Source organism: Cynocephalus volans, chromosome 11 (assembly GCF_027409185.1).
Source record: "Cynocephalus volans isolate mCynVol1 chromosome 11, mCynVol1.pri, whole genome shotgun sequence".
Classification (NCBI taxonomy): domain Eukaryota; kingdom Metazoa; phylum Chordata; class Mammalia; order Dermoptera; family Cynocephalidae; genus Cynocephalus; species Cynocephalus volans.
Window position 1 is genome coordinate 87840753 of NC_084470.1, and position 72089 is coordinate 87912841.

Here is a 72089-nt window from a genome sequence, read left to right on the forward strand (position 1 = left end):
GTTGATTTTCTCTATTGTTTTTCAATTTTCTATTTCATATGATTCTGTTGCAGTTTTTATTATTTCCTACTTATGTTTGTTTTGATTTAGTTTGCTCTTCTATTTCTATTTTCTTAAAGTAGAAGTTTACCTTTCTAATTTGAAATTTTTCTTACTTTTAATATAAGTGTTCACAAATATAAATTTTCTTTTAAGCACTGCATGAGTCCTGCATCCTATAATTTTTGATATGTTGTGGTGCTTTGGTTTTTATCTCAAAGTAATCTTTGATTTTTCTGTGATTTTTCTTTTACCCATGGTTTATTTAGGGGAGTGTTGTTTAATTTCTACACACTTTTGAATTTTCTAGATTTCCTCCTGTTATTATGGTCAGAGATCAAATTTTCTATGATCTTAGTCTTTTTAAATGTATTAAGACTTGTTTTGTGGCAAAAAAAAAAAGATAGAATAAGAAAAGAAAAAAACTAGTTTTATTTATCAAAGATAAACAAGACTCACATGACCTTAGAAAGCATTTAGGCTTTTAAAAAAAATTTAATTTTGTCAATATACAATGTGGGTGATTATTGTGGCCCATTACTGAAACCTCCCTCCCCCCCTCTCCCCCCTCTCTCCCAACAATGTCCTTTCTGTTCGCTTGTTGTATCAACTTCAAGGAATTGTGATTGTTGTGTCTTCTCTTTTTTTTTTTTAAATTTTATTTTGTTGATATACAATGTGGTTGATTATTGTGGCCCATCACCAAAACCTCCCTCCCTCCTCCCTCTCCCCCCTCCCTCCCAACAATGTCCTTTCTGTATGCTTGTTATGTCAACTTCAAGGAATTGTAATTGTTATGTCTTCTTCCCCCACCCCTGTTATTTTTTTTTGTGTGTGTGTGTGCGTGTGCGTGTGTGTGTGTGTGTGTGAATTTATTTATTTTTAGCTCCCACCAATAAGTGAGAATATGTGGTATTTCTCTTTCTGTGCCTGACTTGTTTCACTTAATATAATTCTCTCTAGATCCATCCATGTTCTTGCAAATGGAAGTATTTCATTCTTTTTTATAGCTGAGTAGTATTCCATTGTGTAGATATACCACATTTTCCATATCCACTCATCCGATGATGAACATTTGGGCTGGTTCCAACTCTTGGCTATTGTAAAGAGTGCTGCAATGAACATTGGGGAACAGGTATACCTTCGACTTGATGATTTCCATTCCTCTGGGTATATTCCCAGCGGTGGGATAGCTGGGTCATATGATAGATCTATCTGCAATTGCTTGAGGAACCTCCATACCATTTTCCATAGAGTGCACCATTTTGCAGTCCCACCAACAGTGTATGAGAGTTCCTTTTTCTCCACAACCTTGTCAGCATTTATCATTCACAGTCTTTTGGATATTAGCCATTCTAACTGGGGAGAGATGGTATCTCAGTGTGGTTTTGATTGGCATTTCCTGAATGCTGAGTACCATTCACAGTCTTTTGGATATTAGCCATCCTAACTTGGGTGAGATGGTTTTGGTTTTCATTTCCCGAATGCTGAGTGATTTTGAACATTTTCTCATGTGTCTGTTGGCCATTCGTATATCTTCCTTTGAGAAATGCTTATTTAGCTCCTTTGCTCATTTTTTAATTGGGTTACTTGTTTTATTGTTGTAAAGTTGTTTCAGTTCCTTGTATATTCTGGATATAAATTCTTTGTAAGATGTATATTTTGTAATTATTTTCTCCTACTCTGTTGGTTGTCTGTTAATTCTGTTAATTGTCTCTTTTGCTGTGCAGAAGCTTTTTACTTTGATATAATACCATTTGTTTATTTTTCCTTTGGTTGCCTGTGCTTTTGGGGTCGTATTCATGAAGTCTGTGCCCAGTCCCACTTCCTGGAGTGTTTCTCCTATGTTTTCTTTAAGAAGTTTATTGTTTCAGGGTGTATATTTAATTCTTTAATCCATTTTGAGTTGATTTTAGTATATGGTGAGAGGCATGGGTCTAGTTTCATTCTCCTGCTTATGGGTATCCAGTTATCTCAGCACCATTTGCTGAACAGGCAGTCTTTTGCCCAGTGTATAGAATTGGTGCCTTCGTCAAAGATCAGATGGCTGTAGGTGTGTGGGTTGATTTCTGGATTCTTTATTCTATTCCATTGATCAGTGTGTCTGTTTTTATGCCAATACCATGCTATTTTGGTTATTATTATAGCTTTGTAGTATAGTTTATAGTCAGGCAGTGTTTTGCCTCCAGCTTTATTTTTTTTACCCAGAATTGCTTTGGCTATGCATGGTCTTTTGTTATTCCATATAAACGTCTGAATAGCCTTTTCCATTTCTGAGAAAAATGTCATTGGAATTTTGATGGGGATTGCATTGAATTTATATATCACTTTGGGTAGTATGGACATTTTCACAATGTTGATTCTTCCAATCCAAGACCGTGGGATACCTTTCCATCTTCTTGTGTCCTCTTTAATTTCTCTCTACAGTGGTTTGTAGTTCTCAATATAGACATTTTTCACATCCTTGGCTAACTCTATTCCTAAGTATTTTGTTTTATTGGTGGCTATTGTAAATGGGAAAGCTTTCTTGATTTCTCTTTCTGCATGGTCACTATTGGAGAAGAGAAATGCTACTGATTTTTGTGTGTTGATTTTGTATCCTGCAACTTTGCTGAAATTATTTATCAACTCCAAGAGTTTTTTTTGTAGAAGCTTTAGGCTGTTCAATATATAGGATCATGTCATCTGCAAACAGGGACAGTTTGACTTCATCTTTTCCAATCTGGATGCCCTTTATTTCCTTCTCTTCTCTGATTGCTCTGGCTAGTACTTCCAACACTATGTTGAATAAGAGTGGTGAGAATGAGCATTCTTGTCTGGTTCCTGTTCTTTTTTCCCCACTCAGGATGATATTGGCAATGGATTTATCATATATGGCTTTAATTATGTTGAGATACTTTCATCTATACCTAACTAGAGAGTCTTTATCATGAACGAGTGCTGAATTTTGTCAAATGCTTTTTCAGAATCTATAGAGATGATCATATGGTCCTTGTGTTTGATTTTATTGATATGGTATATCACATTTATTGATTTGCTTATGTTGAACCAAACTTCCATCCCTGTGATGAATACCACTTGATCATGGTGTATAATTTTGCATATGTGTTGCTGTATTCTGTTAGCTAGTATTTTATTGAGGATTTTTGCATCTATATTCATCAAGGATATTGGCCTGTAGTTTTCTTTTTTTGTTGTATCTTTATCTTGTTTTGTTATCAGGGCAATGTTTGCTTCATAGAATGAATTTGGGAGAATTGCCTGTGTTTCAGCCTTTTGGAATAGTTTGTAGAGAATTGTTGTCAATTCCTCTTTGAATGTTTGGTAAAATTCTGCTGTGAACCCATCTGGTCTTGGGCTTTTCTTTGTTTGGAGCCTTCTGATAACAGCTTCAATCTCTTTTATTGTTATTGGTCTGTTCAAATTTTCTACATCATCTTGGCTCAGTTTTGGTAGTTTGTGTGTGTCCAGAAATTTATCCATTTCCTCTAGATTTTCAAATTTGTTGGCATATAGTTGTTTATGGTAGTCACTAATGATTTCTTGTATTTCTGAGGTATCAGTTGTAATATCACCTTTTTCATTTCTAATTTTTGCTATTTGGGTCTTCTCTCTTCTTTTATTAGTTAGCTGTGCTAATGGTTTGTCAATTTTACTTATCTGTTCAAAGAACCAACTTTTTGATTCATTGATCTTTTATATCGTTTTTTGGGTTTCAATTTCATTAAGTTCTGCTCTGATCTTAATGATTTCTTTCCCTCTGCTAATTTTGGGTTTGGATTGTTCTTGTTTTTCTAGTTCTTTAAAGTGAAGTATTAGGTTGTTCACTTGCCATCTTTCCATTCTTCTGAAGTAAGCATTTAATGTGATAAGTTTCCCCCTTAGTATTGCTTTTGCAGTATCCCACAGGTTTTGGTATGATGTATCATTGTTTTCATTAGTTTCAAGAAATTTTTTGATTTCTTGTTTGATTTCTTCTTGGACCCATATGTCATTAAGTAGAATGCTGTTTAATTTCCATGTGTTTGTATAGTTTCCAGAATTTCATTTGTTATTGATTTCTAATTTTAATCCATTGTGATCTGAAAAAAAACCATGGGATAATTCTAATCTTTTGAATTTGTTGAGACTTGATTTGTGACCTAACATGTGATCTATGCTGGAGAATGATCCATGTGCTGCTGAGAAGAATGAATATTCTGAGGTTGTTGGATGGAATGTTCTTTAGATATCTGCCAAGTCTAATTGGTCTATAGTATTGTCTAGATCTTGTGTTTCTCTGCTGATTCTTTGCCTAGATGATATGTCCAATGTTGATAGAGGGGTGTTCAGTTCCCCTGTGGTATTAGTGTCCATCTCCGTCTTTAGGTCTAATAGAGTTTGTTTTATAAATCTGGCTGCTCCGACATTAGGTGCATATATATTTATGATTGCTATGTCTTCTTGATGGATGAATCCTTTTATCATTATGTAGTGGCCCTCATTATCTCTTTTCATGTTTTTTAGTTTAAAGTCTATTTTATCAGATATATGAATAGCTACTCCAGCTTGTTTTTCATTTCTATTTGCATGGTATATCTTTTTCCATTCTTTTACTCTTAGTCTATGTGTGTCTTTATAGGTAAGGTGGGTCTCTTGAAGGCAGCATATAGTTGGGTCCTCCTTTTTAATCCAGTCAGTCAGTCTGTATCTTTTGAGTGGGGAATTTAATCTTTTTACATTCAGAGTTGTTATTGAAAAGTGTTGATTTGCTCCTAGCATTTTATTGATTTTTGTTTGGATGTCTTAAGTGTATTTTATTCCTTTCTTTCTGATTTACTGTTTGTCTTCTGTATTTGTTGGTTTCTTGGGTTATAGATAAACTTATTTTTTTTTTCTCTTCATTGTTGGCTTTTTCGTTTTACTGCTGGGTTTTGATTTTTCTCTGTTTTTATGGCAGTGGTAGTTATTTTTCAGGTACCAAACAGTACTCCCTTGAGAATTTCTTATAAGTGTTGTTGTGTGGTAGTGAACTCCCACAGTTTTTGTTTGCCTGAGAAATATACTATTTGCACTTCATTTTGGAAGGATAGCCTTGCAGGGTAAAGTATTCTTGGCTGGCAACCTGTGTCTTTTAGTATTTTGAATACATCATCCCATTCCTTTCTGGCTTTTAGGGTTTGTGATGAAAAGTCTGACGTTAGTCTGATTGGGGCTCCCTTATAAGTGACTTGATGCTTCTCTCTTGCAGCTTTTAAGATTCTCTCTTTGTCTTTGAGTTTTGCCAGTTTGACTATAACATGTCTCGGAGAAGACCTTTTGGGCTGAATACACTTGGGGATTTTTGAGCTTCCTGAATCTGAAGATCTGTGTCTTTTTCTATACCTGGGAAGTTTTCTGCCACTATTTTGTTGAATATGTTTTCAATGCAATCTCCTTTTTCCTCCCCTTCTGGAATACCCATGACTTGGATATTTGAGTGCTTAAGGTTGTCTGATATCTCTCTTAGATTTTCTTCAATGTTTTTAATTCTTTTTTCTTTTCTTTTCTTTTCTTTTTTTTTTTGTCTGCCTGTGTTATTTCAAACAGCCCATCTTCAAGGTCAGAAGTTCTCTCTTCTACTTCTGCAAGCCTGCTGGTTAAACTCTCTGTTGTGTTTTTCATTTCATTGAATGAATTCTTCAGCTCAGGAAGCTCTGCTACATTCTTTTTCAGGGCATTGATTTCTTTGTACATTTCTTCTTTCAGGTCCTGTATACTTTTCCTCATTTCATTGTATTGTATAGCTGAGTTTTCTTGTATCTCATTTAGTGTCCTTAGAATTATCACTCGAAATTCCTTGTCAGACATTTCAAGGGCTTCTTGTTCTATAGGATCTCGAGCTTTAGAGTTATTACCCTTTGGTGGTGTACTTTCTTGATTTTTCATATTTCTGGTCTCTTTCCTTTGGTGTTTAGTCATTGTGGCAAGGGATTTCATGGTCAACTAGTTCGACACTATTGTCTGGCTAGGATCCTGCCAGGGCTGCCAATTTGGCACAGCTGCCTTGGTGCCTGTGGTCGGAAGGTAAGGGCCTCTCTGGTTGGTGCCCATTCGCCCTGGATGGGGATGGGGCCCGGCGGTGGCGAGGCCTACCTGCTTGGTCGTGTGCTGGTGCTTTGGGGTGCATAGTTGCCATGGGTCTCGGGCCTCTTTGGGCACATTTAGGCTTATTTACTTAATAAATGATGCATGCTTACTTATAAGCCAAATTGGAACCATGTAGACAATTTTACAAACACATGTATGTACATTAGTGTATATGTAGATACAACATGCAGCTTATATGTATAGACATGTATACATAGAAACAGAAACAAATAAAAATCTTATAGCTTTAAAGCAAGGTATCAAATTTACATCTCAAAGCACAGAGAAAGAATGTAATCTTTTCCAAGAAGGCCTTTGGGTGTGTCAGAGAAGACACAGAGGGATTGAAAATGAATGTCAAGACAAAACAAAATCATAGAAATTTTCCACAAGACTGTACAAGGCTGAACCTATTAATAACTTTTAGGGCCTTGAGAGGAAGCAGAAGACCCCCAAAATAGGTCATTGGCACCAGGCAATGTTCCTTTGGGGCCACAGAGTTGCCAGAAGCCCCTGGCAGGAATAACACCAACAGGAGGAGCAGATAAAGGGATTGCATATTCCCATGGGGAGAAGCAAAGTCCAGCAGAGAGAAATAGAGAGGCTTAAAATAAAATATATTCAAAGAAATCCAAAAAGCTGCAAAGAAATCCTCTCAGGATCCACAGCCACCCTCTGAAGACAGCTAGGAGGTTTAGTCAAAGCAATAATAATTTGTCAAATGATTGGCTTCCTCCCTGGTGGGAATTGAACCCAGGCCTCCTGTTTACCACACTGGTGCTTTAGCCAGCTAAGCCACTGTGCCTGTGCCACCTGAGTGAAAATTCAGAATCTTAACCCTTTAACTACCAGCTGGAAATGTTCTTTCTTTTAGAGGATCCAAAGCAGGCAATTTGAGTTTTTTTTAAAGGAAGATAGTTGTTTAAGACAGAAGCTCTCTAAGAATAAAAGGGTTTTTATTTATATTTTTATTTTTTTTTAACCTAGCCAAGACTGTCCAGGCTGAAGAGCCTGCTGGTGCTGGCACTTGCACCCACAGCCAGGGCCGTGCTTCACCCCAGTCCGGGGCACAGTTGGTAGTTGAATATCAAGCAGTTTACCTGGTTGTGGAGGGACTCTGGTCTGACTGGCCCTGGGGCTGCTGCTGCCCACTACCCGGAACTGGTCCTGGCTCCATGGCCATCTCCCCCCTCCCTCCTGGGGAGCTCCTCACCCCTGCTGGAGAAGACATGGCCCGGAGAAGAGGGCTGCTCTGCTTTCCACAATCTCTCTCCAAGGCTAGAGCCTCTTGGTCTTTTTCAATTCCCATCTGGTTTGCAGTTCTTTCTCTGTGCTGAGTTTAAATGCACAGAACAGAGGCCAAGCCAGCAGCAACAGCCTGCCCACTTTACCCCTCCACCACTTTCAGCTGCTTTGGCAATCCTTTAGGCATTTTTTGGGCATCTCCTACTCACGCATGGATCCGAAGCATTCAATGAACCTCATAAGGCCCATTACCCTCCTCCTCACCCCTTTCAGGGAGGCCACTGGCCAGGCTGGGATTTTCCCCCAGAAACAATGGTAAACAACAGGCTTTCCTCCTGGAGACAACATACCTAGCCAAGTCTCCTCATGTGAAAGTCACTAGCCCTCCTCCTGGGCTTTCCCCCAGGCATGGTCCCTTCATCCATGCCTGTGTCATTCTTGGTCTCTTGCAGGGCTCAGCAACTTAGTGCAGAGCTAAGGGAAAATAGACTCTGGGCTCTGAAGGTATCTTAAGACTGATGAATGAAGCAGGCAACTCCGTATGATTTACAAGGAGTTTATTATTGATGGGTGACTGATGTACAAGGAAAGGATCGGACAGGTATCTATCCAGGCTCTGCACAGCTGCTTCTCCATGTGCCTGGGGGTGGTGGGGATGAGTTGAAACTTGTAAGGCACTTAGAGAAAAGGGTGGAGCTATGCCAAAGAGAGAAAGTCTGTTGAAGTGGAAGATTTGCAGGAGCCTCACAGCACCTGTTGTTTATTCTGGGGTTTGCTTGTGTCACCCCTCTTATCTTACACAAACGTAGCATTCCATTCCTTTCCCTGCCTCAGTTGCTAAGTAAACTGTGTAGGGAAGGATTGTAGCTATTGCAGCCAGAGCTGAAGGCCATGAAGATGGAGTGAGTTCTGACCAACGTCCCAACAAAGTGATGGAGAGAAACCTGATGTGGCTGGAGTAAAGAGCATGGGTAGGGGAGTAAGAAGTATGAGATGAGGTTTTGGAAAGAGGTGGAATTTAAATCACATATTCATTTTATTTATCCATAAAGGGATATTAAATATTATCACTATCTTTAGATCAAAGAGAAAACCATGGCAGGCGGTTGGGTTGACATTATCAGATTTGCGCTTAGTAAAGATTTTCCCATCTGCTCTCTGGAGATTCAATGAAAGGGAGTTAAGAGAAGATCTGGGTTAAAAAAGCTATTTTATGCTTAAAGGCATAAAATCACCCATGTGTGCAGAGCTAGAATTTCTACTCTGATTGCTTCTTTGGATTAAGACAGTAGATTAAACCTTTTAAACATTGCTACTAATTATTACCATTTTGTAGCAGAACCTATCCTTCAAACAAAACCTTCAGCTTCATAAAAAATGATAAATATTTGAGCTGTCCTGGCTCAGGTGGAGAGGGGAGTGGTGGAAAAAACTTATCTGTGATGATTAATTTTATGTGTCAATTTGACTGGGCCATGGTGCCCATATGTTTGGTCAAACGTTATTCTGGATGCACCTGTGAGGGTGGTTTTGGAAGAGATTAACACTTAAACTGGTGGACTTTGAGTAAAGCAGATTGCCCTCCATAATGTCGATGGGCCTCATCCAATCAGCTTAAGGCCTGAATAGAACAAAGACTGACCTCCCCTGAGCAAGAAGAAATTTTGCAGCAGACAGCCCTCAGACTTGAAGTGCAACATCAGCTCTCCTCTGGGTCTTCAGCCTGCTGGCCCTCCCTGCAGATTTTTGACTTATCAGCCTCACAATCATGCTAGCCAATTTCTTAAAATAAATAACTCTCTTTCTCTCATATCTCATATATATGTGTGTGTGTGTGTATATATATATATATACACACACACACAAATATGCATATATATGTATGTGTATATACATATATTTATACATATATATATGCATGCATACATTTATTTTATTGGTTCTGTTTCTCTGGAGAATTCTATACACTGGCTATCTCTTCTCTACCCCACTTTACCCCAACAGGGGGAACCATACCTACATTCCTTAGAGTTGAGCCTAGTTTGAAAACCACTGGTTTAAGGCCTTGAGAGGAGGTTGCTGAAAATCACTGGGAATGTATATGAAGCTCTAGGACCCCTTTTAGATCTTCACTGAGTCCTGCTTTCTTCTAGCCTTAAAATACAGTAGGGAATGAGGATGAGAAAATGGAAAGTATTTTTCAAATAGGAGTAGAAGTAATTTTACTCCTATTTTTCAATTTTAATCTAAGCATGGAATCGTACAACAGAGCTCAGCTAAGGATGAAGAGAGGAAATTGACCTCTTTGGAATGTTAATAAAACTTAATTACTTTTTTGGGCTAGAAAAATAGGAGTGAGCACCTCATCACTCATATAGGTTGAGTATCCCTGATCTGAAATGCTTAGGACCAGAAATGTTTTTGGACTTTGGAGTTTTTCAGATTTTGGAATACTTGCAGATACTTAACAGGTTGAACATCCCTAATCCAAAAATCCCAAATCCAAAATGTTCCAGTGAGCATTTCCTTTGAGTGTCATGTTGGCACTCAAAAAGTTTTGGATTTTGAACCATTTCAGATTTTGGATTTTTGGGTTAGGGATACTCAACCTGTATTAGCAGTGCCACTTAAACATTTGAGTAGTGAATGTCTTTAAAAAATCGAATGAGTATTAAAACCATGGATACTTTCCCTCTTCAAATTTCTGATTAAAAATCATACAGCATTTTGCTGAGCTTTCAAACGTTCATGGATGCCATCTTAAAAATTCCTGCACTGGGGAATAGCATTTATTAATACAAATTTGGTTGTTGGTTGTTGTGATAGAGTGGAATGAGCTCTCTACATGGAATCCCAAGACATGGTTCAAGCTCTAGCTTTGTAACAAACTAGTTGAGCAAATGACTTCATCTCAGTGAGTTTCAATTTCTGCAGCTGTGAAATGGGGATGACAATAGTTAGTAGAGAGGGCTGTCACAACTATTCAATCAGATCATGTATGTGTAGAACTTTGCAGACTCTAAAGGTTTACACAGATGTCAGATGATGCTGTCTGCTCATTGGACAAACTTGCTAGTCCCAGGAGAGAGTTTTGGTAAGGGAGAACACAAATGCTTGGAGTCTTTGCTACTGAGCAGGCAGTGCACAGGAAGTTACAGGAGTAGGAGCCGACAGCAGGCAAAAGAAAAAACACCAGGAGAGGAACAAGAGGATGGACAGATGCTAAAACCTAACTTCTTTACATTATTGTGCAGATAACTGGCCACAGTTCAGCTATTTACAAGAGGGTAGAGATACAAGGGCCTGGGTGGAATCAGAAATGAACAGATTTGAGGGCCAGCCCACGGCTCACTTGGGAGAGCGTGGTGCTGACAACACCAAGTCAAGGGTTAAGATCCCCTTACCAGTCATCTTAAAAAAAAAAGAAAAAAGAAAAAGAAATGAACAGATATGGGGATTCTTGGTTCCATAGGACAGAAAAGGCCATAGGTCTTGAGGTCCAAAATTTGAAAGGTGGATTGAGAAAAATCAGTTAGTAGGTGTTCCATCTGTTTCTTTGTGTTTCCTGAAGGTCGGAGAACAGAGATGTCAAATGAAATGGCTGTTCTTACTGGGCATTGCAGTGATCCTGATAAGCCTCCTTGTTTTTTAGGGCTTGTGTTGGCCTCCAGTTTGAAAATAACAGCAAAGATGCCATCTTGCAGTCAAAAAGGGATTTCTGTTTCTCAAGGAGCTTGCAGGCTGGTGGTCATGTTTGAGGTATTTGAGACTGGTGTCTATTACGGTTACTTCCTGAATGAGAAATCTGTTTGAGGCGGGCTGACCCATTCAAGATCACATTGCTAGCTTGTGAGAGGTGTCTGCCTGACTCCTAGTGTTGTGTTTTTCATATTGTGCTGAGATGTAGCCTTGAGAGGCCACCTGGTGCAGACTCCTGCAGTGGCACCGTCAAATCCTAGAGCCCCGTTTACTAGATGTCTGACCGTGGTCAAGTCATTTAGACTCTAGGTGCCTCAGTTTCCTCACTATAAAGTGGGGATGCTGACTTGTGCCTACCTGATAGTCATTGTGAGGATGAAAAGTGCACATGTACTTGAGGTGTTTAGGAACTGCGCCTGGCTTATAACAAGTTTCATTGACTTGTGTCTGTAACAGTGCACCTTAGCATGAGAAAATGTGAACGTAGAGCCTCTGTGGTGGAAAGTTTTAGGAGTGGGGACTGAGTATTATCCTAGGAACTTAATAAGCACTGTGAAACTCTTTAACACTTCTCAGGAATGGTGCTTATGGCTCATTTCACATGGCTTAACTTATCCTTACAGTCTCAGCTCGAATGTCACTTCCTCAAGAAGTTGTCCCTGCTTGTTGATGGCTTCCCTTCATTCCCTGCCCACTTATTCTATATTCCGTTATCCCAGTGCTTTCCCTTGTAACACTTACCATAATCTGTAGTTCTCTTTATGTATTTACTTATCTACTTATTCAACGGGATAACTTCCTACCCAGAATGTTGGCTTTATGATGGACAGGGACCTGTCCATCTTCTTTATCTTGAAAACCACAATGCCTAGCATGGTTCCAAATGCATAGCAGGTGTCTAGTAACTAATCTCATGTGTGTATTGTGCATGGCAGGAAACTTCTGGCTTATCTAGAAGTTTGTGAGATAGGAAGTAGGACTAGAACAAAACTTTGCATTTCAGGCATTCATCTCTATCAGTCACCTCTCTGTGACCTTTCCCCTTCAATGCAATGTTTTTATTAGCAGATCGCTGCACTGCCTGCAAGCCCACGAGGAACCGTCCTTGTGTATTCTACATTGCAGAGCAGCAGCTAGCACCCAGCCTCCCCAGGTCGCGATCTAAATAGAAGCTTTCCTTCCCTGCCACAGGCATGGGTTATTTTGGTGCCTTTATTATTTTTCTGACAGATGAAAGGGACCAGTGCTGAAAGTTCCAGACAGATCTATTTGTGGCCACCTCATCCTCCATTTCAAATTCTATTTGTAAACACCACCATTCTCTTCACAGTCTAATTATAAACTGATTAAGGTAGAGCACGTAAACATGATTCGGAGGGCATAACAAATCACTGAAACATGAGCTCGTTTACCTGAAGAGAGATTATGCTGGCTTGTATTATACAAAAGGAACAGGCACAGTAAATTCCAGGGCTACCTTGAAATTAAAAATTTTATTCAGAAACCGCTGGCGCTGAGGAAAGACCACCTGAGAAGCAATTACGTGGTGGTAAGTTCGTGGACATTTCATCAATGTTGGAGGTAGGACTCAGTTTGCCATATTAATTTGGAATTTGGGACTCTCCAAATTCACTGGATGTGTCTTAGGCTTTGATGAGGAACTAGCTGTGGGTGTGCTGGCTGGCTGCAGGTCGCCGGCCTTCACTTTTTGGGATGCTGTAGAAGGTTTGCCTGATGCAATGACTTCTGTGGCAGAGGGAAGTTAGCAAGGTGTCAGCCGAAGCTAGAAATAATTATTCTGTCTGGGACTTTAATAGGAATGGCAGATGTAGCTCCGAGTTGTTGGTCAACTTTTTAAAAGGTAGTTAGGTTGGATTGGAGCCTGGGGGAGGAAGAGGGAGTAGTGAAAATGGGCTACCTTAGGAATCACGAGAGCTGGGGTCTGATCTGTGCTGTGTCTCACCAGCTCCCTTAGCTCGAGCCGGTTACGTTCCCATTCTGGCTTTTCGTTTTTCATCTGTAAAACGAAGGAGGCAGGCTGGATGATTTCTAAATTTCTTTCTAGTGATTTCTCTCTAAGGCCATGTATAGTCAGTTGTTCTGTTCAGTAGCCATCTAAAACAATTCATATTTTATTTGAAACATGCTTAAACTGAGAAGGTGAAGATAGGAACTGGTGTTTGACTTTACCAAGCTAGCTTTGTGATAGGTACGAGGTAGAATATCATCCTGTAATGGGAGCATGGAACTTTCTATTCCCATTTATGGTGGCAATGGGGGACCCTGGGGGAACCATGAGGTGAAATTCAAATACATCCACCCAGCTGGATGGAACTTTCCAGGCAACACATTCCCATCTCTTAAAAACACAAGTTTCCTTACAGGCTATGGAGGCAAATTCCAGGCAAATTTTTGGTCATTTTTGGGGTTGAGTGGAAGCTCTGTGAGGTCAAGGACTCTGGTGGTCTTATTTACTACCATTTCTCCTACCTGGCACATGGTAGACGCTTAATTATTGTTTGTTAATTTAATAAATGAATAAATGATTGGCACAACAGGGTTACAGAGAAAGGAGAAGAGCTTGAGTGTCTTCTTAATTTGAATTTTTACTTTAATCCATCGATTCTTCTCTGTTATGGTTGCTGAGAAATCCTGAGAGCACTCTGGTAACCTCAAAGATTCTCATTTTTTCTAAGGGAGAGAGTCAGCCAGTGCAGGAGGTTCTTTCTGTGGTGGCATTAGATCTCTTGATATTTCTTCCATGATCCAGTTGGAAATGGCAAGACATGAGTTTAGAAGTGAGCATTGATTTAGAAATAGCAAGGATGTTACCCAATCTAGTCCTATATTTCTGTCACCCATCATCCCTGTCCTTCAACTTCTGGAAACTTCTCTGAAACCCCAGGCTACTCTCTACTCTAGATTTTCCCTGAGCATTTCTTAGCCATGGCATGTGTTGCATCGTAGAATATTTATTTGCTTCTACATCTATATTCCCAGGTTCATTGTGACCTTCTCAAGGATGGATCTTATTCTTTTTTTGTGTACGTCTTAGCACAGTTCTTTTATCCATGTTTGCTGAGAAAGAAGGTTCTTCAAAGATTTCTGTGACTCTTTGATACGTGAACAAGAGGGAAACAAATCTTCAATGAACAGTACTGATGTTTGGTAGCATCAAACGTGTGCCTGAGACTAATTGGGATGCATCAGATGTCACAAGGCAGAGAACAGACACAGTTCCTGTCCTTAAGCTTTTTACAATTTAGTTGGGAGTGAAGATCTAAAAACAAGTTTAGATTTATTTAAAAAATTAAAATCAAGTGATAGGTTCTGTGGATACAGGCAATTTAGTTCTTTTGGCACCCAGAGGAATCAGAGCAGTTAAGATGACATCTTATTTTCTAAAGTGACTGCAATGCACCTTTAAAAACCTAACATGGACACAACTACATTCTGGAAACAAAATACTGTCAAACAGAACAGTTGGCCAGTTTCTTATCTATCTTAAATTCACTAATCATGGGCTATTTATTGCCTCTGCCTGTTGGGTAGACTCACTCTTGACTTTATGAAACCACAAAGAGGCATATGTACCTTTCTATGCATTTCTAATTAGCTGAGGCTTTGTTTCTTAGGTGAATGCATTCATTTCTTTTCTGCTGACGGGGACCTGACTGATAGCCAGTATTGTGGAATTCTTGACATCCCCAGGCAGATATATTAGAAAATTATTTGATGGTTTACATAACTAAACCATCACAAACATATGTATTTTTTGCATCTTGCCTCCTTGTAACTATGACTTTTAACATATATTGAGTAATAGCAATATGCCCAGGACTAGTCTAGAGGCTTAGAATGCAGTGGTGAAAACACACACATGTGTGAGTGTGCATGTACACATGTGTGAGTGTGCATGTACACATGCACACATGCACTTTCCTGGAGTTAACAACTGGAAATAAATAATAAACACAATGAGTAAATAACATAGAATGTTAGATGGTGATATGAGATATGGAAAAATATAAGGCAGACTAAGGGGATTGGAAGTGCCAGTGGGGTGGATTGTCATGTTATACAAGGTGGTCAGGATGGACCTCAGCGACAAGGTGACATTTGAGCAATGACTTGAAGGAGGTAAGGGAGAAAGCCATGCAGCTATCTGGAGAAGAGCATTCCAAGCAGAGGGAACAGCCAATGCAAAGGCCCTGAGGCAGGGGTGTGTCAGGCATGTATGAAACAGCTCCTGAGGAGGCCAGTGTGGCTGGAGTAAAGAGTAGGAGGAGATGACATTGGAGAAGGAGCAGAGGTCAGAATACTTAGAGCCTTGTAGGCTACTGTAATTACCCCAGTTTTGACTCCAAGTGAATAAATAAGTAAAGAGGACTCATTATTTTACTACTATATATTTTCGGGATGTATTTAGCAAACTTTTAGTAAATTGTTGGCCTCAAAATGTAAATTCGTCTGCTTTGCTTTGATCTGCAAGAACCTCTACTTTAAGGCCAGTTACTTGCCAGTATGGTGTAATGAAAGTAACCAGCCTGGGTACTACTTTCAGATTCACTCCTAACTAGGTCATGGGTCATTTCTCTCTCAGTTCCCCAGTGTCCTTGACCATAAAATGAAGGGGTTAAGCTAAATCAGGAGGGAAAACATTTGTTTCATGTACCAACTCTAGTTTGTTGATAGTGGTTGCTCTTGGTGCCCAGAGGAATCTACCCTAAAATCTTTCCGATTGATTAGCAATATCTGCCCTGGGTGCAGCCTAGGAAGTAGTAGTGAGTGTGCTATGAACTAAGAGGCTGGAGGGTGTGAAAATCCTGTCATTTTTTTGTATAGTAGTTGGTTTTTAAGAGAAGGACTACAGAGTTTTGCTAATTTTGGCTTTCAGTTGTGTTTATCACAAAATGTTTGAGGATTTTGTAGCTTGGAGGAGGAAAAATTTACAAAAATAAACTGGATAATAAGCAGTTTATATTCTTCTATGTGACAGAGCAAATCTTTCTTCATTATGTTAAAATATGAATTTTTCTTGATATACTTTAGGATAACAATAATGCTTTTAGATTCCTTCTCATAAATCAATGAGATAGATTGAACAGGTATTTTCTCAGTTATATAGGAAATTGGAGCACAAAGCCATAACTAATTGCCTAATTAACAAATTAAATATGTTTAACTAATGTAACTTCTCCAAAATAGGACCTTTTGAGAATGAAAGAGGGTGCTATAAATAATTACTCCCAGACAACAGGTATGTAGCTGGACTGTCCCTGGCAAATGGAGATGTATGATCCTTCTAGATTTATTTGAGGCCCTGTGGTTGATGCTTGGATCAGGCAAAACTGGAACCCAGGTATTTTTATTCAAAGCCATTTCCTTTTATCCAACCTTCTGATAACATTAGACATAGTATAGGGAAATGATAATAATTGTAGCCACCAGTTTTTATGTTTTTACCTTGTGCTCAGTCATGAGCTACACACTTTTTTGCATTCTATCTTAATTTAGTTCTTTCACTTCAAAGTCAATATTATCTCCCTATTTTATAGAGAATGAAACCAAGGCTGAGAGATGTGAAGTGACTTACCAGGGTTACAGAGCTAGTCAGGAATACCTGATATTCAAGCCCAGTTTTGTGTAACCCAAAGTTCAAATTCAACCACAAGTGTATTCATTAGAAATATTTGTCTTAAAAATAATTGATTGTTTTAAAAAGGATTGTTATCACTAATTGAAGTATTTTATATTTAAGATGGGGTTTAAGTTAAAGTATTACGTTCAGATTTAACCACTTTTTGAGGAAGGGAGTTGAAGATGCTGAGATTGGAATTGGGGTGAGTGCCAATAAAATAATAATAAGATGGGAGCAATTCCACCTTCTGATTTGGATAAAGAAGGATGCCTTTTGTTTATCTCTCTGCTCCAGAGGGGAAAACTAGGTATACAATAGGAGAGAGCTGGAGGGAGTGAGAACTTCTCTGGCTACTGGTCAGATGTGTGCTGGAACTACAAAGTGAGGGTTTTCCTTTGATTAACTCAAAATGAAGAGATCACCTTTAACGAGACTCACTGTCTGGGGTTCCCACAATGGGCTGCGGATCAGAGCAAGTTAAAAGGAATGTTTTAGTTAATGAGTAAGAGCACAAAGTAAAGTTACCAACTTATACTTAAGAGTTTATTAACTTCAGAGTTGCTCTATAAATAATGATTTAATATATATTTCATCAAAAGTTGATGTATGTAAAAATATTTATTTGATTATATATACATTCATATATATTTAATTTCGTTGTCAAAGCTAATGAACTCAACACAGTGCTATCATTGTAATCCTGTGTTCCAAATAAGAAGTGAGCATTGATATTATGTCTTTGGTAGATTGCCACTACCTGGTAACAAATATCTGAATTATAGGAACATATCAAAATTCCAGGCTCCCAGAAGGAAGGGAGGTGTCCAGCATAGACCACATTGTTTGTACCCCTCATTCATGTTTAGGCACAGTGGGCCACTCTTATTAGGTAGGGAATGTTGGGAACCCTCCTGATATCCCGGCTCCCAGAGGCCAGCTAAGGGCTAACTTTGCAAGCAGGACTTTCTAAGGATACAAGTCTCAGGACAGCTACGTTAAACTCTTTTCTGTGTGGTCACCCAAGCCATAATTCTGTCAAGAATTGGGATGGCTGCCCCTCATGTGTAGGAAGAATCCTGTAGAGGTGGGGGATTCTTATTTTGAGCATCTGCAAAGAATGCTTGGAGAGTATTCCTGCATCAGGCTCCCTGGTGAATGGGAACCCCAGGCATTCTGGGTATGGTGGGCCCAGATTACAAACCTTCCTGGAATACCAGGCTGTGTTGTGCCATTTAAAGTCATTGGTTACTCTCCAGGAAGGTTGTCCACCATGAACCACATTCTTATAGAGGAAAGTTTTTCAACTTAATTGCAATGAGGCCCATTGAGTTCCCCCATCATTCCCCCTCTTCCATCCTTGCTCTTAAGTTCTTAAAGGCAGGATAGTATCAGATTCATTCTCAGAACCTCAAAGAGTTCTAGAACAGGGACTTGCACATAGTAAACAGTGAGTGCTTAATAAATATTCACTGAGTTAGGGTTTTTTGAGTGTCATCCATGGTGCCTCACTCAAAGACACTGTTAGCCTTAAAATCTTGTACCTAAAGACCCAGATCTTCTTATCAATTTAAGACCACGAAGAAAACTCCCAGCTGAGTCTGAAATGAAAACGTAAGCGAGTGAAGCTAAAATTAAACAGCAGTGTGGGATTCCTCAATCCAGACAGGCTGTGACAGCACCAGTGTCATGCAGCTCTGAGGGCTGCAGAACAGGAATAAATTTAGGAAGTTTAATGAGGGGGATTCTATAACTGCTCGAAAAGCCTAAGTTACAAAGTGGAATAAAGTTTCCCTAGACAGGAGTACAATATTGCCTCCCTCTACCCCTTAAGTCCCTGGGCAATGTGCATATTTTCTCACTGTCTAATACAATCAGGCCACCCATCCCTGAGAGAGTGGAGTCCACTGAGTGGGAAGCAGAGCCTTTGGCCCTAAACCCAGAGTGGCTGCTGGGAATGCCCCATTCTTGAGACTCCTTTTTTTACGACACAGAGTCATCATCATGGGGTATTAACAATAGAACCAGCCTTTGAGTCATTAGTGGTTTTCAAAACCTTCTAGTGTAGAAGTGCAAGATCTGAGTTAGGTAAAGTGAACTGCTGTGACTGAAGCTGGAGTAGTTAACTGATTTCCCCACCTCTACTTGTCCTAAGTTATTTCTGTGGAACACCTGAGACTCCCAAAAAGCAGGACCGCTATGAGCAGTTGTGCAGATTCTGCACATAGACAATGTGCACACTTGCCCCAGAGCACAGTTTGAAAAAGTAATACAATCTAATCCTCTCTCTTATAGGAAATTGTGGCCTCAGGTGATATGACTTGTGCAGTATCAATACATTAGTAACAGAAACGGGATTTGAATGCAGGAGTAGTGACTCCCAGTTCACTGCTATTTTAGAGTCTTCCTGGTCTCGGGGGTCTCACTAGCCCACCCGTACAAATATAGCCTTAGAGCAGGAATCATGGGTTAGAGTGGAATACACACCTTCTTCAGAGAAGAAACAAAAGAGAAAACATCCTTGTGGTCAAGGTGTGTGTCCAGAGGTGCCAGCTTGGGTGCACAACCATGTAATCTTTGATCCTTGCTTTAAGCATTGATAGTGGAAAAGCTGAGAAACTCCCTCTACCAGAGCAGTAGCTTTTCAATAAAGATACTAGTAATAAAAGACTATGAGCATGATTTCAACTACAGCTTTGACTGTGACTACTACTTTGACTATGATTTTGACTACCACCACCACCAGCTACCAAATACAATATTAGATATTATTTTGGATTACCCATCAAAATGCAGGTTCCAAGAGGGTAGGGTCTTTGCCTCATTTTCTCTGTATTGTATCTCCAGTCCCACATACGTAGTTGGAGCTCAATAAGTATTGGGGTTGTTGTGGGTTAATTATATCCCTCAGATTCATATTTTGAAGCCCTGACCTCCAGTGTCTCAGAATGTGGCTGTATTCGGAGACAGGGCCTTTAAAGAGGTAATTAAGGTAAAATAAAGCCATATGAGTGGATCCTAATCCAATATAATGCCCTTATAAAAAGAGGAGATTTAGGACACAGACAGGCACAGAGGGAAGACCATATAAAAACAAAGAGGAGAAGACAGCCACCTGCCAGTCAAGGGAGTGCCTCAGAAGAAACCAACCCTGCTGACACCTTGATGTTGGACTTCCAGAATTCAGAACTGTCAGGAAATAAGTTTCTGTTGTTTAAGCCACCCAGCCTGTGATATATTGTTATGACAGTCCTAGAAAACTAACCCAGGGATTCAATAAAGGATCCATAGCTGGGAGTGGTGTCTGAGTTTGCAGCTCTAATTTACTGTCTGAAATAATACATTTGATAATCCTGTAAAAGTTAAGGTGAGGGACGAAGACCTACTCATTCAAATGGTCTTGAATGGTTACTGATTCGAAGTTACCTTTGGTAAGTCATGAGAATTTATTTACAAATATAGTCACAAATTTCGATTTGGCTGTAATCTATAATCACTTCCTCCCACCCAGCCCCCCAACTTTTGTCGTTGAAATGTTTGGAAGTTTTCTGGTCTCTTTATGTTAATTTTTACAAAGCAGATGAAAAGTGAGAAGCACAGGTAACAACAAAACTATAAAACTAATTAACACCTCAGATGATAACTGGAAGGGGTGGACAGAATGTCTCTTTTAACAAGCCCTGTGAATATTAAGGGATTTGCTATTATCGCTATATACCTAGAAGAAAGGTGCTTCCTTCTTTATCTAGCCCCTAAAAGTAAAGAGTAACCTTAATGTGTTCATCATAAATTACAAAGACAGAGTTATGTGGGAGACCACACTCTTCACAAACCTCTTTGGGGCAGATAATTAGAGACATCAGCATGGCTTGTTTCTGGCAGGCCATTTGATAGAACCGAAGAGCCTGCTTCTAAGCCTGGAGGAGGGGGCAGGGGAAGGGAGAAAGGAATGCGGGAGGGACACAGGTAAGGAAAACCTGTCATAAGACCTAGATTCTCAGACAGCATCTAAACTTCAGATGTCACCAACCTCCTTTCAGTACTTAAAGCTTTCCCCAAACATATCAAGTGATTAGACATGTGGACCAGGAGTCAAGGAGCTCTGACTACATGACCTACGGTAGGACACTTAACCTTTCTGAGCCTCAATTTTCTCACCTAGAAAATGGGTATACACCTCATTGGGTGTATACTCACCAAAATGATAGTTTGCACCTCATAGGGTTTTTATGAGATATAAATGAGATGAGCTTAGTACAGGAAGTTAAGGACGTAAGAAAAGTTAGTGGTTTTATGGCTGCTAAGTAGACACCAGGTGGTGCTTGAATCCTTGCAGAGATGAGAAATTTGACAGCTTTACTTTTGTTTTGGCTCAGGAAAAATAATCCCAGTAAACAGGGAATCTGATGACTCTAATTTGAGACTCAGATCTGTCATTCACTAGTCTTGTCCCCTTTGACAAGTCACTTAGTTTATCTGAGCCTCAGTTTTTTCATTTATAAAAATCAAGGGTAGAGAAGAGAAGTGGTGGACTAATGGCTATAAAACTATTCTGTCTACACTAAGTAAATCATTGTGCAGTATATGCAGGTATTGAAACAACACACTGTACCCCACAAATATGTACATGTTAAAATAAAAGAAAGTTAAAATGGAAAAAACCAATACAAACCAGGGTTGCTGGTTAGCACCTCTCCTAGGATTGCTGTGAGGATTAAATGAGAGAACGTATAAAGGAGTGCATTATAAGTTGTAAAGTGCTACACCTATTTATATTATTATTATTGCCCCTCGGGGCTGTAAAGAACAAATCTTAGCCCCTAGCACAGTTATTCTCAAGTTAGTTAAAATTTGGACTTAGGAAAACTCATATCCTGGGAATGTTAATGATCCCCAAATGTGTTCTATGAAAACAACGTCTTGTAGCAAGTTGAAAAGCATGCCTGGGGAAAAGTCTGTGGCCCAGCAAGATCGGAAAACACACTGTACTCCTTTTGCCTTAGACACTGACAAGGACTAGAGCATATTAAAAGTCCCAAGAAATCCTGCATTGAAGACAAATGTTGCACTTTGCTTTACCCAGCTCCATCGACTGTATTTGCCCTCAGAACCCTCTTCCCAGAATACTCTGTGACATCTTGCAGGACACGAGTCTGGAAATGCTGCCAACCTTTGACATCTTTGAGAAGGTTTTGCAGTATCCCGAGTTTTCTTTTGTCCCATCTAAATATTATCCATTTAAAAAAATCAGTCTCTTTCACCATCTTGGTCATTCTTTGACACATATTCTATGCATCTATGTTTGCCTCTGTCTGATCTGTACCTGAGCACACAGTTCTAGGTGTGGTTTGACAATTATACTAGACAAGGACAGACACACTCTAGGACTTTGGACTTTCTGCAGGAAGAGGAGCTTGGAAGAAGGGGAGGGTCCCAAAGGTCACTACTGGTCTCTCGTTCCCTGTTCTGAATGTATAAATCCTCTTTGAATCTCACGGGCCATGCTACCATGAACATGGGGTCACCCCATTTTGGGCCTCCAAAACATTAATTGAGCAGAGAAGCAATGGTGCTGTCCTCTGCCTGGAAACCAATGGCCCCTAGAGGGCAATCTGAGCACAGGAAGAGCAGCTTGGCTCCCCAGGATTTTTTTGGTGCTAATCCTATCCAAATGCCACTCTGAGGAAGCGTTGTAGTCTTTCAATTTATTTTTATTATTTTTATTTTCTTTTACCAAATGTTTTAGGAAAGTCAAAATGTCAACTGGTGCATACAGGCAAATACTAAGGAAAGGTGGGAGTCCCAGAGGAAAGACTCAGCCAGAGTCTCAAAGAGCAAGGGCCTTAAGTCAGCTGCCCCACGTGGCGTTTGTGGCTGTTGTGTTATCCTGCTGTTGCGTTGCTATTGTTATACTGCTGATTTCAGGCATCAGTTATTAGAAAAGATATTTTTATTTAGCTTGAGCTGGAGCAAACTTCTTAAGAGCCACATGGACCCTAATGCTCCTGGCCTCTGAGTATTAGAAGTTGATCAAAATTTTAATGGAAAGAGAACATTCACCTGCTATTTCAGTGAGTAGTGAGCTGTTGTGTTTCACAATATAGTCAATATACACGATCATCTTAGAGGTCAAGAGCAAAGGTTTAGCCAGGGCTGAGTCACACCCTTGCGTTTGCTGCTTACTAGCAGGGTAAACTCGGCAAAGTTATTTTAGCTTTCCTCAACTATCTACAAGGAAGCAACATCTACCCTCAAGAATGGTTGTGAGAATTAAATATAACGACAAATGCAGAACATCTTGTGTAACAGTGGTTCTCAAAGTGTGGTTCCTGGACCGGCTGCCTGGTAACCTGTTAGGAAAGCAAATTCTCAGGTCCCATCCCAGATCTACTGAATCAGAAACTCTGGATGTGGAGCCCTGTGATCCATGTTTTAACAAGCCCTCCAGGTGACTCCGAGGCATGCTAAACTTTGAGAAATGCTGTTGTGCAGTAACTGGTTTGTAGATGCTCAAAATTAGTATTTATTGTTGTTGTTGTTATCAGTTGTTGCTGGGAGTACAAAATACACAGTCTTTGCTTATAAGAGACTGAAGTCTTGTTGGAGGACCAAGCTTTTAAATGTAAGATAGTCAAATAATCAGTGTGATTGTTGACAATAAGAGAAGTAGGAATTGTCAGGAAAGAGAAGTGATGTGTGCAGGGCTGCTCCAGCCCGTCAAAGCTTCCTGGTGGAGGTGGCCTTAAAGGATGAATAGTACTGAGAAGGCAGAGAGATGAGCAGGGCGTTCTGGTTGAGAGAAACAGCAATAACAATAGCTCTGGCTTAGAGGGGAGAATAATCGAAACGTATTGAGATGCCAGCTGTCTAAGGCAACATTTATTTAACATTTCTGCATATCCACTATAGGCCAGGCACTATGTTATCACTGGGAATATAGACATGAGAAACACCCAGAGCAACAAATTCTTAAGGGGCTATAATTGTGGAATTAAATACCCTCACATCATGATCATGATTGTCACCATGTTCTCCCTTTTCACTATCATAGTTACCGTGTATGGAGGACTCACTATTGGTCAGACGTCATTCTGAGTACTTTATGTACATCTGCTCACTTAATTTTAACAAAAACCTGATGACGTATGAATTATTACTATTGTTATCCCCTCATTTTGTACATGAAGAAACTGTGGCTTAGAGAGGTTAAATAAATTGCCAAGTGTCACGCAAGAAGTTGAGCAGGGGAGCTGGGAGCTGAACCAGTTCTGAGCGAGGGGCTCTTCTTAGGTGGTCAGTTCTTCCTGAGGGCTGAAGGGTTGGATGGCGCTGCCAGGATCGCTTGCCTAATACTGCATGTGCTCTTCTCTGTTTCTCAGCCCTCCACGCATGTGGGGAGGCCATGCGATCACTTCAGGCCAAAGAAATGGGAGCAGAAGGGACATATATCATTCCAGACTCAGGCATTGAAAGGCCTGTCCATAATCCTCCAGCCTTTCTTCCTTTGCAGTGACAACCTAGTGTGCAGATTTGTGTTCTAGATGTGCTGTGACAAGATCGTGGAGCCTTTGTTGGCCTGTGTCCCTGAGTAAATTTGTGGAGCAGAGCTCCCTGGTCATCTCTAATGGATACGGAGCTCAAGCAAGAAATACACCTTTGCCAAGTTAAGAGGCTATAATTTGAGAGTTATTTGTTACCACAGCATAAGCCTAGTCTATTCTGACTAATACAGTTTATAAAAGGAGATAAAATTAGATATGTAGGAGAGAGAGAATCCTGAATTTTGGCCTAAGGATTTTTCCAGTGTAGCTTATAGGCAGGTTAAACCATTGAGAGTTTCTTTGCAAGAAATGGGAGACGGAGGAGGGAAAGAGGAATGGGTAACAGGACATGAAAATCAACTACATTGTATATTGAGAAGTTAAAATAATAAAAAAAAAGAAATGGAAGGCTTTTTGTCTCTTTTTAGAACTGAGTTAAAGGTAGACACAAGAGTGCATATATAGCATATTTTTCTGTGATAACCCTGTTTTAAAGTATTCTTTCCAGTTACCTCCATGAAATTAAAACATCTCAGGATCTTGGAGAATTCAACATTTTGAGGTTAATTCTAGATTTATTGGCTTCTTCGTATGTATAAAATCAACACACACACCCCTGTATAGGCACACACCCACACAAACAAAATGAACAAAAATGAAACATTCTCTTATATGAAACATTCTCCTAATTTTTAATCTGGAAAATGTGATTACCTTAGACATGTTCTCCTAGCTGCCCTGAGGAATGGCTTCAGAGCTCAGCTGCACGAGCAGCACTGGATTGTCAAGTCCACATCCAGCCCTCTGTCCCCGCCTTTGGCAGGTGGCATGTGACGGCGCTGCTCTCCATGTTGGCCTGGCCACCGGCACGTGCATCCTATACCTCTTTCCATTTTCCCTCTCCCTAAAGAATATGCTGGGTGCTCTTTCAGATCTTTTGGATTCTTGGCATGAGTTTGGAGCTCAACTGAGGTGGGTAGGATCCCTGAGCCTGCTAAGTAGTTCTTTGTTATTTATTTTAAATGTCAGATTATAACAAGAACCACCAGGGTCAGAAGGGAAATATTTTTAAACAGAACATAGCACAGTGGTGGATCCTTCAATCAGGTAAAAGTTCAAGAGCCATTGCCAAAGGTGAGTGAAAGAGAGTGGGCGAAGGAGATGTTATTTAAACATTTGTATGTAGATATAAACATACCTTCATTTATATAGAAATCTATAACCAGAAAAAAATCTTATTTCAACAGTGCATATGCTCGTAAAGAAATTCAATGTGGAATTAATAGTGGTTGTTTATTTACTTGGTTTTCATGAGGCCAAAGTTCATGGAGATGTAGAACGTTAAGAAGCAGTTGTGTTATTAAACGAATATGCCACAGAAGAGTCCAAGGAAAGGGCGATCTCTTGTTGAATCTGTGTAAACTCTTGGCCATATAGCATTGGAAAGTCTAGGATAAGAGGTGGGTGTGTTTGGACCAGTATGGCAGAGGGGCTGGGAAGGTCTGACATCAGATCTTGGGATGAGAGACCTCACACACGTCACTGAACATGAGTGGGCTTCAGTCCCCTCATCTGAGAAATGGGGATTTGGTCATTTATTCAGCAAATATTTGCATGCTTGAATTTCCTAAATGCTGAGGATATAGTATGAAAATAAGATAGCAGTGGTTGTGCTCTCACATAAGCAAATGAATAAATGAACAGGTCAATTTTTGTTGCTTGGTAGTGCTATAGGGAAAAAAAAAAGGTGAAAAGCTAGAAAGTGACTGTGGAGGTATGGAGGTAATTTAGGTTGAACTTGAATGACAAGAGGAGACAACCATGCAAAGTTCTGGGGGCAGAGGGAACAGCATTATGCAGTCCCCAACTTATTGACAAATGAGCTGGGAATGTGATGACAAGAAGCTTATGGGCCAGGGAGGGGCCAATGTAAGAGATCTGGAGGGACAGAGACAAGCAGCTAATGGCAATAGGAAGCCATCAGAAGGCTTTAAACAGGGGAGTGACATGATCAGATTTGCATTTTTAAAAGCCTTATTCTGTCTTCTGTGTTAAAGATGTTTGAGGAGCAAAGAGTAGGAGCAGAGTGACAAGTTAGGAGGCTCTTACAGTGTCTCTTAAGATTCAGTTTGCAACAGGGGAAGCAAAGGGATTTTAAAATGATGCATCCCAGTGTCTGCCTAAAATAAAACCTAAACCCATCCCCTACCCCCCACTGAAAACTCACAGGAACCCAGAGTGTTTACTACTTGAGATGCACATTCCACATGCTGAATCAGAGCAGAAATGTAAAGTTATCACAGCTCATTATTAGTAACTGTTTCAACAGTTGTGGTGTGAGGAGTGATGACTCCTTTCCTTGGGGATTGTTACTAGTCACAGTGCAGCCAGGAAACAGAAATCCCTGGAACATTTAATACAGAGGGTCTTCCATGGAGACAGTTGGACAGAAAGGTGATAGAAAGGCTGAGATGCCGAGCAAGGGATAGTGAGACACCAGAGATCAGAGGAGTAGGAAGGCCCTGCCACCCAAGACTGGAGGGACTAATGGAGGACAGGGTACAACTCAAGCCCAGGGACTGGGGTCACCTGAGGAAGCTGGAACCATGGTGGCCCTGTCTGGAGTGACCTAGAAGTGTGAAGGGAAGGCAGTCGCTGCTGGAGATGCCAGGAGAAACAGCCTGGCTTCTCTCTCTTCCCGCCTTTCAGCCACTTGTCACCCTCCCTCCAGTGAAGACCAGCGAGAAACAGCTGCAGCGGATGGAAAGCATCACCTGTGGGCCTCGCTGGGATGTGCACGGAGCAGGGCAAGGGGATGGGGGGCCTCACCCTGCCTTCTGCCTCTGAATTCAGAAAGCAGGCAGTGCCACGTGGTCTGGGGAGAATGGGCAGTGGGGGCAAGATCGATTTATGAGACGGGGGACGTCTTGAGCATCATTTCCTTTTATAGGGTGCCTGCCACTGAGTCCAGGCCAGCCATGCTCTGGCATGGGTGTTTGAAAGTTGGGCGGGTAGTCGAGGCCTCTGTAGCAGACAGTTCCAGTTGATCCTAGGCTGAGCTTGACCACAGCTCAGGTTTGGGCATTTCTGGATAAGCTGAATGAACTGATGGGGCAGCCCCTACAGAGGTGTATTTTCAGGAAGGACCAAAGAACTTTACAGAATAACATTGATCTGGAGGAAAGAGGGTTCCTGGTACAATGACATGGCCTTGATTATTGGGAGATGAGTTGGTGTGAAATTCTTAGTTTTTATGCTTGAATCAGCTTCCAAGATGAGTCTCTTTATGGTTTTTTTTTTTTGGAGTCCTGTGAGCTCTATTTCACCAAACTCCAGAATACTCTTGGCTGTGAGCACCCTGCTTGGGATTGCTTGATCAGAGTGTATGCTAAAGGGAAGAGAGAGGCCTTCTTCCTTCTGCATGAAAAGCAGCATGACTCTTGAGCAGTGCAGACCCTAGAGGTTAAAACACTATCTCAAGAACTCAGTGGCAGCCATAATGGTGGCTCAAAAGAGCAGTGGAGCCCAGGGAGGTGGGACTAGAGCAAGAAGTCAAGGAAAAACCTGTGAATGCCTTTGGGAACACATTGTAAGTTTCCAGATATCTTGAAATAATAGATTGGGACAAGAACCAACAAAACTGAGGTGACACATGTATCTTAGAATTTGGAAGGTCATGAAAATTTATTTAATCCAGCCATTGTACTCCTCTGTGTGTTTGATATACTTTGATGAAAAACTTCTTACAAAATTTTATGTAATCCATTCTCACATAAGTCTCACCTAAGTGCAAGGACTTTGTGTATACATATCATCCCCCTTTCCACCCATCTATCCACTCGTTTAACAAATGCATATTGAAAACATACTAGGTACAAGGTTCTGGGAACACAGCAGTGAACAAGACAAGATGGCTGTTTTCATGGGGTTTGCATTTGTGTGTGTGTGAGTGTGAGTGTGTGTATAATAAACAATTAAAAAAACCAGAAACAAATACAAAACTCTAATAGTGAGATGCACGGTGCTCTGAGAGACCCCAAATGGGGATTGACCTAGTCTAGGTGTTAGAGAAATCTTTAGAGAAAGTGACTCAGTATGAGATCTGAAGAATGAGGAGGAATTCACAAGGCAATGAGGGAATGGAAAACATTCCAGGAAAAGGGAAATCATGTGCAAATTTCCTGCAATGGGACAAACCAGTTTGTGTATGAAGGACTGTAAAAGGGCAGAGGTGCTGGAAGCCAGAGGCAAGGAGGAGCATGACAAAACGTGGGTTCTAGAGAGCAAAGTAGGGACCAGACGCAAGGGGCCTCATGAGCCATGGCAAGGACTTTTATCTACTATGACCGTGCATGACCATTCATGACCTGGTTTCCAGTGTCCGGTCATTTACACTTAGCCCATTTCATTTTGTTAGAGAATTTTTCTTCGTATTGGGCTCCAATTGCTTTTCCTTCAGCTGCCAGCTCTAGGCTCTGTCCCCTGAAACCCTACGGAGAAAATCTGCTTATTCTGTTCTTTCTCCAGTTCATATTCCCTCCAGCTCTCCTGCTCTCTAAGTTTAACCCATCTTCACAGGACAAGGTTTTCAGATCAGTGTTGCCTTCTTTGGGACACACTTTGGTTTGTGAGTGTCATTCTTCACCTGCAGTATTCAGCACCAAACACCCGAGGCTGGGCCAAGCTAGAGAAGGACTTTCACCTGCCTTGTTTAGGATATCAGCTTCCTAATGTGTCTTCAAGACTGAAGGTTTTTTTTTGAATGCCACCTCTGCTGATTCAAAATAAGCTGGCAGTCAGCTAAGACCTTTAAATCCATTTCTTGTAATCTGCTATTAAACCAGGTGGTTCTCATCCAATATGTATGTAGGCATTTATTTTTAATTTATACCCTGTCTATTTGTAAAAACGACTATCAGCCTAGAAACAGAACACAAGTGTACAACTACACAGTTTAAAGATCCAAAAGAGCAGAGGCACTACATTTTCACAGTAGAGTTTCTAAGATTAAGTACAGGTCTCTGTCTACACCCCTATTTGATTTCATCTTATTGATTTAGGATACTTGGTGATATCTTTTTTCAAATCTTTCTCTTTGAGTTATAAGTCCCTCTCAGCAACATGCCATCTGCCAATTTGCTGCTGATCACCATTCTTACATAGTTCCTGATTCTTTAGGTCAGAGCTCTCAGTTCTATTACTTACAGTGTGACCTTGGGCAGGTTAATTCACCTCTCTGTACCTTAGTTTCCTCATTTGCATGGTGGTGCCAACCTCACAGAGGTGTGGTAAGGATTTGATAGAGTAATAATATAAAGGCTTTGATCAGTGCCAGGCACATGGCAAATTCTCTATATGTTTTATTATTTCTACTATGTTTAATATAAACGTTTATTGAGGATTTATTATGCTCTAGGCAATGTGATAGATACTTAAATATAATATTGTATTTAATCCTGACATTACCCAGTCGAGTAGTTACTATAGTCACTTCCATTAGAGGTTAAATGACTTGTGCAGGTTCCCACAGCAGCCCTTTGGAGTCTGCAGGGAGAGGTGAAGGATGGATATGCTAGGCAGTGTGAACAGCATGACAAAGGCCTGGCCTGCTGGGTGCACAGTGACTCACTGCAGTGTGGCATATGTGGGGTTGCCCTAGGGCAGTGGGGGATGGGGACCTCATCTCTCATTTCTCTGTTTCTAATGTACGGCTCATTTTCTAGAGTCTCTACCTGTACCCTGGCCAGTCCCTCTCCTGGAACACTCCCATTTCTCTATCCTGCAGTGTGATGGGCTGGTCTGCCTTCCGTACTTGTTCCTGGTGAGTGTCACAGAAGTCATGCTGTTCTTTGGAAGCAACCAGTAATTACACCTCAATTTCTTTAGAAGGAATCCCTCTCTTGCAGCTCCTTAGCACTGAGAGAAAGCCACCCTGGTAACAAGACCATAGTTACCTGAGAGACTTACTCTATTGTGCTTCGGCTGGGGAATGTCACTCACTGCTTTTTAAATATCTCTGGAAGAGAACCAGGCTGTCATCTGTTCCTTTTTAACTACAGCTATATTTTAGTACCTGCTTGACTTGACAGTGTATAAACAGGACATTTGCATAATGTATTGAATTTCCAGTTAAACCTTAATGAAAATTAGTTGATCTGGATTGTCCCATCGGAAATGAAGATAGAGCGAGTGTTGTTCTCCTTGAGTCTAATGTTACAAAATATAAAGTAATTTGGAAAGAAGAGCTTTTGCCTTCACCCAGTCCCCTCGTCTAGTCTGCTTTCGAAATCTTTCCCATTAACGAATGTGCACCAAGACTTCCCAAGGAATACGAGCTCACTCATAAGTCCAGAGCTATAAAGACGCAAGCGGGTCCTATGGAGAGAGCTTTAGTGCAGTCTTGCATCTTTCTTGTGTTTCCCTGCCTGCTGAAGCGTGTAGCAAGCTTCCATTTTTATGTGCCACCAGAATAGCAATCATGTTTGTTAAGATTTCTGAATGTCCATTAAGTAACAGTTACTTCAAGCAATTTTTACAACAGTAAAATAATCTGGACTATCTCTTATTAAAAGAAGACCCTCTCCCTTTCTCTTTCTGCTTTAAGACCCTTAGGAAGTCTTAAGCTCTGAAAAAGACTAGCCAATTCCCACTTTAACTACTACGTGTGATTCAAAGTAAAAACAACACTAAATTTTAAAATAAGTATGAAGTTCAACAAAGACTGATTCTGAGTGGGCCGAAGGGACATGAAGAAGCCACTGGCAGCATCTGGTATGCTCTGTCTGTTGCATGCTCCAGGACAGTGTTTGTTTATTTATGTGTGTGCGTGTGTGTGTGTGTGTGTGTGGCTGGATGGTACGGGGATCTGAACCCTTGAACTTGGTGTTATAACACTGTGTTCTGACCAACCGAGCTAACCAGCCAGCCCCACAGTAGCATTTATTCCTGTTGTAATTCAGTAGTTATCTATGTATTTATTTTCTTGCTCATTTTGTTTATTAGATTGTAGCTTTCATGAAGGCAAGGAACATATCTACCTGTTCCCTGCTGAATCTCCAGTATCTAGCACAAAGCCAGAGCCTGGTACATAGTATGTATGTAATTAATCAATAATAATAATACAAAAAATAATAATGAAAAAATATAGCTAACATTGGTTGATTAATTATTATATAAGAGGCACATTTCTCAGTGTTTTACATGTAATGTATCATATGCTGTTTACAAAAACCCTTTTAATAATTTCATTTTATTGATGAAGATGTTGAAGCACAGAGAGGTTAAGAAACATAACAGACATCACACAGGAAGTCAGCTTCCTTCAGTGTTAACATTCTGGGAATTTAGATAGCTTCAAAATGATCTCCAGCTGATTGGAATACTCTGTTCCACAGCAGTTGTCAGGAAGGTAACTGACCTGGAGCATTAGTGGCTGATGGGAGGGTACTTGCTCTTCATGACACTGTCAAAATCACTCTAGATCCCCACTGCTTGAAGAAAATTGGACCTCAGTTTTTTTCTCTGTCCTTCAAAGCTTAAAAAGTCCCAATCATAGAAGAAAGTTGTAGAATTTTTCTTTAATGTTAGGTCCAGCAAGGCATACAGAGGGAGAACAGATTGCTTCCAGGAGGCGAGTAACAAATTTCAATTGTGATGAGGATTACATGTTTGGAAAAGAACATTGGCTGTTGCTGGTTATGCAGTAGATGTCTCAGATTCTCACATCCCAATCAGTTCCCTTTTCATTAAAGCAAATGACTTAGAAGTTCCAAAGTCCTTGGGTGGTTGAGCTCCACCATGATCTTGTCTTAAACTCCTTTTGGATCCTTTTTCCCCCACATTTCTTCACCTACCTGCTATCAATCAGGACTTTCAGTTACGAGTAACAGAAAACTCATCTCAAACCTGCTTGGGCAAAAAAGAGACTTACTGGCTCAAATAGCAAAGAGTTCATTGGAAGAACTAACTTCATCCAGGGACTGAAATGATATTGTGTTTCTCCTGATTTGCCTTCCTCTGTGAGCAGGCTTGCAACCAATCCTCTCAGCAACTGGAGCCATCAAAGCTTCTTTTGGATTAGTTAGCATAATACCAGCTGCTGTAACATGCAACCCCCTAAGATTACTTGTCATAGCACAATAAGAGCTTATTATTATGATGATGATTTTTGTTTGCTGGCTGGTGCAGGGATCCAAACCCTTGACCTAGATGTTATAACACTGCCGGATGCAGGTGTTTCTTGTTAGCTTTTCTCCATGGAGTGATTCAGGACCCTATCATCAATTAGAATTCAGAGTCCATTTTATCTAGCCCCCAAGTGGGAAAAGAAAATGTGGGAAAACCTCATCAATTTCTTAAAGAATGTTTACTCTGCAACTTCTCTCACCTTCCTGTGGTGAGAATTGGCCAGATGACCAAATCTGGACACAAGAAGGGCTGGAAAATGTAACCCCTTCCTGAGTACTTCCTAGCAACAATCCCACATCATGGGCAGGGGAGCATGAATTTTTGATTGCCAGCTGTCAGTATAGGTCACAAATCTCCAGTTCCAACCAAAGTCTCTGAAATTAAGTCTTGGGCTGGTTTGGGTTATATGCCCATTCTTGAATCAATAACTATGAGTAAGGAGATGGAATTAATTCATTCATTATGTCACTCCTTCCACAAATATTTATGACAGCTCCTATGTGCCAAACACTATTCTCAACTCTGGAAATACAGTAGTGGATAAAACAGATAAAAGTCTCTGCTCTCGTGGAGTTCATATTCTAGTGAAGCCAGATAAATAAAACATGCAGCATTTCAGATGGTGCTATGGTCAACAATAAAGTAAGGAAGAAGGATAGGGAATACTGGGAGTTGCAAATGGGAATTTTGAATTGGGTGCTATAGAGAGCTTCACTAAGGAGACATTTGAGCAAAGATTTGAAGGAGATGAAGGCCTGAGCCATGCAGATATTTGGGAAGAGTGCTGCAGGCAGAGAAAATGGTTAGTATAAGGGCCTGAGTCAGGAGCAAGCCTGGCATATTTGTGGAAAAACAAGTTGGCCTGTGCTATGCTTTGAATGTTTTTCCAAATTCAGGTGTTGAAACAGTCCCCACTGTGCTGGTATTAAGAGGTGGGGCCTTTTGGGAAGTGATTAAGTCATGAGGGCAGAAACTTAGAGCCTTATAAAAGGGCTGGAGGACACTAGCTTAGGCCCTTTTTCCCTTCCACCTTCCATCATGTGAGGAGCCAGCATTTGTCCCCTTTTGCCCTTTCTGTCCCTTCTGCCATGTGAGGACACTAGAAGCCACTCTCTATGAGGAATGGGACTTCACCAGACACCGAACCTGCCAGTACCTTGATGTTTTCCCAGACTCCAGCACTGTGAGAAATAAATTTCTGTTGTTCATAAGTTACCCAGTGTCAGGACCGTTGTTATGACAGCACAAACGGACTGAGATAGCCAGTGTGACTGAAATGGAGTGAGCAAGAAGGAAGAAATAGGACGAGAGGACAGAGGAGGGACAGGGAGCCAATCAGATAGGACCTCGCTGGCCACTATAAGGACTTTGGCTTCTACCGAGTGAGGTGGGTGGTCTTAAGAGGGTTTTGAGTTGAGGTGTAACATGCTGTGAATTTGTTTCAAAGGGGTCCCTCTGACTACTCTGTTGAAGATAGACTTAGACGAGAGGCAGATGTAGTCATCCAGTGGTGAAATGACACTGGCATGAACCAGATTGGTGAAGGTGAAGACAAGTGGTCAGATTCAGCATATTTTTTGAAGGTGGATCAGTTATGCTGATTGTCCAGGCTTGGGTGACATGTTCTGTCCTGGAGCATGAGAGTGGAATCAACACATCTGAACCACATGAAAGTCAAAGAGAGGTGGTCTCCCAAAGAAAACCGAGTTGCTCTCACAGGAGAAAGGGAAATAGAGACTGGGCAGCTCTCGATCAGGATGGGCTCCATTATGCTCTAGTAACCAACAACCTGAACACTCCAATGGCTTAAAGCAATAAAGTTGTACTTACTGCACTGGCTACATGTCCAGTGTGGGTCTGCAGGGGACCTGTTCCCAACACAGTAACTCAGTGTTTGAACCATATTACCTCAGGCTGGGTATAGCGAGGCCAGATGCATATCACAAGAGAGAAACCAGAAAGAGGTTTACAGTTTTTTTGCTCACAGCTGCCTGGGGAGAACAGAGCGCCCCATGCAGAATCACTCAGGAGAAGCACGTTGGTCAGTCAGGAGGTAGAGGGAGGGGAGGGGACTGTGGCAAACACCTTTATTGTGGCTTCAGTGGGAAGCAGAGGGTGAGGCAGGGCAAGCAGGCTTAGGACTGGCTAATTGGAAAAATTTCAGTGGCTCTGGGGCATAGAATCTTTGTTGACTGGTACTTGGCCTGGGGGCAATTAGGGTGGGTGTGTAGTGGCCTGGAGTGTGACAGCCTGATGAGGGAGGTGGTTGGGGTATGAACTTAAGTGGCTGTTCAAGAAGGGGAAGTGATGGTCTCTGGTTAGGGCCTCAAAACTGGGGCAAGGCAGCATTTAAAACAAAATAAGACAATGAGGGACATGGGCTGGCAGAAACTCTCCCGTCTTATGATGTCCACATCTCAACATGAGGCCTCAGGACTGGCTGAAGTCAGCAGAATGACGAATTGTGTTCAGGCTCTTAAATGCTTCAACAAGAGACTTGTGACACTTCCTGAGACAATTAACTAGCCAAAGCAAGTCACATGGCCATTCCTGACTTCAGGAAGGTGTGTGTCTGGAAGAAGAGGAGAACCAGAATCTTGGTGAACACAGGTAAGGTCTGCCCCAGGAGGCCAAGCCAACAGGTATGTACCATATAGTCCATGTTTTCCAAAACCACAGTGTCCATTCACTTGCTTACACTTCCGCTGTCCATCTTCTGTATCTGCTCATCCTCTGAGGCCCAGCCCTAAACCCCTTCCTCTGCATTTGATTCCTCTGTCATTGCCTTCTCTCTTCTCTCCAGTGAATATTTATTTTTCCTTCCTCTGTGCTCCAATAGTAGGTAGCTTGTAATACTTTGAAACATTTCTTTCTAGTTCTAACATTAGCTTAGTTTCAATATCTGTTGCTGTCTAACAAACCACCCCTCCAAAACTTGGTGGCTTACAGAAGCAATGAAGGCTCACAAATTTGTCATTCGGCCAGAAGCCAGTGGAACAGTCCGTCTCTCGTCCACATCAGCTGTGATGTGGACGGCTCACTCACATGGCTGGCGAGTTGGTGTTGGGCTTCTCCATGGGAATGTTTGGTCTGCCTCACTGCATGGTGGCTGGGATCCAAGAGGGAGTGTCCAAAGACAACTAAGCGGCAGTTGTATCTACTTATAAGGTCTGCATTAGATGTCACATGGTGTCACATCAGCCACAGACACAAGTCCACCTTGATTCAAAGGGAGGAAATACAGACCCCACCTCTCATTGGGAAGATGTTTAAAGTCATACTGTAAGAAGAGGATGTAGGATGGGAGGTTCTAGTGTAGTCCTTTTTAGAACATGAAATCTGGCATAGCTCTTGACCACTTCAAATCCGTTTTAGAATTAGGCAGGGTAATAAATAACACAAATTGTTGAGTGGTTGCTTGTGTCCCTTTTATCACTGTGTGCTCTGGAGAACAGGGCGGTGATCTACTCATCTTTGTATGTGCATTGCCGAGAACAGATGTAGGGGCTCAGAGGAGACACAGATTGCTGCCTACTTGATAGCCACAGCTTGACCCTTTCTTCCTTACCAACAGATCCCTAACTTTGTATAGGAGGCAAGGTGCTCAGGAAAGGTGGGCCCACACCTAGGAAATGAATCATGATTGGTCTATAGCCTTTATGACCATCATATTCTTTTTTTCCAGCTTATTGGTTTAGGGATGGCTATGTGATCTAATTCTCCCCAAAGAGCTGCAGGAGAAAGTCTGTTGAGAGGAATTGGGAAAAAGACTTTCGGTTCTAGAAGAAGAGAAAGAGATGGGCATGGAGAAATGCCACCTTCCTTCCTACTGTTGGATGTTCTATGGAGATGTTACGTTTGAAGCTGTGGCTGCCATCTTGAAATCAATGGTCTCCTCATGGGAACCTCATAAAAGCCATCCAATGTTCTCAGCATTGTTCAGACTGCTACATTAACCAACTTCTGGACCTGCATCTCTCCAACTTCTTGTTATGTGAGGTAATTAACTCCTATTCTTTAAAGCCTGTTTTAATTGGCTCTTTCAGCTATTATTTGCATCTGAAAGCATTCTCACTGAAACAGAGCTCAATTAACGTTCATAGAATTGAATTGAATTCTGCTAACTGACTTGGCTAACTCACTTTGTAGTTTGTGCCATGCACAAGAATAAGTGCAAAGGATTACAAAATCTCATCTTTGTGTAAGCTGCTACTCTGAGTTTCTTCTGTGAACCTCAGGGATTTCAAAGTTAGATTGTCTGAAATGTTTCCCAACCAGATCCCTTTGGCCCACATACATCTAAATGGTAACTTTCCTTAGGAAATTTCTTTTTTGTTCAAGCATTTAGAACACAAAAGGCCTCTGGGTGTGCTGGCTTCTTGGCACTCCCAAATCTTGCAGCTGAGACATAATGACAAACTACAGATGATTAGAGAGTGAGGTTGGTACTGAGCTCTCTGAATAGCTGGAGAATGCAGCTGGGGGAAGGCAGGTCTTTTTGGCATCAATCAAGGGAGGTGTTGCCAAAACCCCTGTAAACTTCCCCGGGTGGCTCCAGCAAAACCTCCCCCTTTAAGAGAACATCCCTCCGTGTTTGTGGCAGGATACCTAACCTATTGTATCTATTTGATGTTTTTATTTTTCACAGGCAGTTATTACTTTTAATAGCATATTTTTCTTCCCCAAGCAAATTCTAAATAAGGCTATGGCTGGAGAACTTCATGATGGATGAAGGATGGCAATGAAGCAAAACCCTATGGGCAGGTGAAACATGGAGCCAGATGGGAAACACAACCTCTATTTTTGTTGGCCCCACACCTCATCTTTCCCCTTCCCTTCATCAGCCACAGGGAAGGCAAGTGACCCCAGCCTGGCTAATCAGAGGCTATCTTTGGCCAGAACGACTGGTTCAGGGCACAGACACATACCCCCATGCCCTGCCGGCCACAACCTAGGTCCCCCTGGGAGAGCCGGGTATAGATTCTGGAAGGGAGGGTGTCTCTAGTGATGTGGCAGTGTGGGTGTGAAGGATGAAGACAACCTGGCCCTGCTGGTGATGTACCTCCCGTTCCACGAAGAGAGTTGTTTGAAATTGAAAGACGGTGACGCCGAGGAGAGCAGGACTGGGAAGGGGAGGAAGGAAGTGCGTCTCCTCTGTGGTGTGGATGCCTTGAACCAGCCCTGGCTTTTGGTTATGTGAACCAGTAACCTCCACTTCACCAATCATTTCATTTCGTGTATTCCTTAGGCATGTCTGCATCACGTTAGCACTGTTGGCGCTCCAAGAGTCCCAGCCGGTAGAGCACGGTCTGAGGATTTAAGAGGGAACAAAAAGATGCTTAAGTTTCTTTTCACCAGGTGAAATGATTATTATTTGGAGGACCAAATCATTACTATCTGGTTGGGGGAGTATGACTTAGGATAGATAAATTTTGATATAGAGGATGGAGAAGAAAAATTTCTGGAGCTTTAGCGGTAGGCAGGCTTTTTTCCAAGCCTGAAGCAGGGTTCTGGGGAGCACCCAGGGGTCTACCCAAGAGCACTGGCTACTCCAGCGGGTGAGAAGAAAGGAGGTATGGACGGACTACAGGCTAATATTTTTGGTGTCACTGTTTTGATGGTGGTTGTGGTCATGTTTCTACTGAAGACAAGTAAAAATGATCCAAACTGCAGCATGAGCATTTACAGGCTTCTTTTTGAAGATGTTCCTACAAATGTAACAAATGGGATACACTTAGGAAGGATGAAGTGATCACTTATTGGATTGATTGAATGCAGCCATGATACAGAAGCAGAGAGAAGGACTCAAGCATAATGGGATCAATTGTCCTGGTTTGCTTGGGGCTGAGGGGGTGGGTGGGATATGGGAGTTTTTATTTTTGTGTTTTGGTGGCTGGAAGGTGTGGGGATCTGAACCCTTGACCTTAGTGTTATCAGCACCACACTCTGACCAAGTGAGCTAACCGACCAGCTCTGGGAGTTTTAGTTTTAAAACCAGAAAGACTTGGGCAAAATGGGCTGAGTTGGTCACCTTACTTGAGGGTTTCTTAAACATCGAACTCATCAGCACATTTATCAAGCACCTGCTGTGTACCAAGTCCTGTATTAGTTTCTGGGGATACACAAATGAATAAGATACAGTGCTTGCCCCGAAAGGTCTTTAGAGTCACAAAGCAAAATGAGAATTTCAATCTTGCAGAAGAAATTCTGTGGCTCTGTGAGTGTTCACAGCTTTACTCACAACATCTGAGTGTGCGGCCAATGTGAAGTCTTATCCCAAGAATATAGGCTGTAACATTTGCCACGCGTCTAACCATGCTGACGTGTTACTGTGACTGGCTGATCAGGCAAAAGTGAGGTTCTTTGGGTTAGGAGTTTATTTGGTTACTTGTCTGAAATAGACCTTGTTGGTGCCCTTCCCAGGTTCCATTCACCCAGCTGGGGCCCTGGTCCACCAGCTGTTGGGAGTGTTGGCTGCTGATGGCACTGAATCCTTCTCTGAAGAATTACCCCTGGTCCACAGGAATATCCTCGACAGGAAATGCCTGGGAGAGCATAGTCCCACAGTTAATGATAAAGGACTGAGAAAATCCTGGTCCTCTCGTGTCAAGTGAGACACGCCATTCATATCCCAGAGCCTCCTACATGATCGGGCTGAGGTCCGACTGTGGTGCTCTGCCTCTTCTCCTGTTCTGCTCACTTTCTTACAGGCTTCTCCTGAGAGCACTCCTGTTATGGGCCGAACCATGCCCCCCTAAAATTCACATGCTCAAGCCCTAACTTCAGAACCTCTGACTGTGACTGTATTTGGTGACAGGGCCACTACGGAGGCGACTAAGTTAAAATGAGGCCGTTAGGGTGGGCCTTCATCCAAGCTGCCTGGTGTCCTCATAAAAAGAGAAAATTGGACACACAGAGAGACACCAGGGATGCACACGTACAGAGGAAAGGCCACGTGAGGACACAGTGAGGAAGCCTCTGTCTGTAAGCTAAGGAGAGAGCCCCGGAAGACCAAAGCTGCCAGCACCTTGATCCTGACTTTCAGCCTCCAGAAAAGTAAGAAAATAGCTTTGTTTAGGTTGCCCCCTCTGTGGTGTTTTGTTGTGGCAGCCCTAGCAGACTCGGGCAACTCCCTCAGAAAATTGCTGGCAAAAGAATACTCCTCTCAGGGCCTGCTTCCAGGGGAGCTGGCCAAGGATACGTCCTGGAGTAAGTTGGAGAGTAGAGAGGAAAAAATCAGCAGTCAGGTATTTCTACTAACTTCTCCTCGAAGCTTTGTGAGATTTAAAATTTAAGAAAGGTCGGAAGTGAAAATTTCCTTTCCATTTTATCTAATCACATGTTGGTGTTTTCCTTATAGGAAATATATATAAGAAATACACGTGTATGTATGTGAGGGTACTTCAAAACAGTTCATGGAAAGATTTGTATTCTCTTTCAGTTCCATGAACTTTTTGAAATACCCTCTTGTACATTTTCTTAACATTTATTAAAGCATAATAATTTGAAAAGCTAGTGATGAAATGTACTTACGGAGTTCAGTAACCACCCTGACCGTATTTCATATTTGAAGGTGGACGCTGGGTCTGCTGGCCAGTTGTTTCTCTGGTCTGTTTTCCAGCTAAAGTCAGAAGCATTCTGAGGAGTAAAAGAAACAGCACGAGAGGAGTAATGATGAGAGAGATGATATGAGCAGTGGTCAGAGGAGGAGGAGTATAGCATAAAAGTCATGAGTCTGAGAGAGAAGGATTTGGCTTTCTGTTACCTCTCTAAAGTATCAATTTTTCCATCTGCAAAATGGCAATACTAATTGTTAGGAATAACTTCCCCATCGGGTTGTTGTAAGGAATTAAGAGGGCGATATGTCAACTGTTCGCACAGACCCTGACACATAAATGTGGAATAAGGGGAAGCTGTTATAAAAACACTGGGAGAGAAGAATCCTTGTGAACAAGGAGGGTCCCGGGCAGTGGAGTGTTGGAGCCACTAGTAAGAGCTGATGGTTAAATTTTCAGATACTCTGTGACCTGTTATTAAACTCAGCCATCCTTGAAATTAGCTGTGGAGGGAGTAATTACGCCATGAAAATGGCCAGAAACCACAAAACAAGGCTCTTCCCTTCTCCCAGAGCCAGCTGTTAGGCATTTACCAGCACACCAAGAGGCCCAGATTGCACAAAGGCGTGACTTTTGGTGGTGTCAGTTTATAATGCTGTTCTGCAGGTGCGTGTGCTCCAGCCTTGCTGCCTGCACCTGTCCTGCCTGTTTCCGATGCTGTGCCTTCGCTCCCTCCTCTCAAGTCCTCCCCTTCCTCCCAGCCCAGGCCAAGCCTCATCTCGTCCAAGAGCTCCTTCCTGACCACGCTGCCCTCTTCTCTGAACTCTGCACTCACGGCCATATCACTCGTTTCTTGTGCTCACACTCTTAGGTGTCAGTCTGGTGTCTTTAGAAGTCCTGTAGGCTCAGTGAAGGCAGGGCCTTTGTCTGATCTTGCCCCTCCTTTTCTGGTGTATAGCTCAGTGACAATTAGGCTCCAAAGACCCCTGCCTTGTGAGTCAGATGATCTAGTTATGTCAGTTTCCTTAATCCCAGCCAATTTCCTAATTTGTAAAACGAGTAGATGAGACCAGTTGGTTTCTAAATTCCTTTCCAACACCATCCTTCTAATAAGTCCTGGCTGAACTGAGCTGACTTTTCCCCACTGGACTGCAAATTGCTCAGTGACTTACAGTGTAGATGTATAGTTATCCCAACCCCCGCCTAATAGGGTCAGCTACACACAGCAAGTTTTCAACTAAGGCTTATTAACCTCAGCAGAAACAATACTTCAAGGCAGATATTACGCATAGGACCCAGTGTGGAAGGACACTGTCTGAATCAATGAGTAAGTCCAGTTTACATCAGTAAATCCCATGCCTAGCCCGCTTCTGTTTGTATAAACTAACTGCGAGATTTCAAGCACTTTAAAACAATCTCCTTATGGCTCTGGGAATGAGTCAGGATTCCCGAAGGCCTGATGCACGAAATCACAATCAGCGCTGGTTGGTGAGTCACTTCCTTTGTGAATGATCACTCCTGGGCAGGAAAATATACAGCACCCCAACCTACACACTGTTGATCAGTCTCCTCTACCTGGCAAGAGCCAAGGGTCTCAGGGACATTGGCTGGAGACCAGAGTAGAGATCAGGAGGGGATGAACCAGCTGCTGGCTCCATAGCATAGTCCTTCTACTCTTTGTTCTTGGGTACAAAAGATTAGTCACGACGGATATGCTGGCAGCTATACCTTTTGTTCCTTCCACTTTTGGGGAAGATTCATTATGATGAGTCTTCTGAAATGGAAATGTTAACATTTACCTTCAGTTGTTGCTGAAGTTTTGAAAATAGTTTTTTTGTGAGATACCCAACACATCATTTTCCTTATATACCAGCTGGCATCATGACATTCCCTGGTCAAGCACCAGGAGCTCCCATGACATGTAGTATTAAGCCCATGCTTTCTAGATCTTTAACAATCTGATTCTCTACTTCTTCAGCCCTTTACCCCCAGGACTCTTAAATGCATATTCCCTGCAGAAATTATAGTGAATTCTCACTCTCCCTTCCATGTGCATTCCTACTTGCCTGCCTTCTTTTCCTCTCTCCTTCCTTTCCTTTATCTATAGGTACCTGGCCCTGTTGATACAATTTAGACACTACCCAGGCCCCCAGGAGCTCATATCATCTGCTGTTAACCTGAGCTGAAATCCCTTCTCTACTTATCCAAGCTCAAGGTCTAACCCAAGCACGATGGCAGTCATGAGCTCTGTGTTGCCATACCAGGTGTTTGCCATCTGGTGAGGAAAAAGAAAAGGTTCCAATTCTCACAGAGCTTACACTCCAGTGAAGGAGAGAAAGAAGAATAAAAAGTAGATAAGAAAACATCAGATAGCAATGGTGGTTCTAGAATCTCTACATTAAAGTGGCTCGGGGTGAAAATTTGGTGGTAAAATTAGGTAGAAGAAATTGACTTTTCTTTAATCTGACTTTGCATGATGAGTCAATATTAAAAATCAATAAGATGTTGCCAGAATCTGGGTCGTGGGAGGCATGGGGAGTTATTGTTTTATGGCGACAGAGTTTCAGTGCTGCAAGATGAAAAGGGCTCTGGAGGTGAATGGAGGTGACGGTGGCACAGCAATGTGAATGCCACTGAACTGTGCACTTAACAATGATTAAGGTGGTAAATTTCATGTTATAAAGGACCACGAAAAACAACTACATTGTATAATGTTGAATATACTAATTATCCTGATTTAAGCATCATATTGCACACAGGTATTGATATTCAACTCTGGGCCCCACAGATATGTACAATGAATTATGTTACAACAAAAATATACACATGTATATATACATACTAAAAAAACCCCCCGCGAGATCGATAAGATAAAAAGTTTGCTCAGCTTTATGTAAGATTGAGAAAATATCAATAGTTTGCATCCAAAACTATTATTGTGGGAACTGATCCCTTAGACCACTTATCAGAGAGTAATAAGCACCATGAAAAAATAAAGCAGGGAGATCAATTAAACTGTGGCTGACTGCTAGGTGGTTATGGACACCTCTCTGAGCTGATGATGTTCAGCTGAGAGATGGGTGTCAAGAGGGAACCAGGCATATGCTGATCTGGAAGCAGAACTTCCTACACAAAGAGAACAGCTAGAGCAAAGGCCCCAAGGCAAGAGGGAACAAGCTTGGAATATTCCAGAAAAAGAAAGGAGCCTGTGTGGCTAAAGCATGGTGGAGGAGGGGAGATTGGTCGCAGGTGGGCTGAAGAGGTGGGCAGTCTTTGTGGAACACAGCCACATCCATTTGTTTCCATACAGTCAATGGCTACTTTCATGCTACTAGGGCAGAGCTGAGAAGTTGTGACAGAATTATGGCCTGCAGACCCCCAAATATTCACGATATGGCCCTTTACAGAAAAGATTTGCTGACCTCTGCTCTAGAGCGTTACAAGCAGGTAAGTGGCAGAAACTCATGGGAAGTTTAGAAAGATCGCTGTGTCTGCCCCTCTAGTGTCTCCCATGTCAGTCTGAGTTCCAGCTAGACTGAGGGTAGGGTCACAGAGCCTATGGTCTCTGCAGCAAGACTGGACGTGATAAAGCTGAGGCAGACAGAGGGTAAGGGACTTGCTTAAGGTCCTAGAGCTGTAAGCAGTAGAGCAAAGACTGGAATCGTTACCCAAGTGACTTCACAGCCCAGATGTTTTCTCTTAACACCCAGCTACCTTTGACCAGAGAAGCCTCTGAACTCTGTAATTCTGGAGCAAACAAAACAAAGTAAATTAGTAAAATGCTCATGGCATAAAGAAAGTATGCATAAAAAGAAGCTATTTTTAAATATTGTTTTTGGTAAAAAATGACCAGGAGTAGAGGTGACCTCCAAAAATCAGCATCCCATCCTCCAATCTCTGGGAAAGTAAGACATATGCAACTAGATCGGTGACGATGGGTGATGCTTGATAGATGTATGACTACACTCAAATCTTCATTTGTCCTCTTTAAGCCAGCTGTAGACTGTGTTGGATAACAAATAACCAAAAGCATTGTTTTCAAATAGTCTCTTTGCCAAATTTGACACTGCGAATACTTGAAATGGTCCAAGGAAGGAAGCTGAGATTACCAAAGGGAAGAGTAAAAAGGGAAACTAGATATTTGAACTGATGGGGAGATTATGCCAGGCCTAATCCTGCAGGGAACATTTTTGAATGGGATTTTGCAAGAAATAAGTTTCGGCTAGCCGCAGTGGAATCATGAATCACAAAATAATGACACTGTGAGCTGTAAACAGTTTTAATTTATACAGGTGACATTTAAAATGCTAATCAGACCTTAAGATAATTGCTGGAAGTTAGGAAGCCTCTGCTGGGAACTCTTCCAGTTTCTATGGAAATGATTCAAAACACTACCAGATCAGTGAAGGTGTTTGTGCCTTGGCTGACTTGGGTTTTGACTTCAAGAGCTAAGGAATTTGAGTGACTGTTACTTGTGGTGACACTTTTGGTAATTGAAATCTATAGACTCCAGTCTGTAAGCAGAGAGTGAGAGCTCATCCGAGCAAAGGCAGATTTCAATATAGCTTTCGTGGGTTGGTCACCTTGCAAGTGGGGATGCATCAGTGCTAAGAAAACTAATCTTATCTTTTATCAAGTCTGATTTTGTGTCTTGATTGCAAAAAAAAAAAAAAAATAAATCACAAAACATTTCTTTTCTTCCTATGGACAACTTATTCCACACTTTTTCTGTATTGTATTTGTTCAATAATCAACACAAGTTGGAGAGCCTGCCACGTGCTGAACACTGCTGTAGGCTCCGAGACTTGGTGATAAACAAGGAAGACAAAGTCTCTGTGCCCAGGAGCTTATATGTAAAAGGAGAAATTAACACACACAACTGACACATACATATATAAAGTAATATCACATCTCTGATCAGTATTACAACAGAAATAAAGCAAGGTAATGAGATAGAGTGGACGGTTAGGGAGCTCCATCCACCCGAAGATCAGGGGCAAGAGTTTTCCAGGTAGAAGGAACAGTCGGTGCAAAGGCCCTGAGGTAGGAATGAGTTGGCATTTTTCAAAGGGAGAAAAAAAGGCAATCTTGAGGAGAAGAGCAATATGAGATGAAGCGGGAGGCAGGCAGAAACAAGTTTGGATTTCAGTGGGTGCCATGAAGGTCTCCCTAAACCACCTTTGGTTTTCCCTTTTGAAAGTCCCTCTGTGACATCTGACAGGTGTACTGTGGAGAGGAGTCCTCCATTTGGTGGAGACATGATGTCTAAAATATTTTCCAACTTTGAATGGCAGGTTTTTTTTTAGTGCTTCATTGAGGGGCATGACCTTAGCAAATCACTCTAGTCCTTGATCTTAGTTAGTTTTCTTACCTGTGAAATGGGGTGAAAATATATGCCCTATTCAGCCAAAAGGTGGCTATAAAAATAAAATAGAGGACTAGCTATGAAAAAATTTTTGAGGTATAAATACTGAAGAAAGGAAGGCTGGCGACAGTAAAAGTGGTAGTTTGAGCATCTGTCGTGCTCACATGGACAGCTCTCTTCATAAAACTCCTCTTAGGCCACCTACATGACATGAATTAAGGGGCCCTAAAATATCTTCTAATTTCTCCTCAAAATATCTGCAATCACCTGCTTCCTTAGCTCACAATCCTATGTTTTCTCGACTTAAGCCTTACTATTGCAAAGCTTACCACTGAGTTCCAGCACAGTCCTTATTATGTCACAGATATCAAATGAATACTTCTAGAATAAATTAACTTTCGTTTGTTGGCTTTAATGATGCTTTCTGGGTTCTCTCCCTTGTGACAGATCTTCAGGTATCAAGGACAGTGCTCAAGTTTCCCATGGCGGTTGTTCCTTGAAGTATTCGTAAGTTATGGTTCCAACCTCTCCAGCATCCAGGTGGCTTTCCTTTTGGTGCTGTCAACGTTTCTCTTAAAACATGGTGCCGCAAACAGATCGTCACACTTCAGCTCTGAGTCCACTGCGCTGGCCCCAGCAAGCATTCAGTAGCCACTGGGACCATGCCCAAGGTATACACATTCATTAATCATGTGTGCGAATAAATAACTTGGTTAATGGAAACATTTATTCAAAGGAAGCTTGATTCCCTTACCCCTTTGTGGGAGGAAAAACAGTTGTAAGTACCCTAGAGCAACTTGCTTGAGTGAAGTGGTTCCTTATTTCAGAAATACCAACCACAGCTTTTCAAGAAGGTCATGGGTAAGCTCCTAGATGCTGATGGATTGGAGGCGCCTGTGGTAGTAAGAGGATCAATCTGAGCTGTAAAAGGCAGGCCGGCCTGCCTTTTTCCTTTGCCTTAGCTGGGAGAGGGCTACTAAAAGGTCCCCCAGAGAACTGTTATCTAGTGAATTAATACGTCTAGATGAACAAATTATCTGCAATTAACTTTGGCCCTGTGCACAGTAAATGGAATTGGGGTCACCTGTGAATTCCAAAACCGTTGTTTAAGGTCATTATAACTTACCCCAGATTTTTGTTTTACCTTTAAAAAAATGAATTGAAATCTAATTATTAATTCAAAGTGTGTGTATATGCACACACACAGAGCACTCTTATTAAGAGCCAGAGCACTCTTATTAAGAGCCAGAACTCTGCTAGGGGTAGAGTGATAAAGGTTTCAGCTAATTTTTTCTTTTCAAATCCATCCTGTCCTCCAGGACGCACCAGAAGAGAAAACTGCAATGTGGGTGAAGTGTCTTTGCACACCCAGCATCCCTCTCCTGCACTCATTTTCTGCCAAAAGCACTCCCAACTCTTTTTCCTTAACCCTCTTTCAAACCTCAAGAAATGGCCTCACATTATCAATTTAATCAGAGTTTTCCAACTAGATGCCCACAAGCCAGCAGTTACTGTTTGATGGTACTTGTTAAAACCTTTTTATTTATTTATTTTTTGGTATTGTCAAAAATTTTAATATGAACAAAAATGAACATCTGGACTTTCAGGTTTTTTTTTTTTAAATTGGTCAATATGGGGTGACCCAGGGCCCACATTTCTCCATGGCAACAATTAGCTAGAGCTGAATAGTTACTGTCCCTTCAGAGGAAGCATGTACTCTCCAGTGGCTGCAGTCCCCACCACTCCCTAACATACCCCACTTTCTACACTGTATACTGCTTTTTTTAAAATTTTATTTTATTTTATTTTATTATTTTTTTAATTTTATTTTGTCGATATACATTGTAGCTGATTATTGCTCCCCATCACCAAAACCTCCCTCCCTTCTCCCTCCCCCCCTCCCCCCCAACAATGTCCTTTCTGTTTGCTTGTTGTATCAACTTCAAATAATTGTGGTTGTTATATCTTCTTCCCCCCCCCCCCCCCCCCGGTTTGTGTGTGTGTGTGTGTATATGTGTGTGTGAATTTATATATTAATTTTTAGCTCCCTCCAATAAGTGAGAACATGTGGTATTTCTCTTTCTGTGCCTGACTTGTTTCACTTAATATAATTCTCTCAAGGTCCATCCATGTTGTTGCAAATGGCAGTATTTCATTCGTTTTTATAGCTGAGTAGTATTCCATTGTGTAGATGTACCACATTTTCCGTATCCACTCATCTGATGATGGGCATTTGGGCTGGTTCCAACTCTTGGCTATTGTAAAGAGTGCTGCGATGAACATTGGGGAACAGGTATACCTTCGACTTGATGATTTCCATTCCTCTGGGTATATTCCCAACGGTGGGATGGCTGGGTCGTATGGTAGATCTATTTGCAATTGTTTAAGGAACCTCCATACCATTTTCCATAGAGGCTGCACCATTTTGCAGTCCCACCAACAATGTATGAGAGTTCCTTTTTCTCCGCAGCCTCGCCAGCATTTATCGTTCATAGTCTTTTGGATTTTAGCCATCCTAACTGGGGTTAGATGGTATCTCAATGTGGTTTTGATTTGCATTTCCTGGATGCTGAGTGATGTTGAGCATTTTTTCATATGTCTGTTGGCCATTTGGATATCTTCCTTAGAGAAATGCCTACTTAGCTCTTTTGCCCATTTTTTAATTGGGTTGCTTGTTTTCTTCTTGTAAAGTTGTTTGAGTTCCTTATATATTCTGGATATTAATCCTTTGTCAGATGTATATTTTGCAAATATTTTCTCCCACTCTGTTGGTTGTCTTTTAACTCTTTTAATTGTTTCTTTTGCTGTGCAGAAGCTTTTTAGTTTGATATAATCCCATTTGTTTATTTTTCCTTTGGTTGCCCGTGCTTTTGGGGTCGTATTCATGAAGTCTGTGCCCAGTCCTATTTCCTGAAGTGTTTCTCCTATGTTTTCTTTAAGAAGTTTTATTGTCTCAGGGTGTATATTTAAATCCTTAATCCATTTTGAGTTGATTTTAGTATACGGTGAGAGGTATGGATCTAGTTTCATTCTCCTGCATATCGATATCCAGTTATCCCAGCACCACTTGCTGAAGAGGCAGTCCCTTCCCCAGTGAATAGGCTTGGTGCCTTTGTCAAAGATCAGATGGCAGTAAGTGTGTGGGTTGATTTCTGGATTCTCTATTCTATTCCATTGGTCAGTGTGTCTGTTTTTATGCCAGTACCATACTGTTTTGGTTATTATAGCTTTGTAGTATAGCTTAAAGTCAGGTAGTGTTATGCCTCCAGCTTTATTTTTTTTGCTGAGCATTGCTTTGGCTATTCGTGGTCTTTTATTGTTCCATATAAATGTCTGAATAGTTTTTTCCATTTCTGAGAAAAATGTCTTTGGAATTTTGATGGGGATTGCATTGAATTTGTATATCACTTTGGGTAGTATGGACATTTTCACTATGTTGATTCTTCCAATCCAGGAGCATGGAATATCTTTCCATCTTCTTGTATCCTCTCTAATTTCTCTCAGCAGTGGTTTGTAGTTCTCATTATAGAGATTTTTCACCTCCTTGGTTAACTCAATTCCTAAGTATTTTATTTTTTTGGTGGCTATTGTAAATGGGCAGGCTTTCTTGATTTCTCCTTCTGCATGTTCACTATTGGAGAAAAGAAATGCTACTGATTTTTGTGTGTTGATTTTGTATCCTGCTACTGTGCTGAAATCATTTATCAATTCCAACAGTTTTTTTGTAGAGGTTTTAGGCTGTTCGATATATAGGATCATGTCATCTGCAAACAGGAACAGTTTGACTTCATCTTTTCCAATCTGGATGCCCTTTATTTCCTTCTCTTCTCTGATTGCTCTGGCTAGTACTTCCAACACTATGTTGAATAGGAGTGGTGAGAGTGGGCATCCTTGTCTAGTGCCTGTTCTTAAAGGAAAAGCTTTCAGCTTTTCCCCATTCAGGATGATATTGGCTGTGGGTTTGGCATATATGGCTTTTATGTTGAGATACTTTCCCTCTATACCTAACTTATAGAGGGTCTTTGTCATGAATGAGTGCTGAACTTTATCAAATGCTTTTTCAGCATCTATAGAGATGATCATATGGTCCTTGTGTTTGAGTTTATTAATATGGTGTATCACATTTATTGATTTGCGTATGTTGAACCAACCTTGCATCCCTGGGATGAATCCCACTTGATCGTGATGAATAAGTTTTCGTATGTGTTGCTGTATTCTGTTTGCTAGTATTTTAGTGAGGATTTTTGCATCTATATTCATCAAGGATATCGGCCTGTAGTTTTCTTTTTTGGTTATATCTTTACCTGGTTTTGGTATCAGGATGATGTTTGCTTCATAGAATGAGTTTGGGAGATTTGCGTCCGTTTCAATCTTTTGGAATAGTTTGTAAAGAATCGGTGTCAATTCCTGTTTGAATGTTTGGTAAAATTCTGCTGTGAATCCATCTGGTCCTGGGCTTTTCTTTGTTGGGAGCCTTCTGATAACAGCTTCAATCTCCTTTATTGTTATTGGTCTGTTCAAATTTTCTACGTCTTCACGGTTCAGTTTTGGGAGCTTGTGTGTGTCCAGAAATTTATCCATTTCCTCCAGATTTTCAAATTTGTTGGCGTATAGTTGTTTGTAGTAGTCTCGAATGATTCCTTGTATTTCAGATGAATCAGTTGTAATATCGCCTTTTTCATTTCTAATTTTTGTTATTTGAGTCTTCTCTCTTCTTTTTTTTGTTAGCCATGCTAATGGTTTGTCAATTTTATTTATCTTTTCAAAAAACCAACTTTTTGATTCGTTGATCTTTTGAATTGTTTTTTGGTTTTCAATTTCATTCAGTTCTGCTCTGATCTTAATGATTTCTTTCCGTCTGCTAACTTTAGGATTGGATTGTTCTTGTTTTTCTAGTTCTTTAAGGTGAAGTGTTAGGTTGTTCACTTGCCATCTTTCTATTCTTCTGAAGTGAGCATTTAATGCAATAAATTTTCCCCTCAATACTGCTTTTGCGGTATCCCACAGGTTTTGGTATGATGTATCATTGTTTTCATTAGTTTCAATAAACTTTTTGATTTCCTGCTTGATTTCTTCTTGGACCCATATGTCATTAAGTAGAATGCTGTTTAATTTCCATGTGTTTGTATAGTTTCCAGAGTTTTGTTTGTTATTAATTTCTAGTTTTAATCCATTGTGGTCTGAGAAGATACATGGGATAATTCCAATTTTTTTGAATTTATTGAGACTTGATTTGTGACCTAATATGTGATCTATCCTGGAGAATGATCCATGTGCTGCTGAGAAGAATGAATATTCTGAGGTTGTTGGGTGGAATGTTCTGTAGATATCTGCCAATTCCAATTGGTCTAGAGTCTTGTTTAGATCTTGTGTTTCTCTACTGATTCTTTGCCTAGATGATCTGTCTAATATTGACAGTGGAGTGTTCAGGTCCCCTGCTATTATGGTATTAGTGTCTATTTCCTTCTTTAGGTCTAATAGAGTTTGTTTTATAAATCTGGCTGCTCCAACATTGGGTGCGTACATATTTATGATTGTTATGTCTTCTTGATGGATCAGTCCTTTTATCATTAAGTAGTGTCCCTCATTGTCTCTTTTTATGGTTTTTAGTTTAAAGTCTATTTTGTCAGATATAAGAATAGCCACTCCAGCTCGTTTTTCTTTTCTGTTTGCATGGTAAATCTTTTTCCATCCTTTCACTCTTAGTCTGTGTGAATCTTTATGGGCGAGGTGGGTCTCTTGTAGGCAGCATATAGTTGGGTCCTGCTTTTTGATCCAGTCAGCCAGTCTGTGTCTTTTAATTGGGGAATTTAAGCCTTTAACATTAAGAGTTGTTATTGAAAGGTGTTGATTTATTCCTAGCATTTTATTGGTTGTTTGGTTGTCTTAGGTGTCTTTTGTTCCTTGCTTTCTGATTTACTGTTTGGTTTCTTTGTTTGTTGGTTCCTTAGGTTGTAGATAGTGTTTTTGTTAGCTTGTTTTCTCTTCATGAATGCCATTTTTATTGTATTAGTGGGTTTAGATTTTTCTTAGGTTTTTATGGCAGTGGTAGTTATTTTTCAGGAACCAAACCCAGTACTCCCTTGAGTATTTCTTGTAAGGGTGGTCGTGTGGTAGTGAACTCCCGCAGTTTTTGTTTGTCTGAGAAATATACTATTTGCCCCTCATTTCGGAAGGATAGCCTTGCAGGGTAGAGTATTCTTGGCTGGCAATCTTTGTCTTTTAGTATTTTGAAAATATCATCCCATTCCTTTCTAGCTTTTAGGGTTTGTGATGAAAAGTCTGATGTTAACCTGATTGGGGCTCCCTTATAGGTGATTTGACGCTTCTCTCTTGCAGCTTTTAAGATTCTCTCTTTGTCTCTGAGTTTTGCCAATTTGACTATGACATGTCTTGGAGAAGGCCTTTTTGGGTTGAATACGTTTGGAGATCGTTGAGCTTCCTGGATCTGAAGATCTGTGATTTTTCCTATACCTGGGAAGTTTTCTGCCACTATTTTGTTGAATATGTTTTCAATGGAATCTCCATTTTCCTCCCCTTCTGGAATACCCATGACTTGGATATTTGAGCGCTTGAGGTTGTCTGATATCTCTCTCAGATTTTCTTCCATGTCCTTGATTCTTTTTTCTTTCTTTTTGTCTGCTTGTGTTATTTCAAACAGCCCATCTTCAAGTTCAGAGGTTCTCTCTTCAACTTCGACAAGCCTGCTGGTTAAACTCTCCGTTGTGTTTTTTATTTCGCTGAATAACTTCTTCAGTTCAGCAAGTTCTGCTACATTATTTTTCAGGACATTGATTTCCTTGTATATTTCCTCTTTCAGATCCTGTATACTTTTCCTCATTTCTTCATGATGTCTAGCTGCGTTTTCTTGTATCTCATTCAGTTTCTTTAGAATTATCACTCGAAATTCCTTGTCAGTTATTTCAAGGGCTTCTTGTTCTATAGGATCTAGAGTATGAGATTTATTAACTTTTGGTGGTGTACTTTCTTGATTTTTTGTATTTCTGGTGTCTTTTTTTTGGTGTTTATTCATTGTGGCAGGGGGTTTCACAGTCCACCGGTTTGAGACTAATGACTAACTAGGATGTTGCTGTGGTTGCCAATTTGGTATGGCTCCCACCGTGACTGCTCAGTTGGCCTCTAGTGTCTTGTGTGTGTGGTTGCCTCGGGTCTTGGGCTTCTCCGGGGAGCCACCTTTCTGGTCAGCTTGTACTCTGCTGGGCTGGTGGATCACGTACCACAGGGTGTGTGATCTCTGTTGAGCTTTCACTTTCTGTACAGGACTTCTCCTCGTTCCGTGTGCTCTGGCCCAGGCTGTTAGATCGTGCAGTGGCGACCCCACAGGGTGTGTGGTTTCTGTCGAGTCTCCGCCTCCCTGGCCGCACGTCTCCCCCCTCTGTGCACACTGTGCTGGGCTGGGGTGTGTCTTCTGCACCCCTCGTCTATCAGCTGGGCCTTCAAGACCCTGCTCAGCACCGCCTCGCCCAGGAAGTCTACCAGGTTTCTGCTAGGCACAGACGACCGGTCTCTCTGGGTGCCTTTGTAGCACTGTGTAGATCTTTCTCGGGTCTTGTTCACCTTTGTATCCCCCCGGTATAAACCGAGTCTAGTGCCCGCCTGCAGCCTGCTCTCCGGCAGGTTCAAGCGGACCTGGGAACTCTCCTACCACACTATTCCCAACCAGAAATTCGTTAGGCTTTTTTCCAAACTGGTGGTCGCAGAGATGGTATCTGCCTCCCAGTAACAGGAAGTTTACCGGGGCCGGAGTCCAGGGTGTGGTGGAGTGACAGTTGGCCCGCCCGTACTTCCTAGCCCTCCCAACACTGGTCGGGACGCCCCACACCCCCAGCCCCGCCAGAGGACCGCGGAGGGAGTGGGAGAGGAGGCCGGCCCGCAGGGTCCGGAAAGCCCCGCGCCAGGCCAAGCAAATGGGCTCAGTGATGGCCGAGCAGGGCGGAGCTGCCCGCACCTGGGAAAATGGAGGCAGCACCGGGGCAGTGAGTGGCCTGGTGGTGCAGGCGGGAGCCGTGTGGCATCCACCCCCCGAACAGAGCTGTGCCAGGGATCACTCACAGTGCTGTGCCAGGTCGGGCGCTCGCTCTGTCTCTGGTTTGTTGCCTTCCGTGTTCTCGGCGCTGCCGCCTCGGGGCTGTTCAGTCGCGGCGCCGCTAGGGCGCTCCCGGGAATCTTCTTTAATGCCAGCCTGAAACCTCGAATCCTGAATAGGGCAGCTGGCCGCCTTCAGTGTGGCCCCAGCCTCCGGGATCCTGGCTGCATCCACAGCAGCCCTGGCGCCGTGTTCCCTGTTTCGAGACTCGCTTTTGCAGCTAAGAATCAGTTCTTTTCCTGCTCCACACTTCAAAGCTGTTGCCTGTAAATGAGGCAGCCTCTCCTGCCGGGGCAAAGTGGCGTTGAGCCCCCACGACCGGCCAGCAGCAGCAGTCCTCCCTTAAGAGATGGCCAGAGGAAGGTCCACAAGTTTCCCGGCTGCCTGAGGCCCAGTGGGCACCTTTTCCACCTCAGCTACTCCGCGCCAGCCGCCGCAGCCGCCGCCATCTTGAAACTCCTCCTGTATACTGCTTTACTGACTTTCATTACCTACCTGGCTCCTATAGGTTTGGAATTAGTGACCACTGATTGAAACATTTTGAAATAATTTTAATCCCTGTCATTTCCCTTTGCCAGAGAGTTTGCATCTTCAGCCTTAGACTCTTATTAAAGGAATTTCAGGTAGATCAGATAAGTATTTTATGAAAATCCCTCTTTAAAGACCCCTTTAAATCTTACCATTTTTGGATTTTATTTTTATGTTTGTGCATTAGGTAGACTATCTTCTTTAGGAATATTTCCATTGTTTAAATGTTTTAATAATTTCTCTCTCTGGTCTTTAAAATATCTTTGTCCAGGTTACTTACCTGCCTTGAGGCTAAAGTGAGTTTTCTAAAATGAATTTCAAATCTCTTTTTGTGCTCATTACACAGGAAAACTTGCATTTAGCTGGAGTATCCTTCCCTGTCCTCTCCCTAGGATTTATTATCAGCTAGTTTTCTTTGGTGAACCTCATTTGTCACTCATTTTCCTGACTTTATAGACAATCTTTTTCCTTTTCCATAAGCCAAATGATGTCTGGCTGTGTGATATTACACCAATTAGACAATGATGTTCAGCAGAAGCATATTGCCAAGCTATCTGAAGACGGTAATGTATACTCTTGTCTCAGACTCTGCTGAAAAGTTTTGATGCTATTTTTTGTCAAGGACCTCACATTTAGAGCACGTTTCTTGCAGTGTGGAGATTAGTCTTGCCATGTGTGTGTCTTTCTGCTCTTTCTCTCCTGTTTTATTGTTTTCATGGTCTTTGGAGTCAGAGCCCTAGGTTCAAGTCACACCTCAGAGACTTTATAAACTGTGTGATCATAGGCAAGTTGCTTAACCTCTCTGAGCTATAGCTTTATTATCTGTAAAATGGGGACAATAATAGTATCTGGCTCATAAGGTTGTAAGAATTATAATACTGTAATAAATGTAAAGCACTTAGCCGAGAACTTGGCACACAGTAGTTGCTCAATAAGTACTAGCAGTAACATGTTTCCTTAAGATCTCACAGTTTTCAATGTGCTTTCACACACTGCCCACAAAACCCAGTGAGACAAACTGAGGCTCAAAATCAATATCAGAAAAGGCCAGAAGAGAGTGAAGAGAGGCTGTACTAATCGTTGAGACCCCAGAGGTCTGGGGGTCCCTGAAGTCTGACTGTTTGGCAAATCCTGTGTAAAGATGATTAGCTCTTGGTAGGTGGCTTGAACTCATCTCCCTCTCTGGGTGGAACCTGCCTGCAGCAGTGTCCCTACCCACAGAAAAAGGTCCTCACTGGGGTCAGGGGGTGATCTATGCAGGAACATACTTTTGAGGGTGATCAACTCTCCTAGTTTGCCTGGGACTGAGGTATTTCTTGGGATGTGGGCTTTTTGGTGCCAAAACTAGGACAGTCTCTATCAAACTGGGATGGCTGGTCACCTGAGACTTCCTGGGAGGCCACTGAAAAGCTAGAGGGGAAAAAAAGTTCAGAGACTCATGGGTACTCTTCCTCTTTGGATGAGGGTGCTGCTTTCTAATGCAGACTTTGGCTCAAGAGCTGGGAGTGAATAATGCTTGGAAAGAAACACATGGGCTGATAGAAGAACTTCCAGGTTGGTGATGTAAGCCAGAGTGTAAAAGGGCAGAGGGGTGGCCAATGTGGTGGCCACTGACCAGCCGTAGCTCTCAGCATTTGGAATGCAATAGGCTGTACATGTAAAATGTACCCTTGGCTTCTAAGACTAAGTACCAAAAAAAAAAAAAAAAAAAAAAGTCTCATTAATAACTTTTGCATGGATTATGTGTAGAATGATATTTTGGATATATTGAGTTAAATAAAATGTTACTAAATTTCCAAAAAGGGCAGTGACATAGCAAGAATTTTTTTCTCCATCTGCACCTGAAAGATCACTAGTAGCCATATGCACTGCAGGGAACCAAGAGACCAGGGAGGTCCCCAGAAAAGCCGCTTCTGCACATTCTCCATGGAGCTGTCTTGAAGCCATTAAGTCCTGTATCATAAACTCTGCTGCTCATTGTGTGGCGTGCAGACCAGCACTATTGGCATCACCTAGGAGCTGATCAGAAATGCAGACTCTCAGGTCCTCCAGTGGGTGTGTTGACCAGTCTGTAGATTCACAAGATCCCCAGGTGAGTTGCATGTGTAGTAAGATTTGAGAAGCTCTGGCCTAGGCTTAAATCAGTGGTTCTTAAACTTTGGTGGTCATCAGAATCTCCTGGGGATCTTAGTAATGAAACCTCGGCCCTTTAAGCAGAAAACTCAGTGCACTTGATTAGCTCTCCAGGGGATTCTGATACGCACAGCAGTTTGAAGACCTCTGGCTTCAATCATTAGCTATTTACAGCAGGTGAAGGTGGACTCTTCTCATTGGTTTGAAATCTACCTGGAGTGTTGCGGGCGCAAAGCCAGGACACCAACGTAGGCTTGTTTGCTGTTGCTCTTGGCCTCTCAGTCACAGTAGAAGCCTGCTTTACTTACAGCAGCAAAGAGGTTGCCATGGTATTAGCCAGGACTCATGCACCTGTCCCACCTGATGTGTCAAGTCTCTACGAGTCCATCCTTTGGGAAGGTGAGTGTGTACTTGGGTAGGATTTATCAGGAGAGGGAGGACTTTGCAGATGGGAGGTTCTGACTTTGCCCTGCCTCCTGCTCCCACACACTCTGAGATCTCATCAGATGGGACTCGGAGCTGAATTTAAGACTTCTCCTTTACTGGGCAAGTGCCTGGGGTATCAGGGTGGAAGGTTACACCTAACTAAAGTGTTACATGCAACATGGTAGGGATTTACTCTGGTGGGACCTGGGGTAATGGGGAGTATTTAATATGAAACCAAAAACAAGGTGCTGAGGTTAAAGTCACTTAATGTACAATTCGCCCTTGCAGCTGTAGCAAATGCCTGTGCTGCCCCTGCATTTCAACTCTGGGCCCACCTCTGGGATTTGCTGTGGCTGTGATGGGCAGTTTCATGCAGGCTCAGACTCACTTGCTGCTGGCAGTGTCTCACCTCAAGGGCTGGCTTTCTGCCTGGGGCTTTCTCCAGCACAGGGAACCATCCCAGCCTCAAAGGTAAGGGGAGTTAACTCTCCAAGGGACAGCTCTCAACCAGTGGGAGAAGAGCCAGTGGATAAATGCTTCAGGCTCTGGTCCTTCAGGGGACGTTTCTGGAAGGCACTCTGCCTTTTCCCAGGCCATGGGGGGAATGGAGCTCCTATTGCCTATAGTGACCTCTGCCATGCTCCCTTATGTTAATTCCTCCTCTCCTGTCTCCCTCTTCTCATGCCCTCACCCCTTCACCCCTGCTTCCTTGGTTCATCTTCCAAATAAACTATCTGTCACCAAATCCTCATCTCAGGCTCTGCTTCTGGAAGATCCAAATCAAGACAGGGGCAAATCCTGGTCCCTTTGCCTCTTTCTCCAGCCTTCTCCAGTGTTCCTGAACCTCCCCTGACCATCCATTGGGAACAAGCATCATGGGTCTCTGACAAGCTTTCCAAGCCCTAGAGTGGTGAATTCTATCACATAACATTTTGTTCATAGTTTGACCTGTGCTATAAAGACAGGCCAGTGTGTAACTAAAATGGAGAAAGAAACTGTTGTCTGCCATATTGGTACAAAATGCTGACTCATGAGAGTGGGGACAGTGAGCCTGCCTGGCAGACCTCCACCCACTCCTCAAACGGCTGCCCCCAACCTTTCAGGATCCCCCTTAGTCCACACCGCAGGCTAGGACGCTTCAGCCCACCATCCTCTCTCCCTGTCACTCAAGCATCAATCAGACCTCCCCAGGCCCCTCTTTTTTTTGTCTCTTTCACAGGCTCTTCCCATAATAAAATCCTAGCGTGTTTAATCCCACCTTGGTGTCTGCTTTTCAGAGGACCTGGACTAACATGGAGAATTATGTCCCTATATCCCTTCTGCTTTCTTCCTCCTATCTTCCTCTTGCTTTTTTACTGTTACTTCTGCTCTGCTCTAACCTTCCTATCAATGACTTCATGACTTTTCTTTGACTAATGGGGTTCCTGATATCTGTGATCTTGTTTTAGTAATTACCTGGGTGGTATGGGGAGTGGGATCTTGTGTGCAGGGTCTATGTTGAGGGTCAACGTCCCACCTTGTGAAATGCTGCCTCTCAGGGCATTAAGTGTGTGCATTGGCATTGAAACGCAACAGTGAAATGTGAGCTTGGTGGTTTCTCTATTGTGATGTCAACATATGGGGAACGAATATTTTTGAAATACCTGCTGAGGGCCAAGCACTGCGTGGGTGAGGTGTTCACCTATTTTCTTTTTTTGTAATTTAGTTCTCAGAGACACCTTGAAGTAGCAGGTATTGTTCTAATTTCATAGACAAGAAGAGTGAGTACTCAACAACCTTCAATGACTTGCCAAAGCCCATGAATTCACTGATTGTGTTTCAGCTGAGGAATACAAAGTGCTTTATAGAGTTGTTCTTTCTGGTCTGTCCCATGACTCCTGAGACTTAGGGTGAGTCCATTGTCTCAGTGGTATGATGTGGAAACAGGCAAAGGGTGACAGTGACTCTGATATCCAAGATCAGAACTGGCAGGGGCTGAACAGGTGCATCAAAAAGAGCTGATGACGGAGCCTACGTTGCAGTTTTACTTGAGATCTTGCCTGGCTTTCGAGTATGAAAGCCTTGAGGGGATTTGAAAGATGAAGGTTTCATCCAGCTAAAAAAAAAAAAAAAAAAAAAAAAAGCTACATGTGCATCTGGCTGATCGGAGCCAGTTCTCTGTTCTCTGCATGCTAGGATTTAAAAAATGCATGATGAACCACATTTGCCCAGTGCTGATGTTTTATTCGGTTTCATGTGGTCCTTCTGATGCCCGCTCTATCATTAGAGGCTGTTTCCAAAGGCACCATGTGAGAAATGAAGTGATATTCAGAAAAAGGGGACTGAGTTGCTTTTTTAAATCTGCCATAAGCAGCCTCATTTGTACAGATTTGGTTCTTAATGATTCGGTTCTTTCTTTTATCTGTTTCCTGAGCCTGGGTCAGATATGCAGTTAGGAAAATAGAAGAGAGAGTCTTTACTTGCTTGAGCTTCCTCTTAGTTTGGCCAAGCTTGGCAGGTGGAATCCAGGGCTGGTTTCTTTGTTCAGGGACCTCCTAGGTCAGGCACTTGGAGTTTCTTGTGGAACTGGTCTAGGAAAGAGCCAGAAGGAGCTGCAGGTAAGGTAGGAGGTTTCCAGTAGCTTAGCTTGCCATAGGTGACTTCAAGAACATATTGTCTGGGAGTGGTGGTTGACTGAAAAATGGCAAGTCATTGAGTTCAGCTACCTTTCCCCGGGTGAGGTGTAGGGATGTGTGGGTGAGAGAAAGAGTGAGAGATCGGTTTTTAGTGAAAAGAAATTCTCAAGTTGTCTTATGAAATTATTTGTCCATTCATTTATTTATTCCTTCATTAAGATGTTTAATAAGCACATACTATCTGCCAGGCGCTGTGCTGTGTGCTGGGGATATAGAAGTAAGACAGACACACCCCTGGTCTCATGAGCATTATAGTCTGTGGATTTATGAGGTTATGCACAATGCTCAATTTTGTGCAAGACACACGGATATTGGTAAATGAGCCCCATCTCTAGCTTGTCCTTTATAGAGTAGCCTTGAAATTTAATAAGAATACCAAGTAATCTTTTTTTTTTTTTTTTTAAAAGATGACCGGTAAGGGGATCTTAACCCTTGACTTGGTGTTGTCAGCATCATGCTCTCCCAAGTGAGTCACAGGCCGGCCCAAAATACCAGGTAATCTTAACATTATTTGTAGTGTGTAAGTTATTTTGATTCAGTTCCTTTCTTTTCTCCTACGAACAGACCCCAACTCTGGGTGTAATATCTCCCATCCCTAGCTACAGTAACTGGTCTAAAGCAAAGGAATGTGGCCAAGCTTGACCAATAAGAGTCATTCCCTAGAATTTTTCATACTGATTCGGGAGCATGACCCTGCCCTCTCTGCCCCTTCTACCTCTTTCTGTCTGTAATGAAGCTGCAAGTGGATGACTCCAGAGCTGCACCCTTGCTATAGAAGAATGAATTCTGAGAGACCAAAACTGAGAGAGAGAGAGAAAGAGAGGTGGGCGGGGGTACGGGTGGTAGAGAGAGAGGCAGGGGTGAAGAAGGGGTGGTAGAGGGTATACTTGAGGGGCTCCTGGCACGGACTGGGTGGGGTGGGGAGTGTTAGGGAAAGCCTTTTGTAGGAAAGCTAGGTCTTGAGGGATGAGCAGGAGTTTGTCACACTCTTGTTACAGTTTTCCAAGTAAAGGACCAAGGCAAGAAGATAAGGGCTCCTGGTCCATTCACAGAACTCTCAGAAATGCAGACTGGCTGTTGCACAGGCTGAGTGGAGGAGGAGCAAGGAGGGAACAGGAAGGGGCTCGGGGCCAGCTCAGGAAGTGTAGAGTTTGTCTTGAAGGTGTGCCTGGCCCTGAACATTTGGTGTTCTGTGTGCTAAGCATGACCCAGGCCCTACAGATGCCAAAGCCTGATGAAATAGCTGCCTGCGCTGATAGTTCTCCTGGGCTTGCCTTTACCCTTTTCCAAGTATGAAAGCCCCATTTCCTGTGTGCTAAACCAAGAACATTCCCTGAGTGAGTCCACTTCTCAACACACAAAACACTTCCTGCCTCCCAAGCCCCAACTTCAAGTGCACTTGCCATCATTGTCTGGACAACACAATGATTTTTTAGCTTGCTGTCTTGTTTTGGCCTTTTTTTTTTAAGTTCAGGGAATGACAGTTCTTGAAGTGTGCAGCATAGATTGCATATCTAATTTATTCAACTTGCCCAGAGACACTTGAGATAATTACAGTGGGAAATTCCATTTTCTAAAAAAATCTAGATGCTGAGAGGACTATTTTGTCAGGATCTCCATGAGGCTCTGTTCCCCTCTGTGGAAATAAGAGTACTTGATACATCTACTGGGATGATTCTGAGGCTTGAAGCCCTAGCTTCTTGGTATTTCCAGAGATTCAAGATAGAAGCTGTGCATGTTTTGCAAAATTCAATTTAGGAAGCATAACATATTCAGACACATGAGGTAATTTCAAGTTTAACACTTCTCTTCTAAATCATGAGTTTCGACTGTTTCAATGCCTACTGTATCACAGAGACAGCTGCTGATTGGAATAATGAGTAACTTTTAAAAATATCATTTTAAAAGGCTCTCAGCAAGTTAGGTATACAAGAAAAGTATCTCAACACAATAAAAGCCATATATGACAAACCCACCACCAATATCATCTTTCAGCTTTTCTCTTAAGAGCGGGAACAAGACATGGATACCCACTTTCACCAGTGCTACTTAACATAGTATTGGAGGTACTAGCCAGACCAATCAGACAAGAGAAAGAAATAGAAGGGCATCCAGATTGGAAAATATGAAGTCAAATTGTCCTTGTTTGCAGATGACATAATCCTATATATAGAAAAGCCTAAAGACTTTACAAAAAAAATCCTTAGAGTTGATAAATGATTTCAATAAAGTTGCAGAATACAAAATAAATATACTAGTTATCCTGATCTGAACATCACATATTGCACACAGGTATTGACATTCAATGCTGTACTCCATAGATAACTACAATCAGTTGTTTCAATGAATGAAAAATTAATATACAAAAATCAGTAGCATTTTAATACTCCAACAGTGAGCTAGCAGAAAAAGAAATAAAGAAATAAGCTCATTTACAATAGTTACCAAAACAAAAAACAAGAAACCAAAATGCCTTGGAATAAATTTAACCAAGGAGATGAAATACCTCTACAACGAGAACTACAAATCACTGCTGAAATAAAGAAGACACAAAAAGATGGAAAGACATTCCATGCTCATGGATTGGAAGCATAAACATTGTGAAAATGTCTATACCCAAAGCAATCTACAGATTCAATGCAATCCCTGTCAAAATACCAATGACATTCTTCACAAAAATAGAAAAATCAATCCTAACATTCATATGGAAAAACAAAAGACCCCAAATAGCCAAAGCAATCCTGAGGGGGGAAAAAAAAGCTGGAGGCATAACACTACCCAACTTCAAGTTATATTACAAAGCTATTGTAACCCAAACAGCATGGTACTGGCATAAAAACAGACACTCGGACCAATGGAACAAAATAGAAAACCTGGGAATCAACCCACATACTTACAGCCAACTGATCTTTGACAAAGGCAATAAGAATATACATTGGGGAAAAGACTGCCGGTTCAATAAATCATGCTGGGAAAATTGGACATCCATATGCAGAAGAATGAAACTGGACTTGTACCTCTTACCATATATCAAAATCAACTCAAGATGGATTAAAGACTTAAATATAAGACCTGAAACCATAAAATTACTAAAAGAAAAAATAAGAGAAACACTCCAGGAAGTAGGACTGGGCAAAGACTTTATGAATAAGAACCCAAAATCACAAGCAACAAAAGAAAAAATAAACTAATGGGATTATATCAAACTAAAAAGCTTCTGCACAGCAAAGGAAACAACAGAGTGGAAAGACAGCTCACAGAATGGGAGAAAATATTTGCAAACTATACATCTGACAAGAGATTAATATCCAGAATATATAAGGAACTCAAAAGGCTACACGATAAAAAAAAAAGTCATTAAAAAATGGACAAAGGAAATGAATAGGCATTTTTCAAAGGAAAATGTACAATTATCCAACAGATGCATGAAAAATGCTCAACATCACTAAGCATCAGGGTAATGGAAATCAAAACCACATTGAGCTATCATCTCACAGGTAGACTGACTTATTGAAAAGACAGAGAATAACAAATGCTGGTGAGGTCGTAGAGAAAAAGGAACACTCCTACACTGTTGGTAGGACTGTAAATAAGGATAGCCATTGGGGAAAACTGTATGGAGTTTTCTCAGACAACTACAGAGATAGAACTGCCATCGGGTACAGCAATCCCACTTCTGGGTATATACCCAAAGGAATGAAAGTCATCATGTGAAGGGATACCTGCACTCTCAGGTTCATCGCAGCTCTATTTACAATAGTCAAGATATGGGAACCAACCTAAATGCCCACTGATGGACAACTGGATAAGGAAGTTATGGTATATATACACAATGGAATACTACTTGGCCATAAAAAGAATTAAATACTGCTATTTGTAGCAACATGGATGAGCTTGGAGAAAATTATGTTAAGTGAAACAAGCCAGGCACAGAAAGAGAAATACTGTATGTTCTCACTCATAAGTGGGAGCTAAAAAATAAGAAGGAAAGATACAACAATCACAATAATGCATTGAACTTTCAAAAAGAGAGAACAGAACTCTGGTTACTAGAGGTGGGAAAGGGAGAGGGGTGGGGGGTTAGCAAGAAATTGGTTAAAGGTCACAAAGAATGATTGTTTTGTAATGATGAGTATACTAATTATCCTGATTTGATCATCATATATTGTGCACAGGTGTTGGCATTCAACTCTGTACCTCACAAATATAATCAATTATGTTTCAATAAAAAAATTTGTCCCTGTGGGCCAAATTTAGGATCAACTGATCAATTTATCTCTGTGGGTCAAGTTTAGGATCAATCGAACAATTTGTCCCTATGGGTCAAATTCTTCTAATTAGTATGTTTTAGTACACCTATCCAGGACAAATTCTTCAATTGAATACATCTGGGAGACAAATTGTTCAACCGATTCATTTATTTATCCAAACCAGTGTGAATGACCATTTGGGCTGTTTCTGGGTTATGCCTATTTTGAAGAGGGCTGCTGTGTGCGTTCTTCTTCACAGCAGATGTGATCTTATACATTTAATTTCATTGTCACTGTGTTAGGGTTCTCTAGAGAAACATAACCAGGAGGGTGTGTGTGTGTATGTGTGTGTGTGTGTGTGTGTGTGTGTGTGTGTGTGTGTGTCTGGGTGTAGTTTTAAGGAATTGACTCATGTGATTTTGGAGGTGCAAGCCCAAAGTTTGCAGCATAGGCCGGCAGGCTGGATGCCCAGGTAAGAGTTGCAGTGTGAGTCCAAAGGCCGTCTGCTGGCAGAATTCCACCTTGCTCAGGGGAGGTCAGTCTTCATTTCCATTAAGACCTTGGGCTTATTAGATGAGGCCAGGCCACATTAGAGAGGGCAATCTGCTTTACTCAGTGTCTACTGTTTTAAATGCAAATCCCATCCAAAAAACACCTTTACAGAAATATCCAGTCATGTTTGACCAAATATCTGGGCACTGTTGTCCAGCCAAGTTAACATATAAAATTAAATTAATCATCAGTCACTTACTGACTTCTGTGCTGGTGCTGGGTTGGGAGATGTGGGTTGGTAAAATGTGGTAGGTTAGGCTTCAAAATTAGGCTTCAAAATACAGTGTATTAATAGAAAACTTGAGGTATATTTAGGCCAGCAGATCAGGAAAGAACTGTGATTGAAAAGATAGTTTATGACAGTTCCCAAGAGGAGGGGACATGCCACACCACACCATACAGGGCCACGTGGGGAAGTAACAGGATTGGTCAAGAGGCAGAGGGGGAAACTGGGAAAGAGACTTTGTTATGGTTTCCATGGGAAGGAATGGGTAAGGCAGAGGAGAAGGCTTAGGGCCAGTTTGAATGGTTTTATTGGGTTTTCAGGCATAGGGGCTGTCCTCGGTTGCTTGACAGCTGGCCCTGGGGTGATTAGGGCAGGTGGATAGAATGTCCTGGAGAGTGAGATGGTTGGGTTATGGGTTCTGGACTGGCTGGTTTGCATTTGCAAAGAGTGCTCTTAGGTTAGTTGTTTACTCTCTCTAGGAACTGGCTAGCCCTGGGAGGGGCAGTTCCTCCAGGACAGCCAGGCCCCAAGATGTCAAAGTATCAGAGTACAGGAAAGAAAAGAAGACAAAATAGAGATAGGAGGAACTCTGAGTAGGATTTGGGGGACCTAGCATGCTTTATTAATCAATGATTCGTATTATAGCTTGCAGGAATATGTCATGCCCACTTTACTAATAAAGAAACCGAGGCTCAGAGAAGTCAATCGGGTCACCGGTAATGAAGAGCAGAGCTGAGTCTCACTGACCTGATGTTCTTAATCTTTATGCTTTTCTCCCTCCCAGGATTGTTCAAAACATATTATTTCCGCCTTCCTAACCTCACAGGGTTATTAGAAGTTAGTGAGTTGATACAAGTGCATACGCTCTGTAACTAGTGAAGAGCTAGACAGATAGAAGGTAAAATTTTTATGAAGTTATATTACAGGAATGCTACTATGATTCAATCATGAAATATATAAATTCAGTTTATAGAATCTTAGAACCAGGAGAAGTGTTTGGAGATCATTTGGTCCTTGTCTCTTCTCAAACAGGTTAGATCTGAAACTACTTTTTTCTCCTGGAGGGCTGCCAAACGCTCCCTTGGTTGCCTTGTATACTATCACTGTGAAGAGAAAAAGATCAATGGATGTTTATTTCACAGTGACTTTGCTTAGTAAGTTACTTCTTCAGTGTACCCAACAGCTCCCCCATGTTCTGAGTATTATTAATGAAGCTTCTGGGTATATCTAATTTACCCAAAAGATGTGGTTTGAGAGCTGGCTCGATATATGTTACATAGATTACCCAGTCTGGTGTGGTTAGTAATAGCTTCACAAAATTCAAAGTTCTTTGCCATAGGGAGTGGTGGAAAGAGTCCTAAGCTGGAGGTAGAGTATTAGTGCTAGCCCTGCTTCCCTGCAAATGAACTGGGTGATCTTGGGTGGTCACATGGTCATTTTGAATATCTGTCTTCGCACTTATAAAACCCAAATATTGGGCTAGATGATGTTTCAAGTTCCTTTCAGCATGGATAGTCTACATTCAATCATTTAGGGTTTGGATGGTTAATGTCATTTTGATAGAGGGGCAAAGTACTTATAAGTAACTGGGAATCCAGTTGCCTTTGACGTCTGGTAGTTAATAAAATGGAGAAAGATTTACATGAATAGCTGAGCTCATCTTTCACTCTCCTGCCAGCTATCTGCTGACTCCACTTCCTTGGTTAGCCCTGGGTTACTATAAATTGAACTAACTGCTTTTTCTTGGGAATAGTGCTCTGTAAATCAACCCTGGAGGAGAGTGGCTCTGTCAAGATGGCTTTTCATGGGATACTGTAACCATGGGAAAGACAACATATTATCTGGAAACTGATTCTGAATATTAGTTTATGTCTTGGCAGTTGTTTTCTTAATAATCCAAAGTTGTCAAGGAAGCATAGCTCACGTGGCTTGGGCACTTGCCCTGCCTTTTCTGGTAGAAGCTTATTCATTGTTTTTCTTTATCCTCCCTGGACCCTTCCTTCTGGATATGGCACCATCAAATTAACTGACCTGTTTCCAGATAATTAGATCATTAAACAACTTCCTCACCCACTTTTTTAAACAAGGAGACAATGTTGTCTAAAATTAAGCTGTATATTAGTGCCTGTTTTAGTAGTGTCATGCATAGGGCTCTCTAGTATGGCCTGTGACTGGGGAATTGATGGTTATTTTCAGCCCTGGTGCTTAATTGATGGTTATTTGCCTGTAAACTTTCAAATAATCAATTTTTTTGTTTTAATTATCTAGTTAAAATATATGGAAGTCATCTCAGTGTCACCTTGAATATTCACATTGGGGAAAAACAAAAAAAGACACTTCTGTGGCATGTGTAGCTGGTGTGCTGAGCTTGAGGAGTTACCAGGGTTCAAACAGTTGTCTTATTAAAACTGAAGTTGGTGCTGATATTTCCACGTAACTCTCGTGCTGTCCCCCCTTGCATTCCAGCATATCAGTGCTAAGCTCAAAAGAGAACTGAGACTCGTTTCCTGGACTCCTATACTTCTCCAGAAACTTCCTAGATTTACTCACAAGTAGCAAAGAAAGGTAAAACAATCTGCGGTTCGCTTTTTCAACCTATAAAGACTCAGGAAGTAATTGCAGTGGCCTGTGAATGCTCAGTAGCAAGCAGGTCATTTTAATGAGAATGTGACACCCCCGACAATAATAAGGGTGACAGACTTAATCACCTCTCTGTGGGGAAAATGTATGGGATTAGGTAGTTCATTACAGAAATGGAGACTTGTTGAGAGGGAACTCTCAAGACAGAAAATGGAGTGCTGCTGCTTATGTGCATGCTGCTTCTAAGGAACAGCTTCTCCTCAGGGTGTCTCAGCTCTGTTGAAGTTCACATTATGCCAAGAAATCTGGACACAAAGGATTTAGTTATAAGGCATTTCATGAGTAGCCAGGACATTGGGATGTTCAACCCACCAAGAATGCCTCAAGCTGAGAAGTGAGGTGAGTGGTACTAAATTGACAAAGGGATGCTAGATGGGGATTCATTATTTTTCCAGCAACTTTCTGTATTTATAATATAGAATTTGAGTGGAGATAATTTTAGATAGAGGGATGGAATATGCCTTGCCTGGGGAAAATATAATCTTGGTTGTGAAAGAGACTTAATAGGTAATTAGCATAGGCTTGAGTTTGGCAGAGGTATAATTTGGACGTAGAGGGTGTATGCCTCACACAGAAGTTTCTGGCACTAACTTCTACCCACAGTACACCTAGTACTACTGGTGAACACCTGTGACTCGCTGCCTGAGGATGGTGGTGGTGGTTGAGGGTCTGCCCATTCTGTATTGTATAGGGGCAGCCTATATTGTGTGGGGGCATACAGCATGACCTGCACGCAGTCTTTAACTAACGACAGATGGAGAGTTGGTGACTAAGTGCTCCAGCTCCCCTGCTTCTTGGTTGGGATAAGTCTGAGGCATGTTCTACACTGTGTCCCAGAGCTTCTTGGTGAACTTGACCACTGCCTGGCTATAGCACTAACTTGCTTGATAATGCATCTTTAATTGACTTCTTTCCCATCCCTATCTCATTTTCCACTCCATTACTGGTGTTTCCCAGATGAAGAAATTCATCTGATTCCTTGCCTCAGGTTTGCTTTTTGGGAAACTCAACATAATTTAAGTGCTGTAAGTGGTTACAGCAATATATAAACACCAAACATGACAAGTTACATATTACTGGAATATAACGTAGCTGTTCCCATCTAATATCTCAGAGGATGATTACTAACATGACTTAAGATAGTCCTGCTTGCCTCATGGGGAAAGTTGAGGTCAGAAAGATTCTCTTTCTCTAGCTCTTGGCAGGGTGCAAAGTGAAATGATAATGAATTTAGTCAGTCTAATGCTAGGTTATGCTATAGTAACAAGTAAAGCATATCACAGTTTAATGTTGGTTAGGTGATTCTTCTTGGTAACTTTTCTGTAATGTGAGAGTGACTCAGGAATTTAGTCTATTTTCATCTGGGGGAAGCTGAGGCAATTGGCAGTCTTAGAAGATGAGGTTGTGGAAGGAAACAGGCATGGGTTAAACAATAAGGAGTTTACCTGAGCTGAATTTGAGCAATTGCTGCCTGGGTAGCACTTCCAAGTTACCTTGAGAAGTGCTCTAGAGAAACAAAGAAGTTGGGCTTATGAAGGAAAAGAGACCATTCAGAAAGGAAGGTGGTTACAAAAGTTGTTTGTCTAACATTATGATTGGTGCTAGCATCTTTAAGTAGTCTTGGCAATAAGGGATTGGCTGTAACAGTCTGTGAGATGGTCTTCAGCTAGAAATTTTTCAGTTTGCCAAGAGATTGTTGGCAGATGTGTTAGTCATTTTTCTTCTAGGAGGTTGTGACTCCTGTGATTGATTGGAAAAGTTCAAGAGTTCAGGGTATCTTTGGATGTGATTGATTCTAAGAGTTCAAAAGTTCAGGGTGCCCTTGGATGAGATGTGCCTGAAGCTCAAGCTAAAATGGCCTCCTGACTCCATTTTAGGTGCCTTGACCAGACTGCCACCATTTTCTTTCATCAAGGTATAGGCAGAGTTCTCCACTGAGCCAGGGGTTGACATCTGAGGGGTAGATGGGAATGAGCAAATTTGGGGAGAAGCATAAAATAGGTCCAGTACAGATGGCAAATCTATCTACTGGCAAGATTTGTGTGAAATGTATATGCTAAAAGTAAAATAGAATGCAAATTATCAGAACATATGCCCAGTTTGATTGCTAATGTATCAAACATCCACATTGTTAGGTTTCCCCATTCAATAACTATTATAAAAGTTTATACAACAGGCCAACTAGTGGAGCTAGTAAGTCAAGTAACTAGTACCTGACCTAATGCAGAAAAAGTCAAACCGTTTTTCAATTGCATCTTGTAATCTGAAAAGAGAAATATGTAAGACCATATTAACTTTTCAACTAGAATGTTGGCAGAGTGTGGGCCCAGCTAAAACCTTGGGCTTTGCAGTTAATTGGACAGAATTTTATAGGATTGTTCTTCTAGGTTCTTTTTATCAAGAAACACAGGAGTAAAAGTAACGCAAAATGCAGTTTGAAATACAGCCAGAGGGAAATTTATGAATTGTTGTTTCTTCAAGTTGTTACATTCTTGGATAGGGAGTAAAGTAAGAATATAGTATTTTCAGTCAGAAAACCAAGGTTTGAGCTTCAGCTCAAACATGTGCGTTGTGTTACTTTGAGCAGTTTTTTTAAACTTCTCAGCTTCAGTTTTCTTCTGTCCAAAATCGGGATGATACTAGTACCCTGAGATTTGATATGAGGATTAAATGACTTAAGACAAAGCACTTGGTAAGGTTTCTGATATGTGCCAAGAACTTAATAATGGTAGCTATTATTATCTCTGAGTGATGTGTAAAACAGGGCTTCAGTTATTTGTTCACTGATTCAACAAATATTTGTGGAGCATCTACTGAGTGCTAGGCACTGTGCTAGATGCTGGGAATAAAATGGTAAGTAAATGCAAAGCACTATCCTTGGCCTGAAAAGCTCCTAGTCTGGTCAAGGAGATAGACCAGGGATTGGCAAACTTTGTCTTGAAGGATCAGATGGTAAATATTTTAGGCTGTGTGGCCATAGGGTGTCTATTGTACCCACCTAATTCTGCCACTGTAGCAGGAAAGTAGCCTTAGATGATATGTAAATGAATGGACATGACTGTATCTCAATAAAACTTTACTTGCACAAACAGAAGGCCAGATTTGTCCTGTGGCCATAGTTTGCTGGCCATTAAAATAGCTAGTAGGTATTGAGCACAAACCATGCATTTGTTCACTTATTCATTTAACAAACATGTTCAGATCATGTCATACATATTAACTCATTTAGAATAGCAACTCCATAAAGTTGGTACTGTCCCCATTTTACAAGGTGAAGTTGGTACTAGTATTATTCCCATTTTATGATGAGGAAGTTGAGTCATCAAGAGGTTAAATAAGCAAGAGATGGAGCTGGGAGTTGAACCCAAGCAATCTAGTGTCAGAGTCTGGGCTTACAACCATTACCCCACACTGCCTCTCTCACACAAACACTTACTATGAAATCTGACAAGTGCATGAGGAGATAACAATAGCGTCTACCTCCCAGGTTGTCGTCACCCTCCAGAGAAGAAAGTGCTTAGTAAGTTGTAGCAGGTATGGAGATATTAGCTGTTTTTCCTTTCTCTCTGGAGCAGCAGCCCTTGCCTCTTTGAGGTGAGAAGTTTGGCTTTGGTTTCTGAACTGCAGAGTAGAAGTGGGCTGGGATGGCTTGTCTGCAGGTCTTGGAAAGGGGTAATAAGCTGGCTCTCTGAGGCCACATCTCATTTCTCCCTTTAAGGATCTTTGAACTTGAATAAAATAACATTGGTCCTTGTTATACACAAGGCATGGTGCTTAGTCCTTCCTATGCATTATGCCATTTCATCAGCAGAAAAACCCTGGAGATAGTTGTTATTCTGTCCACAGAACAGATGAGGAAGCAGAAGCTCAGGAAGGGTCGAGCAACGTGCCCCATATCCTACAGCTGAAAGTGGGGGAGCAGGAGCAGGGTGTGGACACGTCATCCCCGATTCTCACTTGCTTTCCATCAGCTGATCAGGGTAGAGGGCAAGTGAAAAGAGTCGGTTAAACTGAGCATAGCTCACAAAGAAGATGCTATTCATCTTTTTGAGACACTGTCTGTGAAATGGAAAGGGTTTAATAAACAACAGTGTGCCTATCCTGATCATTAAGTCTCCTGAAAAATAATGACTTGGCCCAGAGGTATCATTACCTAGAACACCAGCTAAGTGTTCTGTTTCCAAACAGTGATAATTTTTATGCCCTGCCATAAATGATCACTTAAGCAGCTTGAAATAACAACAGGGCACAATGCTCCCTGTGCCTGTGGGTTTTGTGCTAGAAAGATGAACTTGCTCTTGAAGAGAAACACTTATCTGTCCCCCAAACTTTCCATTAGCCCTCCCCACATGTACTAGTACACTTCTGTTGCTTATTGTTGAAACTTGGTAATTTGTGAAGAAATGAAACTTATCTCTTACCGTTTTGGAAGCTGGAAGTCCAAGGTACAGGGAACACCGCTGGTGAGGGCCTTCCTCTTGTTGGGGAGTCCCTACCCAGTCTTGTGGCAACCAGGAATAGCAAGAGTGCTTTAATGTGCTTATTTGCTCTCCTTATAAAGCCCTGAGTCTGCTCCCTGATAACCTGTTAAACCATTAACTCGTTACTCCATGAATGGATTAACCTGTTCATGAGGGCACAGTCCCCACGATCCAATCACCTTTCAAAGGCCCCTCATTCCAAATACCATGGTTGGATTTCTCACTGTCTTAGCACTGTTACAACAAGGATCAAGTTTCTGGTACATTAACTTTTGGGGGATACAACCCATAGCAGCACGTTTTAATAAACAGTGGACTGCTAAAAGCATGACCTGGGTGGCAGTAGAGGAAGCACAGGAGGTTTTTATGCCAAGTGGAAAAGAGGGTAGCTGGGATCTGAGATGACTTTGGCAACCATCTGGGGGTCTCTTGCAAGTTAAATTGTGTCCCTCAAAAAGATATGTTGAAGTCCTAACTTCTAGTACCTGTGAATGTGATCTTGTTTGGAAATAGGGTCTTTGCAGATGTAATTAAGATGTAAGTGAAGATGAGGTCATACTGGAATAAGGTGGGCCTTTAATCTAATATGACTGGTGTCCTTATAAGAAGTGGAGAGGGACACACAGAGGGAAGACAGTTAAATGAAGGTGACAGAAGTGGAGATGGAAATAATGCAGCTGCAAGCCAAGGACT